Here is a 72,089-nt window from a genome sequence, read left to right on the forward strand (position 1 = left end):
GTCCAGCATGAGTAAAAACTGTGTGACACGCTATCTTCATCAATGGAAAGTTGGGTATAGTAGTCTGTATCTGTTGTTCCAGCTACACAGAAAATATAAATAGATAATCCATGGTGGCCTGGGAATAAATTAGAGACACTATTTGAAAAACAATGAAACCAAAATAGCTGGTGGTATGGATCAAATGATAAAGTACCTGCCTAGCAAATGTGAGCTCCTGACTTTAGACCTCTGTACACTGTCAAAAAATTACAAAGGAACTCACATTCAGACATGAAATAGTAAAACTATGGAAAATAAAAATCTTAAAAGCAGCCAAAAAAGAAAACAAAAAACTATCATGTTTTGAATAAAAAATAAGTCTGAAGGCAACTTTAAACAGATTAAACAGTATTTCCAATGTACTGAATGAAAACAAAGGCCTAGAATTCTGAACCCAGACCATATGGCCTTTAAACTGAAGTGAAAATGAAAACAATATTTCTAGATAAGTAAATTTGTTACCTGTAAATTAATACCATAACTAAAACCCCAGAATTTTCTTCAGACATAACCTCAGCTAGACACATAAAAAATAAAATTCAGAAGTTAAATAGATAAATCAGAGTCAATATTGCCTATATGCTAGACTGTGGCAAATGAGTGTAGAGCTGCAAATTTATACAAAATTAAAAATAAAGGAAACAGCTTGTACATGTGAAAGCAGTAATGGAAATTATTATTATTTTCTGGTGGTACTGGGATTTGAACTCAGAGCCTTTGCTTATTAGGTAGGCTCTCCAAAGTTGAGACACACCCCACCACTTTTGATTAGTTATTTTAGAGACAATGTTCCTGTACTTTTTTCCAGACTAGCTAGACCACAATCGTCCTATTTCTGAGATGACAAGTTAATATCCATACACTTAGATTTCTTGCCGAGATGGGGGTAGCACCAATGATTTTCTGAGGCAAAGCCTTGAACTGCAATCCTCCTGATCTCTACCTTCAGAGTAATAAGGATTACATGCTTAGGGAAGCACTCAAGTGAAATTATTTTAACCATAAAAAGAATAGTAAAAGAGTATACAAATAAAGAAAAATTAGAAAGTGACATAGAATATAAAATATATTTGGCTAATCCAACAAGCAAAGTGTAAGAGAAATAGAACACAGAAAGTATTATAAATATTAATATATAACAAGTGCCAAATTATAATTTAGGCCCAAATGCCTCAGCAATTATATTACTTTAATGTCAATATTCTAATAAAAGAATAGTTGGGAAAGTCATGTGTTTTATATATGGAAATTGTTGACATTTGTAAGAATGGTTTGCTGCAGCACCAGGTGAGCTCAGAGATAAGCCTAAGATATATGAACCAGAGTATCAACAACACTTGGTACATTAGCAGATGCACTCTTTGCAGTACTTATCCATATACACAGTGAAGTACTTTTATATGTATATGCAGAAAAAAGAAAAACATTGATCATAGTAAAAATGATCATAGTAACAATATTTATGAGACTGAAAAATCTCAAAATATGGAAAGGATCCAAATATCCAGCATTCAACTAGTTAGGTTCTGGATAGTCATACAGTGGAGTATTATACAGCAATGACAATAAACTACAGCTACACTCAATATATGGTTAAATACCTCAAATGTATAAACCTAATATTCAGCTAAAATTCATAAAAAGAACAGCATGATATGTGTTTGAAATTTGTTTAATAGACAAACTACTTGTGGACAAAAGTCATAATTGTTTGGGAGAAGAGTTAGTGACAGGGAAATGATCTCAAGGGGATCTCTAGAATACTGGTAATACAATATTTTAACAAGAATTTTAGGGTGTGTTCATTTTTATTGAATATCTACCTGTAAACTGTACATTAATGACTTGTATAAATTTTGTTCCAATTCTGAGACTCCACAGCGAGCCTGTATGTTTTCTCTGAGATTTTTTGCTCAAGGCTAGTATTCTACCACTTGATCCACATCTCTAAATTCAGGTTTTTGGTGGTTAATTGGAGATAAGTGTCTCTCACAGACTTTTCTGCCTAGGTCGACTTCAAACTGTGATCCTCAGATCTCAGCCTCCTAAATAGCTAGGATTATAGGTATAAACCATATACTTTTTATTGTCAAGGTGATATACAGAGGGGTTACAGTTACATAAGTAAGATAATAAGTACATTTCTTGTCAAACTTGTTACCCGTCCCCTCATTTTTCTCCTACTTTGTCTCCCCCACCCTCCCAAATTGTGCAGATTGCTTGCAACATATTGTCTTCTGTATATCGATGTTGCATTGGTTCCCCCCTTGTCCTTTGTCTCACCATTCTGTTGTTCCTCTTCCCTTCTCTAATTCAAATAAATGTATATATAATACCAGGGTACCAAAATCAAATATAGTGACAATGGGATATACTGAAAGAATGACACCGCCCCATTTATAAGAAATTGGAAAGACAGAAAAAAATCATATTAAATGAAATAAGCCAGACCCAAAGAAATATAGGTCCCATGGTTTTCCTTATTTGCAGTAATTAGTATATGTCTAGGCTAATCTTAGAAGATGAGCAGAATAGCTCAATAGCTATGTACATATGACCATATAAGATGATGCTAAGAGAAATGAACTCCAAGACATGGACACAGGATGTTTTTCTTGAATGTACTATGTGATTTTTTTGTTACTTTTGTATGTTCTTCAGCCAGATACTTTTAAATAGGCATATGTCAATAAAAGTATTTTTAAAATAGGAATCACTCACACAGGAAGGGCAATATTTGGTTGAATACTTCAGTCATCCACTTATCCTTTTAACAACTAATTATTGGGGTGCCTGGCTACACATCTGTTGATATTACAGCATTTAGAAACAATCATAAAGCTGGGAAGCATGGGTCAGAAACAGAGTGATTATGTAGCATGCATCTTCAGTGCCCCCCCCACACACACAAAAAAAACACATACACAAATATAAATACAAGTTCAGCAGGTATTTATTTTTGTCACCTAGTAAATTCTTTGACCTTTACTGCTACAAAGGCAAGCAAAGTATGCCTAATGAGAGCCAAGTTCCCCTTCAGCTTTCAAATGCTATAGGTGAGGACTATCACCAGTTTCATTAAACAGTTTTATTTTATATTAAACAGTTTTATTCCAACAATACCAATAAGTTAAAAGAGTTTCTGTCCACTGCTACAAAAACTCTATTTTCTAACTTGTTTCATTAAAATAGGGGGAAAGTCACTTTCACTATAGTTTAATTTCTACAAAAGGAACCCACAATCTGTTCAATTTTTTCCTGAGCATCATTAGCTTAGACTAATCTTCATTGTTTGCAAGCTACAGGCTGATCATGGGTCTTCAAAAATTTACCCACTGGGAGAAAGTCACCCAAAATATATTAGTCTTTTCTCTTTTGTAAAACTCACAAACAAGTAAATGGATTTAATTATATATTTCAGTGATATTTAGCCTCTGGGCCAAGACCAAGTAGTATCATTTTTAGGCCAAAAGAAAAGTTTGTAACTTGGCTGATAATGAAAAGATGTGAGAAAAATGAAACTGCTACTACAAATAACTGCTCTAACACTGGTGCTTTGGATCCATGTATCTTATGATGTGCATCTACAGCCAGATCAGTGACAGCAGCATGAGTGGTTTTTTCTACATTCAAAGTGATGGTTCAGTTAAAGGAATTCTACAGGTCTATAGTAAGAAAACTACACATAATGGCATATCTATCTACTCATGCAAAATAATTGGATAGACTTATGATCTGTGGTGCAGTAAAACCCTTCATTTCTAACCCCAAAAGACAAAAGATTGAAAAATAATTTATTAACTAATCTAGAGAACAGACCTGAGGTCAAATCATACTGGAAAAAGCAGACCAATTACAGAAACACAATAAAGATTCCAGAACTGGCGCATATAAAATTACACGTTAAGATAACTGATAAAGAAAATGTCTTGAAACAAATGATTCACAGTAGTAATATTCCTATTCTAGAACACATTCCAGAGGGAAAGATAGGTCTATCATTTTAAGGCTCAAAGTGAGATATACTTAACAACATAAAGAAGCTTAAAAGGAAAATCAGAGTAAATGATACTGATTAGAAAGCTACTCCCGGGACCGAAGGAAGATGGCGGAGATGTAGCTGGGCTATTTGTAAGCTCTCTGCAAGAAGCCAGCTTTCGCAGTTCAAGGAATAATTCACTACGTGAAAATCACACCAAGTGAGTGGGAATAGTAGTACAGAGATTCTGTCTAGCGAGAAAAATTCGGGCAGTTTGCACCAGAAAACAGCTAGCAGTGGCTGCCATGGGACCAGCGGGAAAACTCTGAATCAAACAGACAGAGAAGGAGGGCCGCATCTCTTTACCTACCTCCAGCATAGACTGAAAGATCAGGAGCAGAACTCCACATCCTGCTGACCACCGGCACAAATCGGGCTGAAAAGCCAAGGGAAACCCTGAGTATCCCCACTCCTTCCCACAGAACAGATCAGGGAAGGCAGCCCTCCCCTCTCTGTCACTGGGAATGATGCCACATTGGATTCTGGTATAGACTCTGCAATAACAGCTAACTAGGAACACAAAAGCAGCAGGGAACACCATCTTTCTTCAGGGCAAGGAATTAGTCCTGGGAGAATCACCTCCGCCCAGGGGAAGGCTGTCACGCCAAGAAGAGTGTATTAACCTTCACTACCTCACAAGCACAGAGATGCAACCATGTCCCCCTGCAGGCAGCAAAGAAATCCCACATCATATCTCAGCCAAACTGGCAGCTCTTCTGAAAGCACGAATGTCACTAAAATTCATTAAAAATAATAAACAAAAACTGCACAGGCTACAAAGACCACCAACTCCAGACAGGCCAAAACTCCAGCCACGCCCAAGCTCAACAAACGACCATCTCCAGACACCTCCTCTGGGCAGCAAAAAGAAAAACTAAAATAAAATAAAAAGCAGATCGTGCTTTTTAGTCTGGGAAGTTTGCAAAATCCCCAAGACCGTAAAGCAGAACTTTTTTTCTGCACACCCAAACAAGCTGATCTTTGGAACCGCAACCAGGAAAACCAATCATTATAAGCAAATAAAAAACTCCATCAAGGGACTAGAATGTGGACTTAGGGGAGGCATAAGAACCCCCAAATAAATAGAAGATTTTTTTTCTCTTTTTCCTTTTACTCCAAATATATTTTACTTTACTTTTTGCTTTTTCATTTTTCATTTACATTTTTTTAACTTTTCTTTTTTTTTTTTTTTTTTTTTTTTTAAATTTTATTTTATTTTATTTGAGAACATACTGTACAGAGGGGTTACAATTTCATGGGCAGGATAATGCATACATTTCTTACCAAGCATTGCAGCCTCCTCCTTTGTTTACCCTTCACCTCCCTTCCCAGCCTCCCCCTTCCCTCCCACCCAATCATACCCCCCCACCCCCCCCCCACCGACATTGTAAAGCTGGTTTTGACATGACATTAAAAATTTTTGCTCCTCTTTTTATTTTTTTTGCAACTAGTTTAACTTTCTGGTTACCTTTCTTTTTCTTTTTCTGTCAATTTTGTGTGTGTGTGGTTTTGTTTTTAGTTTTGTTTTCTTGCTATTTTCTTTTTGCAACAATCCTTTTGGGTTTTGTTTTGTTTTGGCTTGTTTCTCTTTCCTCATTGCTGATTGGTTCACAACTGGATAACACAGCGTATGGTGACCACTTGACTTCTTCCATAACTGTATATAGACTTAATTCAGAGTATAAATTGATCATACAGTTGCCTACTACACAATATTAGTATTTTTAATCTTAGTATTACTATTTCATGTGCACAAATTGTTCTAATTTTTATTTTTATGTATAAATATTCCTTTCCTTTTTATTTTGGTTTTGGTTTTTATGTTTTGTTATTTTTTGTCTTTTTTCTGATTTTGTTTTGTTTTACTTTTTCTTCTCTTTATTATTTAAAACTTGACTCCCCCCCCCATTCCTTTACAGCCATGCTTCTCCACCATGCATGGGGGGGGGGGGAGGCAGCAGTTCAGTAAATAAACTTCTTTTCCTGCCTGAAAAAAAAAAAAGTTAGGTCATAACTTTCCTCCCTCTATTCCTTTCCTTTGCTATATCCCTCTAATCTGATTTTTCCCCTCCTATATTTCATCATATATGTAAATATTTCCCCTAAATTCACCTCACCCATTTACAATTATCTCTACTCCTTCATTCCCTATTCCCTCTTTGCTTTCTTTACTTTGTTGATCTCCAGGTATGAAGCATTGAGCTAGAATATATCTGTGGTCAGTGAAACTGTGCCAAAGTGACTTCAGCCCAAACTACTCTAAACCTCAGAAAAAAGCTACTTATTGATTACAACTGTTCATAACCCCCACTTCTGAAGCACAATACCCTACACTTGACAAAGATAAGCAGAGGTAAATAAGGGATTACCCATCTACAATTGGGAACCTCTAAAATCAGTGCAAAGACACTGCCTGGGTGTGGATTTTGTCTTAAATCTGTGCTTGGTAGTGATACTGGGCCTACTAACATATCCAATCTGGGAGAGGTAGAATGAAATATCTATTTGGATTGTGTACCCCCAAAGTCTGCACAACCTCAGGGCTCTGGGTTAGAGTTTATCTTAAAATTGTGTGCTGGTGAGCAATTAGATATCCTTTCATCTCCAAAAAAGGAGAGATATAGGAAAAGCAACTGTCTTTGAGTGAGAACCTCCGAAGTCTGTGCAATTGAAGGGCTTTGGGTCAGACAACCATAAAATTATGTTCTGGTTGTGAAGTGGAGATATTTACAATTCCAAAAAGGAGAAATAGAGTGAACATGCCCCCTTTGAGTGTGAACCTCCAATTCCTGTGTAACTACAGGGCTCTGTGTAGGGGCTTGTCTTAGAATTGAAATTTAGTGTGTAATTGATATAATTTCACTTCCCAAAGGGGTGAGATACTGTGAAATCTCCCATTGTTGATTTTAAAGTCTGTGCTACTACAGTGTTCTGAGTAAGTGCTAGTCTTAGATGTGTGTTCTGGTGTGTAATAGGATATAATCACACTCCTAAAAGGGTGAGATATGGTGAAAATACCCATCACTGATTATAAATTATAAAAGTGTGTGAAATGGCATGGTTCTGGGTAAGTGCTTATCTTAGAATTGTGCTCTGATTTGTATTTGGATATACACTCACTTCCAAAAAAAGATGATATACAGTGAAAATACCCATCATTCATTCTAAACCTCCAAAATCTGTGCTCTGGGTTGGAATTTTTGTTCTAGTGAGGAATTGAATTTGCTCTCATTCCAAAATGGGCAGAACAAGCCACAGAAACACAAGAAGAATGGCAAGTCAAGAAATTTCAACTCCCACACAGGATAAACAGGCAACAGAGAAGTTAATAAAAAAAATCCAGAAGATACGTCCCAGAATGCCTTACACACTCTACTGGTAAACATGCTGAATGAAAAAATAAATAAAAAGCCTACATAAGGCTATGTGTGAGTGTGATGAAGCAAACAAAAGATTAATAGACGAATTCATGGAATCCACAACGAGAAAGCTGAACGAATTCCAACAAAAGGAAAGGGAGTTGAGTGAAAGTATAGCCACTCAACTACATGATCTAAGCATCAACAAAGAAATTGAAGCCATCAAAACTGAGAAATTAGAAGGAAAGGAAATAAAAAACAGTAGAAATAAAAATTAAAAAGTAGAAAGTCTGGATGGTAGGCTAGACTATGAAGAAGACTGCATCTCTGGGATAGAAAACAGCCTAGACATTATAGAGAAAGAACAAACATGTATTCAAAATAAATTCAAAAATGTGATGGATCGATTCAACATATAGAAGACACTATCAGAAGGCCTAATTTAAGGATAATGTGTGTAGAAGAGGGCCAAAGGTCTAAGAAACTTATTTAACAGAATCCTCGCAGAGAACTTCCCAAACATCCAAAAAGATAGGCCCATTCAGATACATGAAATCTTTAGAACCCCAAATAAACCAGACCAGAACAGGACATCCCATGGCCACATTTTCCGCACAAGATGAATAGAAACCAAGGAAAGGATCCTTAAAGCTGTCAAGAAGAAAGATCAATGACCTATAAAGGAAAACCAATCAGGATAACTACAGATTTCTCAGCAAAAACCATGAAAGCAAGAAGAGCATGGAATGAAGTATGCTAAAGACAAACAATTAACAACCTAGAATAGTATACCCAGCTAAACTCTCCTTTATAACTGAGGGGGGAAAAAACCTTCCACAGCAAAAGAAAAACTGAAATAAAATGTCTCCACGAAAGCAGCCTTACAAAAGATATTTAAATATATCCCACACATAGAGAACCAATTAGAACATGATGAAGGCAGAGAAACATCCCCCATACAAAAAAATCAGATAAATATTGGCAGAACCTAGGTGACACAGCCCCTAAAAAGGTAGGTAACATGACAGGAACTTCCACACACCTCTCAATCTTAACTCTCAATCTCCATGGTTTTAACTCTCCAATCAAATGACATAGAATCTCTAGATGGATCAAAAAATAGGATCCATCTATCTGCTGTCTTCTAGACACACATCTTCCCCACAAAAACAAACATACTCTGAAAGTGAAAGGCTGGAATAAAATCTACCAAGCAAATGGCCCCTAAACACAGGCTGGAGTAGCAATCCTTATTTCAGATAAAATAGACTTCAAATAAGAATTAGTGAGTAGAGATAAAGGTGGACACTACATTCTAATAAAAGGATGTCTCCTACAGGAGGATATAACAATTCTAAATATCTATTCACCAAACACTGGAGCACCCCAATTTATCTAAGAAACACTACTTTCTCTAAAATCACAGATAGATCAAAAGACATTAATTGTTGGGGAAATTAACACACCACTCTCCCTGCTGGATAGATCAACTTGGAAAAAACTCAAAAGAAACAGCAGATCTAAACAACTGCATAGACCAGCTAGACTTAACAGACCTCTAGAATATTCCACCCATCTACAACAGATTACACATTCTTCTCAGCAGTATATGGAACATTCTCCAAAATGGACCACATTTTAGGTCACAAAGCAAATCTGTCCAAATTTTCTCAGGCCACAAAGAAATAAAATTAGAATTCAACAACAAAAGCCACCAAAGAAAATCCTATAACACATGGAGGGTGAACAACACACTGTTGAACCATGAAAGTGTCATGGAAGAAATTAGAAAAGGAAATTCAAATGTTCATGATATATAACAAAAATGAACATACAAATTACCAGCTCCTCTGGGACATGGCAAAGGCAGAAACATTGAAAGAACAAAACAAAGAGTTGGTTCTTCGAAAAAAAATAATAAAATCGACAGACCCTTAGCAAACCTTACCACAAAAAGAATCGAACACACCCAAATAAACAAATTCAGAGATGAGAATGGAAACAACACCCCAGAAAAAAACAAGATACAGAATATTATAAGAGAATATTTCTCAAAACTTTATGCTAATAAGTTTGAGAATCTGGATGAAATGGAAGAATTTCTAGCAAATATTGACATGCCCAAATTAAATCAAGATGAGTCAAACCTACTTGACAGACCCATCTCACCTATCGAAATAGAAACAATAAGAGACCTCCCATCCAAGAAAAGCCTAGGACCAGATGGGTTCACTGCTGAATTCTACAAGGCCTTCAAGGCAGAATTCACACTAATACTCCTCTAATTCTTCAATGAAATTGAAAATAAAATTTCACTACTAAACTCCTTCTATGAAGCTGTCATAACCCTGATCCCAAAACCAGACAGGGACTCATCAAAGAAAGAGAACTAGAGACTCATTCTTTGATGAACATCGATGCAAAACTTCTCAACAAAATTTTGCCCAATCGACTTCAGCAAACTCATTTTAAAAAACTCATACACCATGACCAAAGGAGATTCATTCCAGGGATGCAAAGCTGGTTTAATATATGAAAATCAAATAATGTAATATATCACATCATCAAGAGCAAGGATAAGAACCACATTATTTTCTCAATAGATGCAAAAAAAAAAAAAAAAAGCATTTCACAAGATCCAACACCTCTTCATGATGAAAGCTTTGGAGAAGCTAGGAATCCAGGGGACACTTCTTAGAACAATTAAGGCTGTGTATGACAAACCTAAAGCCAGCATTATACTTAATGGTGAAGAGCTAAAGCCATTTCCTCTAAACTCAGGAACAACACAAGGATGTCCACTCTCTCCACTCCTCTTCAACTTAGTATTAGAATGCCTAACTAGAGCAATTAGACAAGATGCAAACATAAAGGGGATGCAAATAGGGAAAGATGAAGTAAAATTCTCCCTCTTTGCAGATGACATGATCTTGTATTTAAAGAACCCCATAGACTCCACTGCTAAGCTACTCAAGCTGGTTCAAAACGTTGGCAAGGTAGCAAGGCATAAAATTAACCCTCAAAAATCAATGGCTTTCCTGTATGCCAATAATGAGAAGAGCACAGCGGAAATGAAGAAAGCAACTCCTTTTGTAATAGCCCCACAAAAAATAAAATACCTAGGGATAAACAACTAAAAAAGTGAAGGACCTCTATGAAGAAAACTTTAAAAATCTGAAAAGGAAATTAAAGCAGATCTAAGGAAGTGGAGAAACCTCACATGCTCCTGGATAGGGAGGATTAACATCGTGAAAATGGCAATTCTGCCCAAGACTATCTACTAATTCAATGCAATACTAATCAATATCTCAACCTGATTCTTCAATGAAATAGAAGAAGCAATTCAAAAATTCATATGGAATGATAAAAGACTCTGAATAGCAAAAATAAACCTTAGCAGAAAGAATAGAGCTGGAAGAATAATAATACCAGACTTAAAACTCTAATACAAAGCCATAGTAATCAAAACAGCTTGGTACTGACACAAGAATAAATGTCAAGGCCAATGGAAAAAACTGAACCTTTAAATGAACCCACAGATCTATAGCTACCCAAACTTCGATAAGGGGGCCTAAAAATAGAATGGAAGAAAGATAGTCTCTTCAGTAAATGGTGCTGGAAAAACTGATTAATCACCTGTAGAAAACTAAAATTAGATCCAACTAGAATCAACTCCAAATGGATCAAAGACCTCGAAGTAAAATCAAACAACCTGAAAATACTACAGGAAGGAATAGGAGAAACTCTAGGGCTCCTTGGCACAGGCCTAAATTTTCTTAATAGAGACCCAACTCAACAAATCAAAGAAAGGTTGGAAAATTGGATTGCAGAAGCTCCAGAGCTTCTGCATGGCAAAGGACATAACTAACAAGATCAAAAGAAAGCCCACCGACTGGGAGAACATCTTCACTAGCTATACAACAGACAAGGGCCTCACACATCTAAAATATACTTAGAACTCAAAAAATTGTCACCCAAGATTAAATTCTCAAAGAAACAATGGCCTGATTAAGAAGTTGGCTAAAGACTTAAAGAGAGACTTCTCTAAAGAGGAAATAAGAATAGCCAGTAAACACATGAAGAAATGCTCAACTTGACTGGCTGGCCATAAAAGAAATGCAAATCAAAACAATATTGAGATTCCACCACATGCCAATTAGAATGGCTATAATAAAGAAATCTAACAACAACAGATGCTGGAGGAGATGTGCCCAAGAGAACCCTACTGCATTGTTTGTGGGAGTCTAAACTTGTTCAACCACTTTAGAAAGCAGTGTGGAGGTTCCTCAAAAGACTCCACATAGAGCTCCCCTAAGACCCAGCAATCCCACTTCTGGACATTTACCTAAAGGATCACAAACAAGGCCATACTAAAGCTTCCAGCACAACTATGTTTATTGCAGCATTATATACCATAGCTAAGATATGGAAACAACCGAGATGCCCCTCAATAGATGAGTGGATCAAGAAACTGGTACATATATACAAAGGAATTCTATGCTTCCATCAGAAAGAACAACACTTCGCAATTTGTTAGGAAATGGAAAGACTTGTAAAAAAATCATCAAGCGAAGTTACATAGTCCCAAAGAAATTTACATATCATGGTTTCCTTTACTTGCAATAATTAGCATCCGTATAGGATAATATTATCATATGAGCTGAAAAGCTCAAAAACTATGCACAAATGTCCATATAAGTTGATGCTAAGTGAAATGAACCCCAAGATGTGGGCACAAGAGGTCTCTCTTTATTGTTAGTATTAAACGTACCATGTGATTTTATTATTTTTTTGTTGTTCTTTCCTTTGTATGTTCTTTCCCCTATGGCATATGCCCTGTTGTCACTATACTTGATTTTGATATCCTGCATCTTGTATCTACATATGTCTAATCTGTAGAAAGGAAGGGGAATAACAAAACGCTGAAATAAGGACACATGATGTCCCATTGCAAGGAAGATACCTACTGGACAGTATATTGGAAATGAATTTTACAACTTCAGATGGCGAGGCAGGAAGGGAGGAAAAGAGTGTGGGAGCTGGAGGAGGGAAGGGATAGTGGGACAGCAATAAGGAAGGGAAGGGATAACAATGGTCGACAAGTAATGTACTCATTGCCTTACTCATGTAACTGTAACCGCTCCGTACAACCTCTTAACAATAAAATAAAATTTTTAAAAAAGTTACTCCCTTTAGGAATTTTTCATATTAAGTCACTCTTTTTGTAGAGCTGAGAGCATCAGACAGACATGTTACTGTCTCCTGTGTGACACATTTCTCCATAGGTATCTTGAGTTTCTGCACATCTAGTGAACAGAAGGTCTGAATGTCTTTTTTCCATACTATCTTTACATGGAGATTTTTGTAGCAGCCTTAAAAGACACAGATAATATATCCATCTTGCATAAAGATATGCTGCTAATTATAAAAGAGTCAGATTCCCTAAAATCAGGATCCCCTGTCTTGTAACCAATCTACTATGGTACATGTGCAGATAGCCATTTGGCACCTTTCATATTGCCAGTTGGGAATTGGGGCTCAGAAAAAGCATGAAATGATATTCTGATACTCTGCATAATGCTCTTGCTTTCAGTAAGAAAATCCTTTGTCTATGACCTAGGAATCCATGTCTTTTTTAGGGTACCCATGGAAGTGTAGTATCTTGAAGGGGGAAAATCTAAAACACATTATAGTTGAAAATTCCTAAGGGAAAGCTTGACAGGTGTTGTTGGGATACATTTCAGCCGTTTTGGCAAAAATAATAACATGAACAATATTAAAATAAAAGATATTAAGGCAGTTTTAGCACTTTATTTTATGACTGTGTATTGCTTGTGTTTGGCTCAGTGATGATAATTACATGGTAAGCTGATTTATCTGATGGAGTCCACAAATGAATAGAGTCTTACAACCAATGGAACACAAGTTTAAATGAACTGCTTTGGGCAATTGGGACAAAAATGCTAATTGCCAATAAGTGAATATATTTTAACTGCCAGGACCTGAATATATCATATAATCTGTAGCATGCCATTTATCTTCACAGAATCCTCATGAGATAGGAACTATCATAATTTTCATTTCAGATTTGATGGAACTGCAATTTAGAGAGTAAATGGCTAGCCCAAGGTCACATGGTTGGTAAATGGCATAGCTTTGACAAATGTCAACTTTAAAACAGCTATGGACACCTGTAATCTCAGTTACTCAGTAAGATGGGAAAGGAGGATGCTGAGTTTAGACAAATCCTTCTATAGAACCCTACTGCATTGTTGGTGGGAGTGTAAACTTGTTCAAACACTTTGGAAACTAGTATGGAGGTTCCTCAAAAGACTCCACATAGAGCTCCCCTATGACCCAGCAATCGGACTTTTGGGCATTTACCCAAATGATCACAAACAAGACCATACTAAAGCTACCAGCACAACCATGTTTATTGCAGCATTATTTACTATAGCTAAGATATGGAAACAACACAGATGCCCCTCAGTAGATGAATGGATAAAGAAAATGTGGTATATATACACAATGGAATTCTATGCCTCCATCAGAAAGAATGGCATTGCCCCATTTGTTAGGAAATGGAAAGACTTGGAAAAATTATATTAAAATGAAGTAAGCCAGGACCAAAGAAACATAGGTCCCATGGTTTCGCTTATTTGCAATAAGTAGTATATGTCTGAGACAAGCAGAAACGGTCAGATAAGTTGATGTTAGGTGAAATGAACCCCTAGATAAGTATTCAAGTATTTTTTTCTTCCTTGTGATTGTTTCTAACATATTTATAAGATGATTTCTTTGTTGCTTTGTATGTCCTTCCCCCACGGTATAACCCCTGTTCTCACTGTATTTGATGTTGGTATAGTCTGTGGTGGGGAAGGGAAAAAAAATTGTTTAAATAGGGATACAGGTGGACCCATTGCAACAATGAGTTGTACAAGACGTTATGTCGAAAAATGAACTTTACAACTTTGGCCATTGGGGAGGGGTGAGTGGGGGGAAGGAGATGGGAAGGGATGGGAAGAGGAAACAAGGGAGGAGGCAACAATGCTCCATAAGAAATGTACTCATTACCTTGCCAAGTAATTGTAACCACTCTGTATGGTATTTTCACAATAAAAAGAAAGAAAGAAAGAAAGAAAGAAAGAAAGAAAGAAAGAAAGAAAGAAAGAAAGAAAGAAAGAAAGAAAGAAAGAAAGAAAGAAAGAAAGAAAGAAAGAAAGAAAGAAAGAAAGGAAGAAAGAAAGGAAGAAAGAAAGAAAGGAAGGAAGGAAGAAAGAAAGAAAGAAAGAAAGAAAGAAAGAAAGAAAGAAAGAAAGAAAGAAAGAAAGAAAGAAAGAAAGAAAGAAAGAAAGAAAGAAAGAAAGAAAGAAAGAAGAAAAATCCCTCTATAAAAAATATGTCAATTTTCACAAGGCTTCAGTGGCTTACACCTGCAATCCTAGCTACTCAGGAGACTGAGATAAAAGGATCCCAGTTTGAAGCCAGCACAGGCAGGAAACTCCATGAGATTCTTATCTGCAGTTAAGCACCAAAAAGCCATAAATTGAGCTCAAGAAGTAGAGCACTAGCCTTGAGGCAGAAAAGAAGCTCAGGAACAGTAGCCAAGACCTAAGTACCAGCACCAGGACCAGCACAAATTAAACAAAAAAAGTATCAAAAGTGAGACAACGGTAAGTGGCACTGTGGCTCAAGTGGTAGAGTGCTAGCCCTGAGCTGAAGAGCTGAGGGACAGCACCCAGCCCAGAGTTCAAGCCCCATGAAGACAAAAAAAAGTGACACAACTTAGATATTGGTCAGTACACTGATATTAAAATAATAAGTTTCTCTCATTGTTATTAATATTTGTGTATTTTTGTACTCAAATTTTGCATCCAAAAAGTAAATTCCACGCTTACCTTATCCAAGTCCAAACTTTGTACATAAAAACTATTCAATGAATTATCTACTTAGTGAATAGATGAATATAAAAAAGACTTGACACATTGGTTGTGTTGGTTGACCCAATGAATAATTGTTCTAAATTAATAAAATAGCATTTATTAAAGGCATTGAGAGAGCGAGAAGTTGCGTGTCCTCAATTTGAAAATTTTCAATGTTAAATGCTTCAAAATGGGAAAATTAGAGTATCACTTCAGTTTTTAAATTTGTTCAGATTTTGAAGAAGTTAGGATTCAGATTTTAAGAATAGAAATGCTCAACCAGTAAAGTTTATAAAAATGGTCCAAATCTCAAAATCTGTGAAATCTGAAACACATTTGGTCTCAAGTATTGCAGATAAAGAGAAACTCAACCTATAATCTCAATTTTGTCTGATCTGTTAGGCACTTACTCATGCAGCCCACTTTATAAGAACTTTTTGTTTTACATAAAGGGATCCAGCCAGGATTGATATCATGAATGATTACTTTAAGCTGATATTATATATACAATATCACATATTATATATAATATATGTATTTATACACATATATATTCATATGTTATTTGTGAAAAGGGGCATATCACTTCTGTATTGCTCTTTCCCAAGGTTAATATATAAGCCCATTCTAATTAAAAGAAATCATCTATGATATTTGCTCAGTATTCTTTTAAACTGTTAAAGTCATGAAAAAGTAGGCAATATTAAAACAGACTAAAGTAAACTTAGGAGACATGATCACTAATTAAAACGTAGGACTTTGGGCTGCATCCTACAAAAAGAACACATATGTAAAAACTGGTAACATCTGAATAGTCTATAGTTCAGTCAATAGTAATACACAATGCTAGTTTCTTAGTTTTGATAAATTCGCCATGGAAACACAAGGTGTAAATAAAAAGGGAAGCCATGTGAAGTATATGTGAGATTTTTGTCTATTTTTTGCCACTTTTCTATAATATTAAACTATTTTTGATATAAAATGCTAAAATATAGAAGAGGAAGTCAGAAATTAAAACTAAATAAGTGACCTTTTCAGCAAGTTCCGGGAAGATGGTGGAGGAGAAGCTGGAGTCTAAACAAGCTCTCGCATAGAAAGCAGTTTTAGAGTTCCAGTGAACAGTCCTAAGCCAGAGAATCACACCAAGTGTGCCATCACAGAACAGAGAATCTGGCCAGAGAGGGAAAATCCAGGCAAGGAGACACATCTGAGCTCTTGCCAGCAGCTGGCCGCGGCAGCAGCAGTGACAACAGCGAACGCAGGCGCCATACCTGAGCCACAGAGAGTCCGGGACAAAGGAGCCAGACTTAGTGGGCGAGTGGATTCTACTCAACACCAGCAAGAACCGACAAGGAGCAGACATCTTCATCCTGCATTTCACAGACCAGAGACGACCCAGGAACCAAGACTTGGCGTGAGTAGAAGCCTGACGTCCTCACTCCTTCTCAGGGAGCAGAGGAGGGAAGGCCACCCCGCCCCCCCCCCCCAGTACCGGAGATCTCCATCTTGGATACCGACAAAGCTCGGGGGAGCTGCTAGCTCCATCTCAAGCCTTGGAATAAAACGAGTCATTTAGCAGGTCACAAGAACTTAATGGCGGCATGACCTGCCAGACTCAGCTCCACCCAGGGAAAAGTCACCCAGCTCGGCGCCAGCCCTAGGAGTGACTTTCTTCACTGGGTAATCAGAGCCAGAGGCTGCCCCTCCCTCTAGCAGCCTCGAAAATCAATAGAAAATCAGTAAACAGAAACCCTGAGAATGGGTCCAGGCTGGGCTCTGTGAGTTTTTCACAAACTAGCCCCCGGGAAAAGCTACTGTTTGTTGAAAGGCCTCAACTCTACCCAGAACCTAGCATCATCACTGCATCCCCCTCTTTGGTGATACTCAAAGCAGATCTGCCTACCATTGAACTAGCCTGGGAGAAGGATCCCAAAATCCTGGGTAAAGCAGAGCATTTTTCTGCCTGTTCGAACAAACTGACTTAAGAAACCAATCAAGCCACAGGACACCTAGCAGACCAGAGAGTCCAACAAGAGGCTGGTTACGGACACAAGGGAGATACAGGATTTTTCCCACCCCTCCCAAAAAAATCAAAGAACTTTTTTTCTTCCTCTTCCTCTTCCTCTTCTTATTCATCTTCTTCTCCTTCTCCTTCTAGTTCTTCTTCTTCTTCTTCTTCTTCTTCTTCTAGTTCTTCTTCTTCTTCTTCTTCTTCTTCTTCTTCTTCTTCTTCTTCTTCTTCTTCTTCTTCTTCTTCTTCTTCTTCTTCTTCTTCTTCTTATAAAAAAAATGTTTTTCTTTTCTAAAACTTTTTTTAATCTTTAATTTTTGCCTTTTTTGAAAAAAAAATTGCTTTCCACTGACTTTTTTTTCCTCTTATAATTTTTATTTTAGGGATATGTGAGTGTGTGTTTTTCTTACTTTTTATGTTTTCTTTCTCTTTGTTTTTTCTTTTTTAATTATCTTTTTGGTTTTTGTTTAGCTCTACTGAACTTCAGAACTTTTTTTCTTCCTTTCTTATCCTTTTCACCTTTTCCTCTCTTTCGTTCTTCTTTATGTGACTTAATTCTTGTCCTGCACATCCTCAGATAAACCCGTAGTTGAGTATTAGACCCTATCCCCCATTGTGTACACACTTAATCCACAAATTTATTACTCAATTCAAAACCTCTGAGACTTAAATTCCTTAATAGCAGTACCACCTCTTTATACCTATATAATATTTTAAGTATTTTTATTTTTGTTTTTCACATCTCCTTTATATCCCTCCCCTTCTCTCAATATATTCATATTCTTCTCTAAATAGATTGTTTTCAGTTCTGCATACTATTATTAATTTTTACTTTTCTATTTTTTCTGGTCTCTCTTCTTTTCCCTTTACCTTTCTTCTTTTTTTCTCTCCCTCTACTTTCATCCTACCCAACCTATTTCCTGTTTTGAGATTAGGACTTAGTTAACTCTCCCTGTGCCTCCTCACATCAATCTATTCCTATTTTTTACCAACATCTCTCCCGAACCCTAATAATTTCTGGTTTTCCAAATTCTTCTTTGCGGTTTGTAGCCCATGAACATATAGTTGTTTGATGTTGAAAAGATGTATCTGTTGAACTAGATTGTATCTGTAGACTGTTGACTGTGCAAATTCAGATATTGGTTGATGCTCACTTTAAGAGAGTGTTCTAGCACAAAACTGGTGCTATTTTCATCTGAAATGGGCAGAGTAAGCCGGAAAAACACAAGAAAAATGGCAAATCCAGGTATCTCAATTCCCAATCTTGATAATCAGGGGACAGAGCAGATAAAGAATAATCCAGAGGAGAGTTCCCAAATAGCTCTACAAACACTGCTGGCAAACATGATAAATGAAAAGACTGAAAACATACAAAGGACTCTGTATGAGCATGATAGGGAGAGAGAGGAGGGAATCCAAAAGTTTATACAGGAAAATCATAAGCATGAGGAAGCTACTCAAAAACTGATACAGGATTTGCGTGAGCAGCTTGAGAACACTTAAAGAGAAAGGCAGGAATCCCACGAACAGGAGGAAGCTAATCAAAGAGTAATACAGGAATTGAGAGAGCAGGAAGAGAGTACAGAAAGATCACTAAAGGCATTCATGGAATCCATTAACAAAGAGCTGAAGGAAGCCAGGGAGACCACAAAGGGAATGCTGAATGGAACCCAACAGAAGGAATGGGAGTCCAAGGAAATCATAACCAATCAAATAAGTGATTTGAGAATAAACACTGAACACCAAATTAAGGAAGTAAAGAAGTTCATACAAGATCTAAAACAAAGCTTCAACAAAGAATTTCAAGCCATCAAAGCTGACCAATTAGAAGGAAAAGACATAAAAAAAAAAACAAAATAGAAAGCCTTGACAACAGGTTACACCATGCAGAGGATCGAATCTCAGGGATTGAAGACAGCCTAGATATTATAGAGAAAGAACACACAACCATTCAAGACAAGTCCAAGAAATATGATAGATCTATCCAACACTTGGAAGACACCATCACAAGGCCTAATCTAAGGATAATGGGTGTAGAGGAGCACCTATAAACAGAAGTTAACGGTCTAGGAAATTTGTTTAACAGGATGCTAGCAGAGAACTTCCCAAACATGCAAAAAGATAGGCCTATTCAGATACAAGAAGCCTTTAGAACCCCAAATAGACCAGACCAGAATAGGACATCCCACCGTCACATATAATCCACACAGGATCAACTCAGAACAAGGAAAAGATCCTTAAAGCTGTCAAGGAGAAAGGATTAATCACCTATAAAGGGAAACCAATTAGAATCACCTCGCATTTCTCAGCAGAGACAATCAAAGCAAGAAGAGCCTGGAATGATGTATGCCATGCCCTAAAAACAAACAACTATCAACTAAGAATACTGTACCCAGCTAAATTCTACTTCATAACTGAAGGCCAAATGAAAACCTTCCATAGAAAAGAAAAATTGAAACAATACATCTCCACCAAACCAGCCTTACAAAAGCTTCTTAAAGATGTCTTACACATAGAAAACCAAAAAGACCACAATAAAGGCCAAGAAACTGCACCCAAACTGAGAATCCAAGAACCATAGGAAGAACACAGTTTTCGCAGCCCCCAAGAAGGTGGATAACATGGCAGGAACTCCCAAATACCTCTGAGTCCTATCTCTTAACGTTAACGGACTTAACTCTCCAATTAAGCAACATAGACTGTCTAGTTGGATTAAAAAACAAGACCCTTCTATCTGCTGCCTTCAGGAGTCATATCTTGCTCGTAAAAACAAACACATTTTCAATGTTAAAGGCTGGAACAAAATCTACAAAGCAAACGGCCCCCATAAACAGGCGGGAGTTGCAATCTTAATATCAGATAAAATAGACTTCAAATTAAAATTAGTGAGAAGAGATAAAGAAGGTCGCTACATACTAATTAAGGGATCTCTCCTTCAGGAGGATATTGCAATTCTAAATATCTATTTGTCAAACAATGGAGCACCCAAATTTATCCAAGAAACACTACTTTCCCTGAAATCCCATATAGATCCAAAGACATTAATTGTTGGGGATTTTAACACACCACTCTCTCCACTAGATAGATCAACTCGGCAAAAACTCAACAGAGAAACCGCAGATCTAAACATCTGCATAGATCAACTAGATTTAGCAGACATCTACCAAACATTTCACCCAGCAGCATCAGAATACACGTTTTTCTCAGCAGCACATGGAACATTTTCTAAAATAGACCACATTTTAGGCCACAAAGCGAATTTGTCTAAATTCAGAAACATTGAAGTTATACCTTGCATTCTCTCTGACCACAAGGGAATAAAATTAGAACTCAACAACAAAAGACACCAAAGAAAGTCCGGTATCACATGGAGGATGAACAACACACTGCTGAATCACGAGTGGGTCATGGAAGAGATTAGAAAGGAAATTCAAATGTTCATGCTATTCAACAACAATGACCACACAAATTACCAGCATCTCTGGGACACAGCAAAGGCAGTACTCAGAGGCAAGTCTATAGCTCTAAGCTTCTACATCAACAAATTGGAGAGATCTGAAACCAACAATTTAATGGCACATCTAAACCTCCTTGAAAAAGAGCAGCAAGATAAACCCCAATCCAGTAGATGGAAAGAAATAATTAAAATTAAATCAGAATTAAATGAATTAGAATCCAAAAAACTATAGAAAGAATCAACAAAACAAAGAGTTGGTTCTTCGAAAAAATTAACAAAATTGACAGACCCTTAGCAAATCTTATCAGAAAAAGAGGAGAACACACCCAAATAAATAAACTCAGAGTTGAGAATGTAAACATCACCATGAAAACAATCAAGATTCAGAACAGTATAAGGGAATACTTCTTAAAAGTTTATGCTAATAACTTTGAGAACTTGACAGAAATGGACCTTTTCCTAGCAAATATTGACATGCCAAAACTAAACCAAGATGAGTTAAACCATCTTAAAAGGCCCATATCAAGCATTGAAATAGAAACAGCAATAAGAGACCTCCCAGCTAAGAAAAGTCCAGGACCAGATGGTTTTACAGCGGAATTCTACAAGGCCTTCAAAGCAGAGCTCACACCAATACTCCTCCAACTCTTCAATGAAATCCAAAGAGAAAGTTCACTACCGAACACATTCTATGAAGCCATCATAACCCTCATCCCAAAACCAGGCAGGGACTCATCAAAGAAAGAAAACTATAGACCCATTTCTTTGATGAACATTGATGCAAAACTTCTCAACAAAATTTTGGCCAATCGACACCAACAATTCATCCAAAAAATCATACACCACAATCAAACAGGATTCATTTCAGGGATGCAAAGCTGGTTCAATATACGCAAATCAATAAACATAATTCGTCACATCAACAGGAGCAAGGATAAGAACCACATGGTTATCTCAATAGATGCAGAAAAAGCATTTGACAAGATCCAACACCCCTTTATGATGAAGGTTCTGGAAAAATTAGGAATCCATGGAACATTCCTCAATACAATAAAGGCTGTATATGACAAACCTACAGCCAGCATTATACTTAATGGTGAAAAACTAAAGCCATTTCCTCTTAACTCAGGAACAAGACAAGGATGTCCACTCTCTCTACTTCTCTTCAATCTAGTATTAGAATGCCTAGCTAGAGCAATAAGACAAGATGCAAACATAAAGGGGATCCAAATAGGGAAAGAAGAAATAAAACTCTCCCTCTTTGCAGATAACATGATCTTGTATTTAAAGAATCCCATAGACTCCACTCCCAAATTACTCAAGCTGATTCAAAACTTTGGCAAAGTAGCTGGCTATAAAATTAACCCCCAAAAATCAATGGCTTTTCTGTATGCCAACAATGAGAAAAGTGTGGCTGAAATTAGGAAAGCAACTCCATTTGTAATAGCCCCACAAAAAATAAAATACCTAGGAATTAACTTAACCAAAGAAGTGAAGGACCTCTATGATGAAAACTTTAAAATCTTGAAAAAGGAAATCAAAACAGAACTTAGAAAATGGCAAAACCTCCCATGATCCTTGATTGGAAAGATTAACATCGTGAAAATGGCAATACTTTCCAAGGCTATCTACAAATTCAACGCGATACCTATCAAAATTCCAGCCTCATTCTTCAAGGAAATAGAAGAGGCAATCCAAAAATTCATATGGAACAATAAAATCCCCGAATAGGGAAAACGTTCCTCAACGGAATGAACACTGCTGGAGGAATATCAATACCAAATTTCAAACTCTACTATAAAGCCATAGTAATCAAAACAGCTTGGTATTGGCATAAGAACAGAAATCAGGACCAATGGAATAGAATTGAAAGCCCAGAAATGACCCTACAGACCTATAGCCATCTAAACTTTGATAAGGGAGCTAAAACAATAGAATGAAAGAAAGACAGCCCCTTCAGTAAATTGTGCTGGCAAAATTGGTTAACTACTTGTAGAAAACTAAAGCTAGATCCTTATATATCACCCTGCACCAGAATCAACTCCAAATGGATCAAAGACCTCGAAGTCAAAGCAGACACTCTGAAAACATTACAGGATGGAATAGGAGAAACCCTAGGTCTCCTTGGCTCAGGCCCAAATTTTCTGAATAGAGACCCGGAAACACAACAAATCAAAGAAAGGTTGGACAAATGGGATTGCATGAAGTTGCAGAGCTTCTGCATGGCAAAGGACATAGCTAGCAAGATCAATAGAAAGCCCACAGATTGGGAGAAGATCTTCACTAGCCATACAACAGACAAGGGTCTTATATCTAAAATATACTTGGAACTCAAAAAATTAAATCCCCCAACAACAAATCCTCAAAGAAACAACTGCCCAATAAATAAGTGGGCAAAAGACTTAAAGAGAAACTTCTCTGAAGAAGAAAGAAGGATGGCCAATAGACACCTGAAGAAATGCTCAACATCCCTAGCCATAAAAGAAATGCAAATCAAAACAACATTGAGATACCACCTCAATCCAGTTAGAATGGCAAAAATCAAGAACTCTAACAACAACAGATGCTGGAGGGGATGTGGACAGAAGGGAACCTTACTTCATTGTTGGTGGGAATGTAAACTTGTTCAACCACTTTGGAAAACAGTATGGAGTTTCCGCAAAAGGCTTCACATATTGCTCCCCTACGACCCAGCAATCCCACTTTTGGGCATTTACCCAAATGTTTACAAACAAGACCACACTAAAGCTACCAGCACAACTATGTTTATTGCAGCATTATTTACCATAGCTAAGATATGGTACCAACCCAGATGCCCCTCAGTAGATGAATGGATCAAGAAAATGTGGTATATATACACAATGGAATTCTATGCCTCCATCAGAAAGAATGACACTGCCCCATTTGTTAGGAAATGGAAAAACTTGGAAAAAATTATATTAAAATGAAGTAAGCCAGGCCCAAAGAAACATAGGTCCCATGGTTTCCCTTATTTGCAATAACTAGTTCATGTCTTTAGAGGACAAGCAAAAAAGGTCAAAAGCTGTGTACATATGATCATATAAGATGATGTTTAGTGAAATGAGCCCCTTGACAGAGACACGAGTGGTTTTTACTCTCTTGCAAACAAAGGAGGAGGCAGCAATGCTTGGTAGTGAATGAACTCATTACACTACTCATGTAACTGTAACTCCTCTGTACAATATTTATATAATAAAAAAAATATATATGGAAAAAAAGATTACTGTCCTACAGCCTTTCACACCTGTAAGACCAGCTAGAGTCTCTTAGCCTAGCTATGTAACTGTCTTCAGCATACTTCATTCTGCAGTACTATATTCAAAGACAGTATCAAATGAAACAGCAGTCAACAAAGTTCAGTTTCAATAACCCCCATTAGCAAACACTCCTGACAATTATCAAGCTGTTCCATATTCTCCAATCCTTCTATGTTCTTATTGGCTTTCTGAAGTCTAAGAAACACGAAATTTTCCTGATAATCCTAATGGCAGTTGTAAGAGAGGGAAAAAGAGGCATGTTATAGACTTTCCTCCAACAAAGTGTGTTTTGCTACATTTATGACACTTTATAAATTAAGGTTGTTGTTAGAGGTAATATTCTGAAGAAAACCAAAAGGTTGTTCTGTAGCTGCTATTCCACAGTAGCTGTGTGGCCATCTGGTTTGGTTTTGAATCATCCTTATTGATTCTCAGGAAAATGAAATACTGAAATCACCATGTAGCTTTAAATTCCAAATCCATGTCAGCTTTGCCAAGTGCTGCCCCGTCAGGAGAAAGGAACAGCATGAAGGCAGCTTGGCTCCAACCTGACTCAAGCTGTAGCATATTTTCCTGGGCCTGTTATTGACAGTCTCCCTCACCAAGTTTGTTTTGCTAACTCAGCTTGCCACTTTCCATCAGTGTTGCCTTTGTGTTTCATTGCACAAGTTTTTTAACATAAAATTCATACACAAATCATAGACAACACCAGTAATTCTCATTTTTAGAAATTATTAACTAGTGATCAAAACTTCTAAAAACCATTCCCTATACTACAACTTGGCTGCAATTTTATGGATGACTAGATTGCTTTTCTACTGGCTTTCTATTTTCTGGTCTCCATGGCATAAATATCAAACATTAACTTGCACTTTCCAAAATGGCAGGGCTACAGTCTTCTCTGTTTTTGAAAAGGCAGCGAGTAGCCTAACTTTGAGAGATTTTGCAATTATCAAGTAAGGCACTGATATGTCTACTTAAAGAACAAGCCATTTGAATAGTCCCATGAAACAAATCTTTAAATTTGGTTTGTGCAAGAAGTAAGAAGGTTTACAGCTTTTAATGAAGGCTCTTTCCTTTTTCTGCAGTAATTTTAACAAACTAACAACAAAATCCTCTTACTACTTTTATCCACTTCTAGGGACATTGTTTTCCTATTTTTCACTCTTAAATTGTGTGTGTGTGTGTGTGTGTGTGTGTGTGTGTGTGTGTGTGTGTGTCTGTGTGTGTTCCAGTACTGGGGCGTGAACTCAGGGCCTCAGAGCTTAGCATTTTTGCTCAGAGCTAGTGCTCTACCATTGAAACCATACCTTTAGTTATGGCTTTTTACTGATTACTTGGAGATAGGAGTCTCTCAGGTTGGTCTAACCAAGTTGGCTTTGAACCAAGACCCTCAGACATCAGCCTCCTGATTAGCTAAGATGACAGTTATGAAACACTTGTGTCTAGCTCAGTTATTTTTTAAATTACCATGGCAACCTTCCCATCTCAACTATGTGCCATAATAGGAGTGTTATGCTAGAGCTCAATTGGCCAGCAAACAGGCTATAAATCACTCAGGCATATAAACATTCAGCTTAGTGCTGAAGATACCAAAACTATCAAATAACAAGGATTAAGAAAGTGAAAGGATGTGTACTTTGACTTCGAGGTCTTTGATCTATTTGGAGTTGATTCTGGTACAGGGTGATATATAAGGATCCAGCTTTAGTTTTCTACTAGTGTTTAACCAATTTTGCCAGTGCCATTTACTGAAGAGGCTGTCTTTCTTTCATTCTATTTTTTAGCTCTCTTATCAAAGATTAGATGGCTATATGTCTGTGGGTTTATTTCTGGGTCTTCTGTTCTATTCCATTGGTCCTGAGGTCTGTTCTTGTGCCAGTACCAAGCTGTTTTGATTACTATGGCTTTCTAGTAGAGTTTGAAATTTGATATTGATAGTCCTCCAGCATTATTCTTTCTTCTAAGGATTGTTTTTGTTATTAAACACCCTGGAAACATTACAGGAAGGAATAGGAGAAACTCTAGGGCTCCTTAGCACAGGCTTAAATTTTCTTAATAAAGATCCAGAAACACAACAACTCAAAGAAAGGTTGGGCAAATGCGATTACATAAAACTGCAGTTTCTGCATGGCAAAGGACATAACTAGCAAGATCAATAGAAAACCCACGGATTGGGAGAAGATCTTCACTAACCATATAACCCACAAGGGTCTCATATCTAAAATATACTTAGAACTCAAAAAACTAAATCCTCCAACAGCAAATTCTCAAAGAAACAACTGCCCGATAAATAATTGGGCTAAAGACTTAAAGAGAAACTTCTCTGAAGAAGAAAGAAGGATGGCCAATAGACACATGAAGAAATGCTCAAATTCTCTAGCCATAAAAGAAATGCAAATCAAAACAACATTGCGATACCACCTCACCCCATTTAGAATGGCTATAATCAAGAAATCAAAAACACAACAAATGCTGGAGGGGATGTGGCCAAAAGGGAGCCCTATGGCATTGTTGGTAGGAGTGTAAACTTGTTCAACCACTTTGTAAAGCATTATGGAGGTTCCTCAAAAGGCTCCACATAGAGCTCCCCCACGACCCAGCAATCCCTCTTTTGGGAATTTACCCAAACAATCACAAACAAGGCTATACTAAAGCTTCCAGCACAACTATGTTTGTTGCAGCATATGATAGATAGATAGATAGATAGATAGATAGATAGACAGACAGACAGACAGACAGACAGACAGACAGACAGACAGACAGACAGACAGACAGACAGACAGACAGATAGATAGATAGATAGATAGATAGATAGATAGATAGATAGATAGATAGATAGATAGATAGATAGATAGATAGATAGATAGATAGACATTTGTTAGGAAATGGAAAGGCTTGGAAAAAAATGTACTAAGTGAAATAAGCCAGGCCCAAAGGAACATAGTTCCCATGGTTTCCCTTATTTGCAATAACTAGTATAAGTCCAGGACAAGCAGAAAAGTTCAAAAGCTATGTACAAATTACCATATAAGATGATGTTAAGTGAAATGAACCCCAAGATAGGAGCACAACATTTTTTTTCTTTCTTTTTATTGTTTTTAATGTATTTAACATGTACTATTTGATTTTTTTGTTTGTTTTGTATGTTCTTCCCCCAAGGTATAACCCTTGTTTTCACTGTATTTGGTGTCAGTGCTCTGCATCTTTTATGTAAATTTTTCTAATTTGGGGAGGGGAAGGCAAATAACAAAATGCTGAAATTAGGATACTGGATGACCCGTTGTAATAATGAGATAGACAAAACACTATATTGAAAATGAACTTTACAACTTGGGGGTGGGGAGGGAGGAGTTGGGAGATGGGGAGGGAAGGGATGGTAGGGGATAAACAAAGGAGGAGGTAGCAGTGCTCCATAGGAAATGTACTCATTACTTTGGTCATGTTACTGTAACCCCTCTGTACACTATTTTTACAATAAAAAAGCATTAAAAATAGAAAGTGAAAGGAGTTCCCACTGGACCTAAAGTCTTTATGGATTTCAACAAAGGATCATTTTACAGATTAAGGTCTCCCCTTTTCAGTCCAGCAATGCACAGGTTAAAAGCCATTAAAGAAGCTAGTGCTGCATAGAAACACTTCAAGCACAGAATTTACGTGCTACAGAGTTAAAGCAAAAATATTTCACAAGTGCCTGAGGAGGTAGTAGCAAAGAAATTGAGCTTTGCAGTCAGATCTGAGTTTGGACACTGTTTTTGATACTTGCCAACTGTGTGGTGCTAGAAAAGTCACTTAACCTTTCTGAGCTTTTTTTCTCAATAAGAGTAATCACTATTTTTAGATCACAGTGTTTTTTTCTGTTAGGAACAAATGGAAGAATCTATATAAAGTACTTGTTATAATCTCTGGCATGCATCTGGTAGAGCTCATTGAATGATTTTCTTATTATTAACAGTTCCAAAAGTCATCATTTTCATTTTTTAAGTAGCCTCCACAATAGACTGTAGCTACTATGGAACAAATTAGCTAAATTAGAAGATATCCAAATACATTGTACTTTTAAGTTGAGGCCACACCAATGAGAGAAAAGAGAAGAAATATCATAGACCACTGTAGCAGTATACTTCATAATTAATAGATTTCAATTCAAAACCAGGGCTGTGTATGTGCCCTTAAAGGAAATTATTTAATCTCATTGACTTTCAGTTTTTTTGCCTTTAAATGAGAACAATAATATATCTTGAAAATTACTGTAAAATAATCATCTCTATGCACATTGACATAAATTAATGAGTAGAATAGGTATAATTCTCCCCTACACAATATTCCTAGCCTAGTCAAGTTCTTTCAACTCTCTTTTTCCTTCATTAATTTCAGGTATCATGGAGACATCAACAATTTCACAGTCTCTAGTTTCAATTTACATATTCTATTGAGAAGTCTATATAGATAAGACATTGTGTGTGTGTGTGTGTGTGTGTGTGTACTTCATTTGGAAAGTTCACATTAGTAAATTACTTTTTAGGAAGATCATACAAATCCAGTCCAATCATCAAGAGTACAAGAGGTGAAAAGATAAGGTTTCTAAATTTGGATATATAATTTTCTCATTAAAACTCAGGTTGTGTTCTTACCTGGCCCAATTAACTGAAGAGGATTACTATTAGTCAGTGCTTGGCTTCAAGATTCACAATAAATAATCAAGATTTATAGAACTGGAAAGCAGCAACTTTCCCTTTGAGGCAGAGCTAATCCAATATTCAAGCAAGGTTTGTGGGTGTTACTAAATCCTAAAGTTCATGTACAAGAAATAGAACCAACATGAGTTAACGAAGATTATGTATACAACACTGGGAGGTAGCAAAATAATGAATACTAATTCCAGTATTCTAGGAGGAGGTGGTTATTTTTTTACTTCTCTGTCTTTTTATCCTTTCTTAGTTCCTTGAATCTGATTTCAGTAAGAACTCAAACCCAAGCCATTCTCATCTTCTGAGCCAGTTCAGAATGAATCAAGTATCAGCAGATTTGTTCTTACCATTTAGTTTAGTTTGGAGTTAGATTGGCCTTCTGAGATCTAATGGCTCACTAAATCTTATTTTCTCCTAAATATCATTCTTACCAGCCAAGAATGAACATCAGTAATAGATAGTAATTACTGCATGGGTACTAGAGCTGTGCTACCTGGATCAGACCCCATCCCTATCAATTACTTGCTTGTGACTTCTTTATTCGTTGGTTTCACCATCTATAAAATGGGCCTGATGATAGTTTCTAACTCATAAATTTCTTGAGAGGATTAAAGGTGAGAAGGCTTGTAAAGTAGTTAGTATCTGACCCATAATGAGTACTTCATGTTCATAAGTGTAAAATGTTTGAGATCCATTTCCTTGGGGAAACATTTCCCTTCTCTATTTCTACTTTATATTGCTTCTATCTTCTGCTTCAACATTCATCTACATGGTCACAAGGATCAGGACATTTCTGCCTGTCACTATTTTAAATCTCTACTAGATTTTATAGCAATCCTCTGCCAGATCTAGGCTGACTAAAGAGCTAGGAAAACATGAGCTTAGCACTGACCTATCATTTGACCTTCAACAGCTATGCTCTACCAGTCCATCCAAATGACTCAATAACCTACAAATTAGTCTACCTCTGGAACACCATGTCCAATCCACTCAGCTGAAACTCTGTAACCAACTGCCATTACCTTCCCTAATTGTACCAGAATGCCAAGTACAAACCAGATGCCTGGTCTGAGGACACAATGCCATATCTAAATAAGAAATCCCGTTGTCTTTAGACCAGCAAACAGGAAAAAAAATCTGTTTTCTTTAGGGCGGCAAACAGGTAAAAATCTGTCTCTCCAAGGGTAATATAATGCTATTTGGGAAGATATTCTGGATGACTGAACACCAGAAAGTAAATGGTAACCTTCTTCCAGACAAAACACAAAAGTAGAGAGCATTAGTCAAAGACTTGAAAATATATCACACATAGGAAAAACTACACAAAATGTTCTTATCTGATTAAGGAAAATTAATTTTAAAAATGAAGGCATTTCCTTGCCGAGTCTTAAGTCTGAAAAAAACCCTATTGTGATAAACGAATATATGACTCATGTAAATTGTTCACTTTTATTTGCAAAGTATTTTATCCCAGGATCTCAAAGCATTTTGCAAGCATTAATTACCCATCAGTATCTACTTGTGGTATACTATTATCATTGCCTTCTAGGTGATGAAACAAGAACAGAAAAAGGTTAAGAAACTTGCCCAGAGCCACATAGGGCAAACTCTGAACAAGAACCATTTGTTGTTTCTGTGTTTGCAATAATGAGCAAATTAAAAGTGCAATAATTTTCTTTGTAATTCAGAAAAAAATAACTGTTAACAGTCATCCCTAACCATAAAAAGAAGTCTTTTTAACTTCCCTTAATGTGGGTGCTTTTTTTCAGATACCTAATTATAGTAAATTGCTTCATTCCTTAATTGTTACTGCAAGGCAACTAAATACTGTTATGTTGACTATTCAAGAGTGGTTTGTTAATGGGCTTAATCATCAGATAATCTGGTAATATAATCAATGTAACTGGTAGACCCCTTGTGGGAACAACAAGCAAATCAAGTATGAAACATAGTTTATAAAGGAATGTTTAGTTCTATTGTTTTATATTTAGTCTATTAAGCAAAACAAAACTCATTTCACAAAGTAGCAAAAGATAGTAATGCTATTTTATGTCCCTAATCCCCAGAATCCCATATGCCTTCTTGTGTCATGCTGGACTCCTACCAAACACATTTAGAAATCCTCTCTATAGAGTAAGAAACCCCATTTTCCCAGAGTATGTATTTCAACAGAGGAAATCTTGTCTTCATTTGCTTTGAACCAGGACAACTTTATATATGTTTTTTTTTTCTTTTTTCCAGTCGTGGGGCCTGAACTCCGGGCCTGAGCGCTGTCCCTCAGCTCTTCAGCTCAAGGCTAGCACTCTACCACTTGAGCCACAGCACCACTTCCGGCTTTTTTCTTATGTGGTGCTGAGGAATCGAACCCAGGGTCTCATGCATGCAAGGCAAGCACTCTACCACTGAGCCACCTTCCCAGCCCCAAGGACAACTTTAGAAAGGTCGAGCTTTCCACATCTCACCAACTCTTGAGCTGAGAGGATGACAACAAAGTTCCACTTAGTTGTTTGTGCCATTCCTGGAATTTCTATGAACAATGAAAGGATCCATTCATGGTAATGAGAGATAAGAGGATGGGTGATGTAGGAGTTAGGTAAAAGAATAAAGAGTTATGTTCAACAAAACACTTCTTTGTTTGAAAAAAAATTGGACACAAATATAAGGCTCTCAGTAGTTCTTCCTGAGAATTCTAAAATTGATAGCATAGTAAAACACATATCAACTCCATTAAAGTGTGGGCTAAAGGAAGTGGCGCTGTAGCTCAAGTGGTATAGTGCTTGCCTTGATCTGAAGAGCTCGGGACATCACCCAGGCCTAGGTTCAAGCCCCATGACCAACAAAAAAAATAATGAGCTAAAGACCTTAAGAGAGACCTATCTGAAGAGTAAATATGAATGGCCAAGAGACAGATGAAGAATTGCTGAACATCTCTGGCTATAAAAGAAATGAAAATCAAAATAACATTGAGATTCCACCTTACACCAGTTAGAATGGCCATAACCAAGAATTCTAACAACATATGCTGGCAGGGGTGTGGCCAAAGGGGAACACTACTACACTGTTTGTGGGAGTGCAAACTTGTTCAACCACTCTGGAAAGCAATATGGAGGCTACTCAAAAAGACTAAACATAGAGTTCCCCTATGATCCAGCAATCCCACTTCTGGGAGCTTACCCAAATAACCACAAACAAGGCCACATTAAGCTACCAGCACAACGATGTTCATTGCAGCATTATTTACCATAGCTAAGATATGGAACCATATCAGATGTTCCTCAGTAGATTAATGGATCCAGAAAATGTGGTACATATACACAATGGAATTCTATACTTCTTTCAGAAAGAATGACATTGCCCCATTTGTTAGGAAATGGAACGACTTGGAAAAAATTATATTAAGTAAAGTAAGCCAGACACAAAGAAAAGTAGGTTGCATGATCTCCCTAGAACTAGAATATGTATTTGATATTCTTAACAGAGGCTATCAATAACCTAACTGCTTAGTGCATAGGACATATATAATAAGCATATCAACATGAACTCCAATATATGGAAACAAGAGGGTCTTATTAGACCCTGTATGTAGTTTGTTCTTTTTTTCTATTGCTTTATTTTTTCTTCATTTCTCTTAGTTTTTTATACTTTGTGTTTTGCATATAGGATTATGCAATATGTGGAAAGGAAAGGGAATCACAGAAACGGCAAGACAATCACTTGACAGTATGGTGGATATGAACATTACAAATGGGGGGAGGTCACTTTTGGGCATTTACCCAAATGTTTACAAACAAGACCACACTAACGCTACCAGCACAACTATGTTTATTGCAGCATTATTTACCATAGCTAAGATTTGGAACCAACCCAGATGCCCTTCAGTAGATGAATGGATCAAGAAAATGTGGTATATATACACAATGGAATTCTATGCCTCCATCAGAAAGAATGACATTGCCCCATTTGTTAGGAAATGGAAAAACTTGGAAAAAATTATATTAAGTGAAGTAAGCCAGGCCCAAAGAAACACAGGTCCCATGGTTTCCCTTATTTGCAATATCTAGTATATGTATGAGTCAAGCGGAAATGGTCAGATAATGTGATGTTAGGAAAATGAACCCTTAGATATGTATTTTAATGTTTTTTTTTCTTTCATGCATGTGTTTCTAACGCATTTATAAGATTATCTCTTTGTTGTTTTGTATGTCCCTCCCCCACATTATAACCCCTGCTTTCACTATATTTGATGTCAGTATAACTTGTGGAGGAGATGGGGAAAAACAAGGCGCTTAAGGATTCAGGTGGACCTATTGCAACAATGAGAAGTACAATTTGTCATGTCAAAAACGAGCTTTACAACGTCAGTGCGGGGGGAGGGAGGGGGAGAGGGAGGAAGGATTGAGGGGGGGGAGGCTGGGAAGGGATGTGAAGGGTAAACAAAGGAGGAGGCTGCAATGCTTGGTAAGAAATGTATGCATTATCCTGCCCATGTAATTGTAACCCCTCTGTACAGTATGTTCACAAATAAAATAAAATAAAAACATTAAAAAAAAAACAAATGGGGGGGAGGGGAATACATAGGGGTAAGTGGGAGATAAAGAGGGATTGGGTAACAATGATTAAAAACAAATACACTCATTGCCTTACTTATGTAACTGTAACTCCCTGCTCATCATCTTTTTAATAAAAAATAAAACACATATTTAAACAAAGGAAGAAACCACATTCATTCATGTAAAACATTCACAACAAAGTAGTATTTCTTTGTTATGTGCCTTAACAAAGAACATAGACTTTATTTTCCTTCTGGGAACATATTGTTCATTGAGACATCCAATTGTACCAATGCACAGTATTTTTCTTCTGTTACTTCTACTATCTGCCAATTAGGCAAGTACCAGGCACATCTTTTACATTTTGTAAATATATAATCTTGTTTCAGAATCAAATATTGCTTCTGTTAGGTCAATCATACTACATTTGGGCTATACTTAGGGTATCTATTTTACTTATGTTAGATCAATAAAATAAAATAAATATAACTGGAAAAAATATTTTGCTATCAGCTGTATTTAAATAATACAACATTTAATTTGCCATGTTCCATGACATTTAATAGGAGTAAAGTGTTGATTCTAAAATCCTCAATACCTATTAATCTTTTTAAATGTTTTGAACATATTAAAGTAACTGTCAAGAATCTTTTCTATTGTCAAAAAATTAAAGCCCACTGGACTTGATTTGCTTTTTAATTAACAGTGCTGGAAGCAACATACTCCTCTTCTTGTTTTGTTTCCCAGAAAGAAACACCTTGGACACATCCAAGTTATAAAAGAATCCCTCTTTGCAGAACAAATTATTTCGAGGGTTTTATTTTGATGCATGTGGGGGGAGGATTAGAATAAGAATTATAAAAATTTGGTCTTAGGAAAGAAATATTTCAAAAGTAGGTCTTAGCTTAATAAACAAAGAAACAAGACGGATATTTTAAAGCTGAGTCCTTTAGTAGGGAGAATAGAAGATACTGTATATTTGCAGCACACATAAGGCCAAAAAATGATCTTTTGCCAGAGAGCTGAAAGATAAATTGTACAGATCAAGAGACAACTGTTGGGCTAGGAATGTAGCTTAGTGGGAGAGGGCGTGCCTAGCATACATGAAGCCCTGGGTTCATTTTCTCAGTACTACGTAAACAGAAAAAAGCCAGAAGTGGTGCTGTGGCTCAAGTGGTAGAATACTAGTCTTGAGCAAAAGAAAGCACAAGGACAGTGCCCAGGCCCTGAGTTCAGGTCCCAGGACTGGCAAAAAGGAGACTGTTTTGGTAGCTTATTGAGTAACCAAGATCTCCAGAAAGTATAGAAGGGCTGTGTAGAGAGAAAAAAAAAACTAACTCCAGACAGCAAAAAAACAGTAAGTTCACTATTGAATCAACTCTGTAGTATGTGAAGCTATTAATAATCAATTTAAACCCCCCCAAAATAAGAAGTCAAATAATAGCTTGTATGAGTTTGTTAAAAACAAGTCATATGAAACTGTAATTCAATCCTTCCTACAACAGACTAAGTTGAGTGTATTAAAAAAAATAAACACACTCAAGTTGAGACTTGGGCTATCAAAAATAACTTAAAGGAGTAAATAAGATGGATGTGCCATTAGTGAATGATGTATTAATACCAAAACTAGTAAAAAAAAAAAAAAAAAAAAAAACAAATTGGGTACAAAGAGTTGTTACTAACAGTTCAATACAAGAGTGGGTGGAGGTATCAGATAGGTCCTTAGAGGTACACTCTGAGTTCAATACAATTCAATATTTTCATTTACTACATAAAGAATAGAAGAGAGACGATTCTAATAAAATTTGCAGGTGTTCCTGCACACTGCAGAATGGGCATAAAATAGAGTGTGAGCAGGATAAATATTTTAAATGGACAAAAATCAATAAAGTAAGATTCAATAAAGCATTTATGAATGTAATGTGATTCAAAAAGGAAAGAATAATCAAATGCACCAATGTAAAATGGAATCACAAGAGTGTCTAAGGGTTATAGCAGAAAGTAAAATAAATATGTATCAGCAACATGACTGTCAAAGCCAAAAGGCAACTGCTGATCAAGTTATAAAAATGATTTTTTTCTTAATAGTAGAAAACAAGGTTGTCTTAGCCTATAACACTTCTGATGTCAACAGTGTCAGCCTAAAGGATTGATGGATAAGTGGGGTACAGAGAGGTGACTGAAAATTCAAAAGAACTCACAAAGGAAAACCAGGCACAAAACAAAGATGAATTAATAAGTACGTGAAGGAAGAAGAGCTAGTTGGGAAGAAGAGAAGCCAAGAGAACTGGATCAGCAGGAAGAGGAAAACTAGAAAAAAAGCAGTGGATAAGAGAGGAAGGGGAAAAGAGGAAAGGAAGTAGGAATTTTAAAAGGGTAAAAAAAGGACAATAGGAGAAACATTTCAGATGTCTTGTCTAGGGAATTCACAAATAAATTAGTTATGGAGAGAACTGATGGTAGATGCCCTAATTAATATTTTAATTGGAATCTTTCCAAGAAATATGCTTGTAATAATTCATATCCTTACTTGACTATTATCTTCATATTGGTAAGAAAATTGGATTTTAGAGGACATATCAGGAAAAGGGACTAGGGGTTTCACAAGAAGCTGAGAAACACAAAAACTCATCTAAAAGAGTAGAAGGCACTTTCAATTTAAAAATTATAATGAAGCTGCATAAATTCTAAAGCAATGAAAACTATACAAAATGAAGTCAACGAAAGGAAAGCAAATAGAGTTCTACAAGTCCCTTAAAAATAATATTTTAAAATCTGATTTTAGGACTAAAATATGACTAACAAAATTTATAAACCATTGAAATATTTTTATAATGAAAGCTATGCTCTCACTATGGTCAATATTTTGATGTATTTACTTGGTTGTTGTGAACAATGTAGCTTTTTTAAAAATTTAATGTCATTTTCCGTACTCAGTCATATTCATTTCTTACTGCAACTTTTATGCTTTTTAGTGTATAGAAAATATACTATTTAACCAGGTATAGGCATCTTATGACTGCAATCCAAGCTCCTCGGGAGGGGTAACTCAGGCAGAAAAGTTTACTAGACTCTATCTTCAAATTACCAGCAAAAACCAGGGCTAGAGGTGTTGCTCAAGTGGTAGAGAACCAACCTAGCCAGTTTGAGGCCCTGAGTTGAAACATCAGTAATTCCCTCTCACCAAGAAAAAGTATATTTGTGTACCTAAATATGCTGGACTTTTTCTTCATTTTTTGTTGTTGGTGTTTTTGCTTTTATGCTTTAACTCACCCCCAAACTATTAGTTAACCACTTACAGTGTGTCTAATGTTCATAGTTTTACCTTTTATTTAGGTTATGAATCTATCTGGAGTTTAGTATATAATATGGGGTGAGACTGTTTTCTTTTTTTATTTTGAAAATACTGTACAGAGGGGTTACAATTACATGGGCAAGATAATGAGTACATTTCTTATCAAGCATTGTAGCCTCCATTTGTTTCCCCTTCCCATCCCATCCTCCCCCCCACTCCTCCACCCAACCCTCTTCCCCCACCCCCACAAAAGTTGTAAAGTTTGTTTTCGACATAATGAGTTGTAAGTCTCATTGTTGCAATGGGTCCATCTGTATCACTATTTAAACGATTTGTTTTTCCCTTCCCCTCCACAAATTTGTTTTCTAAACATTTAACCAATTTTCTCAACATTGTAAAATAGCCTAATTCTTTTACATTCATTTATTATGATTCCATAATTTATAGAATGTGTTAATTGTGTATGTTTCAAGAGTTTAGAATGAATGATAAATTGACACTGAACAGCCAGTGAATGAAGGATAAGGAAAAGCATCTCTGCACAAACTGGAGAAAGAAACAAAAACAGAGGAATAGAGGAATCAATGGACACCAATATAATAACCAAAAAAAGAGCAAGCAGGACATCAGAGGAAAAGAGATGGGTTTCTATTGGTTATAAGAGAATGGATAAAGCTACACAGAGGAAAAAAAGGAAGACACACAGAAGAAAGATCCATGTGGGGAGTGTCAGGTGGGCACAATTCAAAACTAATGTGAACAGAATAATAAGCTACACTGCACATGGAAACTGACTACCTTCCAAAAACAAGAGGGGGAAGTGTTGTTAGAAGGAGAGAAGTAATGCAGCATTTGGAGCAAGTCAAAGGAACAGAAAAGGAAGCATAAAAAGACAAAAAGTTGTAATAAAGAAAATAACAGCTGGAAGCTAAAGGTCAAGATACCAAAAAAAAAAGACAAAGCAGAAGCAAGAAAGTTTTACACACATCATCATCCAAGAGGGAGAATGCTCAAAAAATAAAAAGTGATGCTCTCTTTAAGATGATAAAAATATTTAAGAAGCAGCAAGAAATAAAACAGGGCAAGGCTAAGCAGGCATGTTCAAACTATGATAACTGTGTCCAGGAATCAGCTATATGTTCTTGACAAAGAAGACATGTACAAACTAGCACATACAAATGTGAAGGGTTGCTTACAGTTCTGTTAAATAGAAAAATGGTAAAATAATCATATTATTCAAGATTAACACATTCTCAGTGGAGAATAGAAATTCCAATGCTTACAAATTAATTAGGAGATCTGGAAAAAAATGTGGCAGAAAAGACAAAGCATATTACTCACTCATTTGCCATCCATTCAACAGGGCTATCACATTGACTGTGGGGGTGACACGGTAGTCTCTGCCCTCAAAGAGTTCCAACTGGTGTAGAAAGCAATATAGTAAATAGTAGAGCACAATGATATAGATAGATGGTATAATTATTTGTGAACAAATCTGAAATAGAAATAAGGGGAAATGCTTTGATTTATGTGGGTTAGTGATGAGAAAAGACTTTTTTTCAGAGCAGGTAACTTTGGGCCACTACTGGGGCTTGAACTCAGGGCCTGAGCACTGTCCCTGAGCTTATTTGCTCAAGGCTAGTACTCTCCCACTTGAGCCACAGCTTCACTTGCAGCTTTTTGGTGATTAATTGGAGGTAGAAATCAAATGGGAACTTTTCTGCCTGGGATGGCTTTGAATGGTGATCCTCAGCTCTCATACTCATGAGTATCTAGTATTACAGGTGCAAGCCATTGGTATCCAGCAGGGCAGGTAATTTTTGGGCTAAATCTTTAAAGATAATTAGAAATTAGCCAGCTAAGCCAAGAAGGAATGTAGACATGGTATTGTGAGTGTGTAAGGTATACTTAGTAAAGAAAGTTATTGTGACTGGATCATAGGAGAAATGAAAACAGAATGAGACAGAAATCATGCTAAAGACAATAGAGAGACTTTAAAGATTTTTTAAGCAATTAGATAATCAAATTTGTCTTCTGGAAAGAAAACATGTTAGTTTCAGTTGGAAGTATGAGATGGGGATTGTAATAAGAAGCCTTTGCGAAACTGATATAAGAGCTTATGAATGTATAGACTAGGAATATGGCAGCAGAAGTGAATAGAAAATAACTATATTTGACATATATTAAAAAGTACTCTTAAGGCTTTGTAACTAGATCAGTAAAACTCAGAGATACTGTTATAGTTTCTGGCTAGATAAATGAGATAGGAAATACTGGAAGATTTCCAGATTTGTAGAGGGTAGGATAAATTTTAAAGCCTTGAAACTTTCAGTTAAAAAAAATACCAAAAGTGGCAGGTATATATGCTTAGAGCTCTGTAGAGAAGCCTGAGCTAAAGAGACAAATTTAGGACTACAAGTATAAAAGGAAAAGATGGTAGATTCATGTGTTTTCAGAGATCGAGGTGACAAAAAAAAATCTGTGAACTATGGGGAAAAGGTTGGTAAGACAAATTCCTCAGGAAAACAATACAATTTACTCTATAGAAATTATAGAACACAAATAGCCCACACTGCTAGAAAGTCTAGCAGCTATGTAGGATGTGAAAGGACGTGTGAATATCCTTTTTAAGTCCTTAACAACACTTTGACAACAAGATGAAACAAAACAAGTCAGTGTTTTTCCTATGTTAAGTATTAAGTGCTAATATTTTTCTAATGAACTGCTCCTAAATCCACCTATCCCCTTGTCCTGATACAATGATGCTCACCATCTGCCAGAAGCAGTTCCTCACCTTCTAAATCTTTCTTAATTTATTTTTTATGCTCAAAATCTACAGAACAAGTAAAAGGGGTAGTATATAGCTGCTAAGAGCTGAGAGAATGAGTAAAAGGGCCCAAAATGGAAACAAGTTTTGACAAACTCCCTCAGCAGCTAACTACTCCTAAGGGGGAAGAGACCAATCCAGCAGGTTTCAGTTTGAACTTTCCCTTTTCTTCTTTTCTGGAAACTTTCCAAGTTCTGAAACAAATATGAAAGCATTGGAAATGTAATTTTAAAAATTGCAAAGACAGGGTCTCTTTCAGAATTTACCCAATGGAGAAATAGACATGAGAATTGTCTCGCATGATTCCCTTTACACAATAAGTCAGATTCAAGGTCACAGGTTTAGAGCATTGAAGACTGGCTGTAGGGCAATTGTAGTTTTTCACATGCTGTCAAAAATGCCGTGGTTTCAACACTCCTGCTTTGCCATTCCCCTTTACTGTTCACCAAATCAAGCAATGCCCAACGAACTTAATATTAGCATGATGCTAAAATGTAAAAATTTAAAGATTTTAAACTTATGAAAAGTTATGTTTATTTCATTCCATGATATTCTGTTTTGTATTGAATCTAGCAGCTTACATACTAACACACAAAACTACAATTAGGAGTCAGCCTGAACAAAGATTAAAAGTGAAATCATGTGCATTTCATGCTTTTTCCTCTAAACAAAACAACTCAGGTAGAAGAATAAAAGCTGATATATATGACTGGGACATTTCTCACATCACATAAATTGTGCAAAATTTTAATTAGAAAAATACAATTCCTAGTAAATGTTCAACAAGAAAATAATGAAGAGGTAATTCTCACAAGAGAAAATATAACAGATAAGACACTATGCTTGCAATTGTGGAAGTAATCAGAGAAGCTTAACTGAAAACTGTACTAGAGTAACATTTTAAACATTCTAATTTAGATTGTCTTTCCAGTTTTGGGGCAGGATTGTGGTGATATTGCCAATTATTCCAATGTTATTGGAAATCAGTTTGCCAATATTTTTCAAAAAACTAGATTCTTATCTTTTTCCCTAGAAATTAAAGTACCAAGAACTTAAGCTGAGGAAATAATTCAAGAGGTTGAAAAGTGATATGCAATCAAATCTTCATCACAATATTGTCTGCATTAGCAAAAAATATAATGTAATAAATTTATAATCAATTGCCTCATAGAATATTGTGAAGCCACTAGAAATTATTATTAATATTAAATGAGAAACAATTTATAATCATCAGGTATTATGAAGAATGAAATACATGAAAATACCTCTAATATGTTTAAAACTTGTTAAAATTAAGTATGCATGTAAAAACCATATACAAATAATTGATTATTTACATATGTTCTTGTTGTTTTCCTAACTGTGCAATGATAAAAATCAAGGAAAACAAGCAAAGACTGTCCCTTCTGAACGTTCTTCCAATTTCCTTCCTTTCCTCAAATCACCAGATTTTGGATTACCTCTGGATTACTACATTGATATCAGACATTTCACTAGCCATCACCTCTGAATATTCTAGCTATTTAAAAAGACCAGGACCAGCTTAGACTCTCGGCCTCTCTCATTTCCTTCCCCAATTTTCCTGCTAGTGGTCCAACATCTCTGTGGTTTGCCTTTCAAATAGCTATAGTCATTTGGGAAAACACACTTGAAACGGATTTGCATTCTGGGGTTGAAAATTTAATATGTTTGATGTGATAAATATGTCTCCTTAATTACCACTAGAACAAGAGAAAGATGGAAAGAGCAACAAAAGTGGAAATGAGACGCTGAAGCATCCAGGGTGAGAAATTTTAAGCAAACCACGCTAGATCTTGAACCTTTCAAAGGTCGATTCCTCAGACAATTTATTTCAGAAGATTTGGCTTCCAAGATAATTGGTCTTCTTTATCCATATTGTGGGGCACTGTAATGGCTCTCCTGAGATTGCCAATTTCCCTCACCTGGATTCACAACATGGACAGGTGTTTTGTGTCTGGACCAAATTAATTTAAATGTTACATTTGTGCTCCTCGACCTTTAGTGGATCTAATTCCAATTCTGATAGAAATGGGAATGATTCAGTAAAGAATATGTTTGGCCTTTGCTGAATAACATGTACTGAGATTTGGAACAAAGAAGATCCCAAGGATATGAGAGAGGAGTGAGGGTAGAGGAAGGGAGAAGGGAGAGAGGAAAAGGGAGAGGGAGATCTCTCCTCAAAAGGGGGATTACTCCAGTAAGTTGGATAGATTTATGGTAGTTGTTGACAATTTGTGCTTATTGTTATGATCTTCCTGTTTTAGAAAGTTTTGTTACTAATATGACGATATAAAATGATGCTAAGCAAAATGTACCCCAATATAGGGACACAAGTGGTTTTATCTTTCTTGCTGTTGTTTTTGATGTATTTATAATGTACTATGTGATTTTTTTGTTTCTTTTGTATATTCTTCCCCAATGGTTTTTTTATTTATATATTTTTTTATTGTAGAGATACTGTACAGAGGGGTTACAGTTACATGAGTAAGGTAATGAGTCCATTTCCTATCAAGCATTGTTACCCCCTCCTTTGTTTTTTTTCCCTATTATCCCTTTCCTCCCTACCTCCCCCACTCTTCCCTCTCCCCCAAAGTTGTAAAGTTCGTTTTCAACATAGTGTCTTGTACATCTAGTTGTTATAATGGGTCATCCTATATCCTTATTTCAGCATTTTGTTATTTCCTTTCCCCTCCCCAAATTAGAAAAATGTATATACAAGATGCAGGACACCAGAATCTAATACAGTGAAAACAGGAATTATACCATGGGGGAAGAACATACAAAAGAAGCTAAAAAAATCACATAGTACATTACATTAAAAAGAACAGCAAGAAAGATAAAACTACTTGTGTCCCTATCTTGGGGTTCATTTCGCTTAGCATCATCTTATATGGTCATATGTACCTAGCTTTTGACCTCTTCTGCTTGTCCTAGACATATACTAGTTATTGCCAATAGGAAAAACCATAGGACCTGGCTTGCTTCACTTAATATAATTTTTTCCAAGTCTCCATTTCTTAGCAAATGGGGAGGTGTCATTCTTTCTGATGGAGGCATAGAATTCCAGTGTGTGTGTGTGTGTGTGTGTGTGTGTGTGTGTGTGTGTGTGTGTGTGTGTGTGTGTGTGTGTGTGTGTGTGTGTGTGTATCACATTTTCTTTTTTTTCTGTTTTCACTATTTGATTCCAGTGCCCTGAATCTTGTATATATAATTTCTAATTTGGAGAGGGGAAGGGAAATAACAAAATGTTGAAACAAGGATACAGGTTGGCCCATTGTAACAATAAGATGTACAAGACACTATGTTCAAAATGAAGTTTACAACTTGAGGGGGGGAAGGAGTTGGGGAGGTGAGGAAGGAAGGGATGGTAGGAGAGAAACAAAGGAGGATGTAACAATGCTCAATAGGAAATGTACTCATTACCTTACTCATGTAACTGTAACCCCTAAGTACAGTATCTTTACAATAAAAATATATACAAAAAAGATTTTGTTACCAGAATACAATATCATAGACAAGGTGAATTATTAACAATAAAAGTTTATTTGATTCACACTCACAAGACCAAAGGGCCACATCTGCTGGGGATCTTCTGGCTGCATCATAACATGGAACCACAGAAAGAAGGGATGAAAGGAAAATATGTGCACGAGAGCTTGCTTTTACAACAAAGCCACTTGGAATATAATCCACTCTCTTAACTATTAAGGACAATAATTCATTCATCAAGATAAAGCCCACATTACTAAATTACGCTATTGGGGGGGGGGTTGGTCATTGGGCTTGAACTCTAGGCCTCAAGGTGAGTGCTCTACTACTTGAGCCATAGCACCACTTCTGGTTTTCTGGTGGTTAATTGGAGATAAGAGTCTCAAGGGGATTTTCCTGCCCAGCCTGGCTTCAAACCTCCATCCTCAGATCTCAGGACCCTGAGTAGCTAGGATTACAGGCATGAGCCACAGGTGCCTAGCTGACTAAATCACTCTTAAAGGTCCTACTACCCAATCCTGGTACAATAATAACAGGAGTTTGGGAAGAAATACTCAAGCCATGGCATCTGCTCTTATGGCTTTTCATTCTGCATATATGTAAAGGTTCAAAACATGAAAATGGCCTTAGTCTTTGTTGATCCTTCTTCCTAGTGTTCTTTCACCATCTGACTCTCTGAGGGCCACATAAATGTTTATTTCATTCAACCTGACATTGTCCACAATTAAATGAGGAATAAGGGAAGTGATTTTTCCCATAATTCCCATGTCGACTTAAGTATTGACTTGTGCCCAGTAGCCTCTAAGATATAAATACATGAACTCTGTTCTTTTATCATTCAATCATCTCCAGTTTTCTTTACCTTAGTGCCTCAGCACGACTTGTAGCATGGTGTTCACTGGGGTTCATAATGTTAATCTCATGGCTCTAGCCATTGAACATTTGAAAATGCCTTTTGAATCTTTGCAGAAGGGAATTTGCTTCATTCTAATCTTGATGTGGGGTGTATTTATCATATTCTAATTTATTGAAAAATGAAGCATGGAATTTTATAAACTCAGGGCTAACCTTTTATATGCTCAGCAATGCTGAATAATAAGAACATACTAAAGGGGCTGGGAAGGTGGCTCAGTGGTAGAGCGCTTGCCGTGCATGCCTGAGGCCCTGGGTTTGATTCCTCAGCACCATATAAGCAAAAAGAAAAAAAGCCGGAAGTGGCGCTGTGGCTCAAGTGGTAGAGTGCTAGCCTTGAGCTGAAGAGCTGAGGGACAGTGCCCAGGCCCAGAGTTCAGGCCCCACGACGGGACCCAAAAAAAAAAAAATCATACTAAAGTGTCTCAATACACATGAATATGTGGCAGCCTGGCAAATCATCCAATGGCTAGAGACTTTGCTGCCTAGCCTTTCCTTAAAGCTGTAGGACTATGTCAGAAATAGATGAGCCTTATACTGTCAGAAGTAGGCAGGCAGGCCTCAATAGGAACAACTTACATTTGAGGGACCTGTATTGTGTCTCCAGCTGCAGCATCCCTTAGGGTGCATTTTTCTTTCCAGTGACAGTGCAATCCCTTCATTTAGAAAGCATCAGATAAAAGATGCCATTTAAGAGAGAATTAGGATTACTATTAGAGCTATCAGCATGTCTAAGGAGAAAGATGTTTTACTCACCAAAACAAGAAATATGATAATTGTATGCAGCCTCTTTGAAGTTGCCAAGATGGTGATATTAGACACAAAAAAAAAAGACTACTTCCTACTAAAAGAATGTTAGTGGAGCAGCGGTCCTCGACCTTTAACAATATGTGGATGTTTCTCTCTCACAAACAGAGAGAAAAAGAGAGACTAGAGTCATATCTTAGGATATGTTGATTGAAAAAATACACAAGAATAGACAAAAGCCAAAATAATTCAGCAGCACTTAAAATGAATTTATATTTTATTCAACATTGCAATATCTACATACTTTTGTAAAGTACATGGATATAAAAGTGGATTATTTATTCACCCCAGAAGTAGTCTGTGGTGGGCATAGGGATTCTTGCATTGCTTTCTATAATTCCATGCCACTTATATGAGATCATGGATCCCTAGCCAAAAGTGTACAGATTTGAAGTATATTGTATAAACATGGAGCAAGCACTTAGAAGACACACACCCATGTCTAGTAGACTGTATTCTGGGACTTAGAAGCAATTATCTCTTTTTCTTTCACTCATTATAGAGGCATCGTTTAAGGACAAAGCAAAAAAAAGTACAGTTATTCACAGCACAAGTCAAACAACAAGAGACTCCTTTATTTTACTTTTACTTGAGAAAAAGCTTCAGCAGTACTTCTGTGCCTTTCATTACAATACGATGTGTACTTTTTTTTTTTTTTTACAAATTCTGTTTCCATATCATATCAATACCACAGATCTGGTGACAGCCTTATAAGAAATAATCTAGTTGGGGCTGGGAAGGTGGTTCAGTGGTAGAGCACTTGCCTTGCATGCTCGAGGCCCTGGGTTCGATTCTTCAGCACCACATAAGACAAAAGCCGGAAGTGGCACTGTGGCTCAAGTGGTAGAGCGCTAGCCTTGAGCTGAAGAGCTGAGGGACAGCACCCAGGCCCAGATTTCAGGCCCCACCACCGGACCCAAAAAAAAAAAAAAGAAAAAAGAAGTAATCTAGTGTTCCCAAGATGATCTTGTTGAATTTATATACTACCACTGCACACTACCTTTATACTCCTGAGAGGCTCATACTTGGCAAAGCAATTAGGGGTTTAACTTCTCTAAAGCACATAGAGGACCTTAAGCAGCTCATCGTTTTGTTGTTTACCTAGAAGCATTTTCACTGTGATTCCTCCTAGTGAATGTAGAGAACTGTATGTAGTATTCAGGACATGGGGTACAGAACTGTAAGGGAGGCTCACAGATAGACAAGGAAAAGAATGGTTATAACAACCGCAGCATAGCCTGGTGGTTTTTAAAGTTGCTTTTCAAAGATTATAGTGTTGTCTATGCCAACTTCTCTTTATTGATTATTTATCAATCAACATATGTGTTCATTTTCCAAACACATTTAAGAGCTTTCAAACAAATGCAAAACACAGGGAAATGACACAAACACATGAAATAGGGCCATCTTTATCATTGAATTCTATGTTAGAAGCCATTACTTAAATAGAATATAAAGGAGCATGTAAGATTCAGTCCTATGAAAATGTAGTATATTTACCTTTCACCCATTACTACAGGAAAGTCCACCAAGAAACTACACCCTTAGTTGGCATGTATTGAACAAATTTTTCTTATACTTTAATCATTACACTCCTGTAATTTGTTATTTTCACCATGTATCTGGTGGCAGCCAAGATATTGGACAAGAGTGTATAAGACAAACATAAAAGATAGGTAAGAGGGGAATAATCTTTTGCCCGTCCTTCCTAACAAGTATCTATTTGTTCATATCTACCATGATTCAAGTTCTGACTTTGAATTTTATAATCACCTGAACACCATCAAAGTACAATACTTTTAAGTATTATTATCCATAAGTCAAAAGCAATGACACTTCTAGTAAATATATCCTACATAATCCCTAATGTTCAATCCCTCGTATAATCTCTTATCCTCTGGTGGAGGTAAAATCTGTAAATTGCTTCTAAGCAATAAAATATAATAAAGATGATTGGATATCGCTCCCATTATTTTCTTATATGTAGAAGGTGAATGGATTTTTCAGATGTATGTAATTGATTTTTAATAATTAAAAGGTAGATTATTTTTTTAGTGGCATTTGGCCTGGTAAGGTGAATCCTTTAAAAGAAGAGCTAGAACTGCCCTGAAATGAGAGACTCCTTCCTCAATGTGCAGAGATTTTCTTTCCATTGCAGTCATTGAAGAAGCAAGTTTTCAGGAATTATATAGCCACAGGATACTAGATCCCACCAACAATGTGAATAAGCTCAAAAAACAGATCCCTTCTTTAGTTGAGCCTGAAAATGAGAATATAACCAGACACTTTGACTGCAGCCCTAGGAGACCTTGAGCAATGATCCCACTAAACTCTGCTCAGGCTCCTGAATCACAGGAACTGTAAGGTTAATAAATATATACTGTAATCCACCAAGTGGGGACATTTTTTGGTGCAGCAAAAGAAAATGAATATAGGTAAGCATATTTATTTTCCTCAGTTGTCTAAGGAAGGCTTAAAAAGAAAAGTGGACCCAGTGACAGATGTGGTCAAGTGAAAAGAATGCTAGATGAGGCATAAAGGCCTGCTTCAAGTCTCTACTCTGAATGACCTGTAGCAAGCTACTCAGCCCCTTTAAGCCAGAAGCCCCATTTGTCAACTTGGGTTAATCTGCCTAGCTCTTTTCACAAAGTCCTACCTGGGTGGACATTAAGAAAAACTGCAAAATACTAGGTTCATACCATAACAGCACCAGGTTCCAAGTATTATTTCTGTATGATGAATTCATTTGGCTTTCAGTTATGTAGTTTTATGATAATTATCCCAAATTTATAGATGAAAGAAATGAGAATCAAGGAGGGAAAAATCATGTACGAGAGGCATGAAATTGTTATCAGGGATAAACAGGCAATCTAGCTCCAGCTTTTTAAACTGTCTACTGTCTGGCTTCTTTTAGCTTTAATAATCCCAGGAAATCTACTCCCTCTGGAGCAAGATGAGTCTTGATACCAACATATTCAGAAAATGATTTTAGATGCTCAGATAAGAGTGATCCCCATCAGCCTCTGCTTTGATGCATTCACCCACATTTGTTATTTGTTTTTCTAATATAAAGACATATTTTTCAAAAGAATTTCACCAGGAGGCAACAACCCTGTTGTTCTTTTACAAAGTGCATTAGCACCATCTACACTACTCCGTCCCAATACTTCATACGCAACATCACTTCCTTCCTTTTCCCATTTCCTACTATTTCTTAGCTGAGAGCATATGAATATCTGCTTATAACAAAGACACTTAATTTCTCCTCAAACACATAAAAAACAAATAGAATACGAATAGAAGCATTTTTATTGAATTGCTTTTAGGTACACTGCACAATTTCCATAATGTCTGCTGTATGATTTTACAAATCTCTGGGCATGCAGTATGAGCTCTCAACTTATCAGAAAAACACCAGAGCTACAAGATGTTTTGCATAAAGGATCATGTGGTAAAATTTCTTGCCTTTAGAAAGATTATATTTTACCTTTAAATTTTCCAGATATAAAAAAAAACTAACCTCTCTTAGTAAGCCATTAAAGCTCTTAAGCTAATACTTAAAACTTGTCCCTGAAGTTTAACTGAAATCTCCTCTGCTTCAATTTAGGCAGGTATGAATCAATTCAAACATCAAAAATAATCTAAAATCCACTTTCTGTGACATTCTTAGAAGAAATTAGCTCCTTAACCCTTCAGCATTCCAGACACACATATCTTTCTTACTCTATTTATATAATATTGCACATTTGCCATCACCCTAACAGAGAACTATTCAGAATAGGAACAACTTTATACTATTATTTATGTCTTCTGAATTTGTCAGAGTAACTAGTACATGTTAGAAAGCTGAAAAAATAATGGAAGAATGAAAGAAGCATATTTTATATTATTCTATTTGTTAGCAGACAAAAGAACCAAACAGCTTGCTTCTCATTAATCTTTCTTACAAAAACCAAGATTAGTTTTTTTTTAGGGTTCCACTAATATTCTTTTTTTTCTTTTTTTTTTTGTTAAAATGCTGTACAGAGGGGTTACAATTACACGGGCAAGATAATGAGTATATTTCTTATCAAGCATTGTAGTCTCCTCCTTTGTTTCCCCTTCCCATCCCTTCCAATCCTTCCCTGCCCTCCCACCCACTCCTCCCCACTCCTCCCGCACCAAAGTTGTAAAGTTCGTTTTCGACATAACGACTTGTACATCACATTGTTGCAATGGGTCCACCTGTATCCCTATTTAAACGATTTGTTTTTCCCCTTCCCCTCCACAAATTATACCGACATTAAATACAGTGAAAGCAGGGGTTATACTGTGGAGGAGGAACATACAAAGCAACAAAGAAATAATCTTATAAATGTGTTAGAAACAATTGCAAGAAAGAAAAAAAACATTTGAATACATATCTTAGGGTTCATTTCCCTAACATCACCTTATCTGACCTTTACTGCTTTACTCAGACATATACTAGATATTGCAAATAAGGGAAACTATGGGACCTATGTTTTTTTGGGCCTGGCTTACTTCACTTAATATAATTTTTTCCAAGTCTTCCCATTTCCTAACAAATGGGGCAAAGTCATTCTTTCTGATAAAGGTGATATACAGTATTCTTAAAGCCAGATTTCTCCATATAAAATAATAATAAATTCATGTTTTCACCATGGCATTGAATTTTTAGTTCATCATTACTTTGAGATCAGCTGTGACTCTCAGATCATTGTCTGTAATGGTAGAACCAGCCAGTCTTTCAACTCTGTATTTGTTTGTTTGAGGGTTTATTTCTCTGTGATTATCCATCTTTTTTCTTTTCTTTAAAAATGCATTTTCATCTTCATATTGCATTGTTTTTCCATGGCAGAGAATGTTTTCCTTCATATTTTTTATTAACATCAATTACTTATAAGAGGGGTTTCCTTGTGAAATATCCATACATGTATACTATGTACCTTGATCATATTTTCTCCATCACTCTCCCTCATTCTCCCTACTTCGCCTTCCAAAACCAATCTCAACAAGCTTCACTGTTCTAGTTTCATAAATGTACATGAAGTATTTTAAACATATCCACCCTTCTTTACCCTCTCCATTCACTCTTCCCTCCCAAACACACATATTAGCATCCATGTTCTTGACAGGACCTGCTTTATAGTTCTGTAAATATTTTTATCTACATACTAATTGTCAAAGGGGTTTTACTGTGGTATTTCATACATGCATATTTAATAAGATACACTTTAACTTATTGTGGTCATTTTGAGATTTTTCACGCTGACATCTTTCAAAACACTTCATGACAGGCACCTTAGAAATGCATAAATTAGCCAACAATGTGCAATGCCCACTATACAGGAAGTATTTGGCTGTGGAGGTTTTTTTTCAATGACACCAAAGTAACAGGAATTAACTATACCTGGAACACTATCTGTGAAGCTTTATTTATGGCAAGCATAAAAGTTATATATCTCTCTATGCTAGTGAACATAGCAAAACTTTCCAGACATGTACAGAAAGATGAAAGCAGAACTCAGACATTTTTATATGAACTTTATTTGTAAATGAGGGTTTACCTTACTTTCACAGAAATACTGAAAGGGTCTACAAATGGAGGTGTTGACATAGTAAAGGAAGAACATAACAAGTTCTAGAACAGTTAAGGCTAGAAAAGGATGACCTGAAACATTGTAAAGAGGCTGTTGAAAGATGTAGACATTGATGTGCAGGCTCTTTCTCAAGAAAGAACACAAACTTGGAGATGTCCATAGAGGGTGAACTAAGGCTAGGGTCAGCAGACTCAAAATGTATGAGCATGGAAAACATCCTTTGACATTGACAAAAGGGGATTTTTAAATTATCTTTAAGTAGTTATACAAATGATTTCAATTCAACATGTCAGTTTGTAATCAATTATCACTTCTTTCATCATTCTACCCTATCTCTTCCAACTTCAAAAAGAGGATTTTAAGCAAATGAAAGAAGCTACACAGTACAAAAGTGTAATTTTGAAAAGGAAATCTAGGTAAAAGAACTCAAAAGCATGTCGCTGATTTGGGTGATAAAGGATAAGGTACATGAATGCATGTGTGTGTAAATAGCAATTTGTTCAATGGAGATAAGATAGAGAAGAAAATAGCATATCAGATTAAATTTTAAAATACAGTATCTATTATTATTTATACATTATAGGGAGAAATATGCACAAAAAATAATTTCCACAGCTTACCTGAAGCCTATGGGTATTTTTACACTACACTGCTTCAAATTTCCCCAGGATACTTTAAAAGTTGTTTTCTGTTTGAGCCTATGGAATTTGGCCCATTGAGGGACCTCAACTTTAGATATAAGAAACTCAACCTCAGAAGGTAAGCTATGTTTAAATGATAAATTCAAGCTGGGGGCTGGTGGGTCACGCCTATAATCCTAGCTACTCAGGAGGTTGAAATCTGAGGATCGAAGTTCAAAGCCAGCCCGGGCAGGAAAGTCCGTGAAACTCTTATCTCCAATAAACCACCAGAAAACCGAAAATGGCACTGTAGCTCAAGTGGTAGAGCACTAACCTTGAGCTGAAGAGCTGAGGGACAGCACTCAGGCCCGGAGTTCAAGCCCCATAATTGACAAAAAAAAAAAAAAGATAAATTCACATTTTCTTTTCATTGGAAAACAGGCTGTCAGAAGATAAACTCAAATGTCATTTTTATAGAAATAATCTGTCCCTTGGCCTTTCTGGATAAGTCTGCTCATAACCAGCCGAAAAGAATATCAAGGCTGCTCTCCATGGCCTTTGCTTCCTGGACTCAGAACTTGTTTTTCAATAATTTCTTTTTTTTACTTTTTTGACCTGCTTTTAACAAGGTGCAACTTTCCCCCCATTTTCACATGCAAGAGCTTTATTTTCATGATAGACTGAGTCTCTTCACAGTTATGCATGACATAGTCCTAAGAAAATTCTAATGTGACATGACAGACAAATAGCACATTCAGGAAAAGCCAAAAATAAAACATCGAAGTGACCTTTCTTAAAACAAACAACTATTTCTTTAAACCTAAAGCACCTGAAAAGACTAACCAAGCTAACAAATTTTGCAGAGTAAAACTAGCTAGTTAATTTTTTTCTTAAAAAAAAAGAACCCTGATGAGTCCACACACTTCCTAATGATACATACAAACAAAATCCACTTTATTTAGACACTAAAAGTAGTTGATTGCAGGCAATAAAATGTATAATTGGACCAAAAGGATATAAAGTATATTTAGCAACCACGTGGCTATATTCCTTCTGTTAAGAATAAACAGAACTAGGGGAGAGCCAGTTCACGAAGCCAATACTAGGGTACTATAAATTATGATGTGAAAAACTCCAAACCCCATTTCAGCATGATGGCTTCTGGTCTTAGTTTTTCCTGTGATAAATTAAGATAGTTATTGAGTTTGGATAGGTCTTATGAAGTGACTGGCTTGTGTCAATTTCCAAGAGTGTGGCTTTTGAGTATTATTAAATAGAGACAGAAAAATAGAAAGAAACAATTCATGCATGAATGCACTTGAAGTTCATTATTTGTGGATTCCAAATTTGCAAATTAGCTTACTTGCTAAAAATTATTTTTAACTCCAAGGCTAATAATCACAGTTTTTACAGTTATTCAGACATGTGTATGCACAAAATAAGTCTGCATTACACATTGCATGTTCACTACTGAGTTGGAACACAGTAATATGCTTCTTCCTTGTTTCAGCTCTCATATTTTATGCAAACATACATCCATTTCACAAAATACCTAATATCACGATTTCTACTTTTTTTCTGGTTTATGTTGATGATTCACTGTTTTAAATGGCCTCCAAATGTAGGACTGGTAGCCCTAATCTCAGAAAGGCTCTGTTGTGACTTCTGAGAGAAAATAAATGTTCTAGATCAAGTTTCTTCACATACAAATTAAACTGTCATTGCCTGTGAATTCAACATTGATAAATAAAAAATGTATCACATAATTATCCTTAAACCAAACATATATGTACCAAGGTTTCATGTTAATCTGTTGACAAAAACATGGTGGCCAGAGGCTTGAAGGAACTTAGTCTTGTGCTTCCCTCTAGAAATAATAATTCCAAATTCATTTATTCAGTGTATACAGTAACCATAAATAATGAGAACTGACTGCATTTTCCCATGTATTGTTCTTATTTAAGAAGCAGCATTGGAAAAAGAGTGACAATCAGGAGTTAAAAATCACTAACTTCTATTGATCTAGAAAATGATCATGCTAATTAAAATAACATTATGAAAATACTAATGATAAGATAATATTTAATAGATGACTGGCAAACATGAAAACTGTTTAGCTAGACATTGGTGAGGTGGCTTACCCCTAAAAACCTACATACTCAGGAAACTGAGATCTGAGGATAATGGATCAGAGTTAACCCAAGCATACAAATCCACAAGGCTGTTTTCTCTAATTAAGCAAAAAAGAAAACAGAACTAGAGGCATGGCTGAAGCAGTAGTGCCAACTGTGACTAGAACAAAGACTAGTGGGAGCTAAAAGTCCTGCATTCAAACCCAGTATCAGTACTAAATAAAGGCCACTGTTTAGATTAGTGTCTGGTACCTGATACTTGATTATGGCTACATGAACCTGTTTCCTAATTTACTACGAATATATACTGAAAATAAATAGATTCGGAAATTTTTGACATTCATCCTGGGCTGATAATAGTTCACATCCCCACCAGTAATGATAGAGAGACTTTCTACTATATAGATCATAGGCTAAATTTCTCAGAAAGCTAATGCCTTAATATTGTAACTAGTTAGCTTCATACTTACACAAGTAAAAATCAAAAGCAAGAATCCAAGTGATCAAAATGATTCTGTATAATGTATATTTGTAACAAAATTTAGAAACTCCTTAAAGAAAAACAACAAAGTTCACTCTTTAACAACAGAAAAGTCATAAGCTCTAACATATGGCAGAAATTATCAAGCTTACAGAGAAACATGGAAATATCACCTATTAGCAGAGAAATAATCTTTCAATAAATGCACACAGAGAGCTGATCAGAGTTATGGCATTAACAGGTAAAGATATTTAAAATGTTGCTATAGTTTTCATATTTTCAAGATGGTAGAGGTTAACAGAAGTATGGTAATCAGATAAATATTTTTAAGCCACTCAAATCTTTTTATAAATTAAAAATGTGATAGACTGACAGAGTTAGAAAATGTGATACAGAAAAGAGGTCAATAATAATAGGATAAAATAAAGCAACAAAGAAAAATTATAAATGTCTATATATGATTAGATACATTATCAATGGTTTAGTGAGAACATCAAGCAATTTTACATGAAATGAAGAGATAAGAAAATACTTGAAGAAGTAATGGCTGAAATCTTTTCAAGTTTTATGACAAACATAAATGCAAAAAATTAAAAAGATTAAAAACCCCAAATAGAAGAAACATAAATATATCTATGTCAGGAAATATTGTATTCATTTTTTGAAGGCAGTGACAAGTTAAAATTTTCAAGAAGCCATAGAAAGCAGACCCATTACAGACATTTCAACAGACATAAGAATGCAATCTCACCAATGGAATAGAAATGGAGACCCAGAAATGAACCCACAGACATATAGCAACCTAATCGTCAATAAGAGAACTAAAAAATAGAATGGAAGAAAGACAGCCTCTTCAGTAAATGGTGCTGGCAAAATTGGTTAATCACCTGTAGAAAAGTAAAGCTAGGTCCTTACATATCACCCTGCACCAGAATCAACTCCAAATGGATCAAAGACCTTGAAGTAAAAGGAGACACCCTGAAAACATTACAGGAAGGAATAGGAGAAACTCTAGGGCTCCCTGTCACAGGCTGAACTTTTCTTAGTAAAGACCCAGAAACACAACAAATCAAAGAATGATTGGACAAATATGAATGCATGAAACCTCTGAGCTTCTGCATTACAAAGGTCAGAGCTAGCAAGATCAATAGAAAGCACACCGATTGGGAGATCTTCACTAGCTATGCAACAGACAAGGGCCTCATATCTAAAATGTATTTAGAACTCAAAAAATTAAATCCCCAACAACAAATCCTCAAAGAAACAACTGCCCCATTACTAAGTGGGCTAAAATCTTAAAGAGAGACTTCTCTGAAGAGGAAATAAGAATGCCCAATAGACATATGAAGAAATGCTCAGCTTCTCTAGCCATAAAAGAAATGCAAATCAAAACCACATTGAGATTCCACCTCACCCCAGTTAGAATGGCTATAATCAAGAAATCTAATAACAACAGATGTTGGAAGGGATGTGGTCAAAAGGGAACCCTATGGCATTGTTGGTGGGAGTGTAAACTTGTTCAACCACTTTGGAAAGAAGTATGGAGGTTCCTCAAAACAATCCACATAGAGCTAGCCTATCAATCTCACTTTTGGGCATTTACCCAAAAGATCACAAACAATGCCATACTAAAGCTACCAGCATAACTATATTTATCACCACATTATTCACCATAGCTAAGATATGGAATCAACCAATATGTCCCTCAGTAGATGAATGGATCAAGATATATATATATTATATATATGTATTATATATATAATATATTATATATCTATATTATATATAGATATAGATATATATAATGGAATTCTATGGCGCCACCAGAAAGAATGACACTGCCTCGTTTGTTAGGAAACAGAAAGACTTGGAAAAAATTATATTAAGTGAAGTAAGCCAGGCCCCAAAATCAAGGTCCCATGGTTTCCTTTATTTACAATAACTAGTTTACATATAGGATAATCCTACCAGACAAGCAAAGATCAAAAGCTATGTACATATGACCTTATAAGATGATAGTAAGCAAAATATACCTCAAATAGGGATACATGGTTTTTTTTTCTTTGTCACTGCTATTTTTTAATGTACTATGTAATTTTTTTTGTTTCTTTTGTATGTTCTTCGCCCATGGTATAACCCCTGTTGTCACTATATTTGATTCCTGTGCTCTGCATCTTGTATATACATTTTTCTAATATGGAGAGGGGAAAGGAAATAACAAAATGCTGAATTAAGGATACAGGTTGACACATTGTAACAATGAAGTGTAAAAGACACTAGGTTGAAATCGAACTTTACAACTGGGGGAGAGGGAGGAGTTGGAGATGTGGGGAGAGAAGGATAGTAGGAGAAAAACAAAGGAGGGGTTAACAATGCTCGATAAGAAATGTACTCATTACCTTACTAATGTAACTGTAACCCCTCTTTATAGTGTCTTTACAAGAAATAATATAGAAAAAAGAAAACCATCTCACTAGATGTTATTTCTTTTTTCTTTCATTTCCCCCTTTGGTCTATCTCATGTAACTGCACTGTTTTTGATTTTAGTACTCTGTCTTGCATATAGATGTATCTAATTTGGGGAAGGAAAGGGAATAACAAAATGGTGAGAAAAAGAACAAAGGGTAAACCAATACAATAGTAATACTTAGAAGATACTATGCTGGAAATGAACTTTACAATTTGGGGGAAGGAAGTTGAGGGGTTAGGGAAAGTGGGAGAAAAACGAGAGAAAAGGTAACAGTGTTTAACAAGAAATGTACTCATTACCTTACTTATGTAACTGTAATGCTTTTGTACAATACCTTTACAATAATTTTTTTAAAAAAGAATACCATCACACTAGTAATCAGAAACTAACAAACATAGAAAATAATGGAGTGTCATTTCTGAGCCACTGAAAGAAAATAAGGAAATAAACAGCAAAAGATCAACATATAATTCTATCCCCCTAGGAAGTAGGTTACCAAAATATTTTTAAAAGACCATAGGATGACTTTTTCAGACAGGAAATATTGAAAGAAGCTATCACTGTTGAACTTAAAGGAAATTTTTTGATACAGGAAAATTAGAATAAAAATGTATTAAATGATTATATAAATAAACCTAAAATATATTTTATTATTTTAGTCTTTATAGATAACTTTATAAAACAAAAAGTATAATGACATGAATGTACAATATATGAAACAATAGAATAAAGCATAAAACAAAATGGAAACAGGTTTTTTATTGTACTATTTGCAGTTATTTCTTTTTATTTTCATTTTTTTCTTTTGGTTTATTCCTTTTTGTCACTGCTTTTGATTTCTGTACCCTTTTTCTTGTATATAAGTTCACCTGATTTGAGGAGGAGAAAGGGAATCATAGAAGCAGTGAGACAAAGGGTGAACAAATTCAGCAGTGATACTAGACACTATGATGAAAATGAGCTTTACAACTTGGGGGGAGTAAGGTAAGGAGGTGTAAAGGTGCAAGAAATGAGGGGGAAGTAATACTGTTTAGAAAGAAATGTAGTCATTACCTTACTTATGTAACTTTAAGCAATAAAATTTAAATTAAATAAATTTAAATAAAACTAAATAAACTAATTAATACTAAATAAATAAATAAAATTAATTAAATAATTAATTTAAAATTTTTAATAAAATGTAAATTAAAAAATAAGAAATGATAAAAGAGAAATGGAATTATGTATTTACAATTTAGTAGTACCTAAAGGTCACTATTAATAACAAAATGTATATTTTAAATAAAACAGAAATTACTACAATATATATCAAGGCTATATTACAGTTAAAATGTACATAAAATGAAATCTTAAAATGCACATTACAGACAGATATCAGTAGCTCATACCTGTAATCTTTACTACTCAGGACAGTGAGATCTGAGGTCAAAGCTATCTTATTTCCAATTGACCAGCAAAAATCCAGAAGTGGAGATGTGGCTCAAGTGATAGACCTCTAGCCTTGAGAACAAAGGTGAAAGACAGCACCAAGGCCCTGAGTTCAAGGCTGTCACAATTTTTTTTTGTCGGTCGTGGGGCCTGAACTCTGGGCCTGAACAGTGTCCTTCAGCTCTTCAGCTCAAGGCCAGCACTTGACCACTTGAGCCACTGCATGACTTCTGGCTTTTTCTGCTTATGTGGTGCTGAGGAATTGAACCCATGCCTCATGCATGCAGGGTAAGCACTCTACCAATGAGCCACCTTCTCAGCCCCCCAAAAAATTATTTTGAAATTTGTATTATTAAAGACTTGCTAAAAGTCCAAAAATATTATCTATATTGAAGACAATTTCATAGACTGCTAAGAAGAATTTTTTTTGTCTCTTTCAAGCCTATCCCCAGAGATAATTGTGGCTGTAGTAGTGCAATCTGTCATCCTTTCTCCCACAAAGATTGTTTAAATATAAATTTCAAAAGGCTTAAATCACAAAAGAAAAATAATAAATTAAATCACACTTCCCTGTGTGTATGTGTTCTTTAATAATTATTATTAAGGAAATGAAAAGTCATCCTACATATTAATTTGTAACACATATATAGACTTGTAAGTTGAGTCTATGAATAACTCTTCAATAAAAATGGAACAATACAATAATAAAAAAAGAACAAACGGTTGGGCACATGTGGTTCACACCTGTAATCCTAGCTACTCAGGAGGCTGAGATCTGAGGATCACGGTTCAAAGACAGCCTGGGCAGGAAAGTCCGTGAGACTCTTATCTCCAATTAATCACCAGAAAACTGGGCATGGTGCTGTGGCTCAAGTGGTAGAGTGCTAGCCATGAGCTGAAGAGCTCAGGAACAGCACCGAGGCCCAGATCAAGCTCCATGACCCACAAAAAAAAAAAAAAAAAGAAAGAAAATGAACAAAGGATGTGAATAAATGTGTCTCTAAGAATGTTAAAATGTTAAAAGCAGCTCACAAAATATTGCTCAATATTATTAATCTTTGGGAAATATAAATTAAAAATTTCTGTGACATACCCATCCATTACATAAGGAGAAAAAGAAAAAAAAAGTTTAAATACTGACAGTTTCTTAAGGTGTGGAGCAACTGAGATTCTCATATTTCTGTTCATGTAAAATCATACAACTTTGTGAATTAAATTGGAAATTTCTCAATTGCCTACCAATGGGTAAATACATAAACAAATTACCAAAGACCATTCAGCAATAAATGAATAAACAACTGGCACATGGAATAACACAGATGACAGAAATCATATATAAAAGACAATATACTGAAACCTTGGGACCACGATACACTCCTATAACCCCAGAATTTAGGAATCTAAGGTAGGAGGATAACAAATTTGAGCCTAATTTGGGGTGCATAATAAAACTTTGTCCCAAAAGGAACCAAACAATACAAAAGAAAATAAACTGCTCTGTTAAATGGTAAAAAAAAATAAATAAATTCATATTCTAAGAAATTAAGAAAATATACACTGAAAAAATTACAGGAAGTAATAGGAGAAAATCTAGGGCTACTTGGCACATGTGGAAACTTTCTTATTAAGTCCCAGAAACACAGCAAATCAAAGAAAGGTTGGACAAATATGAATGCATTAAATTGCAGAGCTTCTGCATTACAAAGGACATAGCAAGCAAGATCAATAGAAAGCAAACAGCCCAAGCAAATGAAGCTCTGCCCCAGGAGGAGTGGCTTTCTTCACTGGGTACACAGAGCCAGAGGTTATTCCTCCCTACAGCAACTTAGGCAATCAATTGAAATTCAGTAAACATAAACCCTGTGAATGGCTCCAGGCTGGGCTCTGGGAGTGTCTCAGGAGCTAGCCCCTCAGGGAAAAGCTGTTTGCTGAAAGGACTCAACTCTACCCAGAACTTAGCCTCATCACAGCATCTACAAACTAGAGGAAACAGCCATCTCCCTCTTTCATGATACTCAAAGCAGATCTTGCTCCCACTGAACTAGCCTGGGGAAAGGATCACAAAATCCTGGGTAAACTGACTTAAGAAACCAATCAAGCCATAGGAAAACCAAACACCACAAGCAGACCAGAGACTCCACCAAGAGACTGGTTACAGATACAAGGGAGATACAGGATCTTCCTATCCACACCCCCCCCCCCCAAAAAAAAATCAAAGAACTCTTTTTTAGTACCTTTTTAAAAAATTTTTAGACTAAAAAAATTGTTTTCTATTAATCTTTTTTTCTCTTATAATTTTTATTCTATTCAACATCCCTAGCCATAAAAGAAATGCAAATCAAAACAACATTGAGATATCACCTCACTCCAGTTAGAACAGCAAAAATCAAGAACTCTAACAACAACAGATGCTGGAGGGGATGTGGACAGAAAGGAACCTTACTTCATTGTTGGTGGGAATGTAAACTTGTTCAACCACTTTGGAAAGCAGTGTGGAGGTTCCTCAAAAGACTCCATATAGAGCTCCCCAATGACCCAGCAATCCCACTTTTGGGCATGTACCCAAATGACCACAAACAAGGCCACACTAAAGCTACCAGCACAACTATGTTTATTGCAGCATTATTTACCATAGCTAAGCTATGGAACCAACCCAGATGCCCCTCAGTAGATGAATGGATCAAGAAGATGTGGTATATATACACAATGGAATTCTATGCCTCCATCAGAAAGAATGACATTGCCCCATTTGTTAGGAAATGGAAAGGCTTGGAAAAAATTATATTAAGTGAAGTAAGCCAGGCCCAAAGAAACATAGGTCCCATGGTTTCCCTTATTTGCAATATCTAGTATAGGTATGAGTCAAGCGGAAAAAGTCAGAGAATGTGATGTTAGGAAAACGAACCCTCAAATATGTATTTTAATGTTTTTGTTTCATTCATGCATGTGTTTCTAACGCATTTATAAGATTATTTCTTTGTTGCTTTGTATGTCCCTCCCCCACAGTGTAACCCCCGCTTTCACTATATTTGATGTCAGTATAACATGTGGAGGAGATGGGGACAAACAAGTCGTTTAAGGATTCAGGTGGACCTGTTGCAACAATGAGAAGTACAAAATGTCATGTCAAAACCAGCTTTACAATGTCGGTGGGGGGGAGGGAGGGGGGGGTATGATTGGGTGGGGGGGAGGGGGGAGGCTGGGAAGGGAGGTGAAGGGTAAACAAAGGAGGAGGCTGCAATGCTTGGTAAGAAATGTATGCATTTTCCTGCCCATGTAATTGTAACCCCTCTGTACAGTATGTTTTCAAATAAAATAAAATAAAAAATAAATAAATAAAAATAAATAAAAATAATAATAATAATAATAATTTTTATTCTAGGTGTATATGTGTGTGTGTGTGTGTGCTTTTTTATCTCTACTGACCTTTTGGTCCTTTTTTTTTTTTTGCTTTCTCATTCTTTTCATTTTTTCTTCACTTTAGTTCTTTTTTGCGTGACTTAATTGTTCATCTGCTCATCCTCAGATATACCCATGGTTGATTATTAGACCTTATCCCCCATTGTGTACACACATAATCCAGAAATTTATTACTCACTTCAAAACCTCTTAGGCTTAAATTCCTTAATAGCAGTGTTATCTCTTTATACCTATATAATTTTTAGGAATTTTTTATTTTTTACTTTTTCATGTCACCTTTCTATCCTTCCCTACCTCGTATCCTATCCTCGTTCTTCTCTGAATTTCACCAATAAAATTCGATAATTTTTAGGTTTCACTTTTTCAATTTAAATTTTTGTTTTTCCTTTTATTCTTGTCTCTTATTTTTCTTTTCTCTCTCTCTCCTATCATTCTGTTCAATCCATTACCCTCTTTGGGATTAGGATTTGGTTAATTTCACTCTCCTTTTACCTTTCCACATCCCTCTAATCCTATTTTTCCCACATTTCTCCCTAAGGCTAATAATTTCTGTTTTGCCAAATTCTTCTTTGCTGTTCTTAGCCCAATAATACATAGTTATTTGATATTCAATAGATTGTATCTGCTGAACTAGATTGTATCTGAGGACTTTTGACTGTGCAACTACAGGACTTTGGTTGATAATTACCTTAAAATAGTGTTCTAGCAGAAAATTGGTGTCAATTTCATACGAAGTTGGCAGAACAAGCTGGAAAAACACAAGAAAAATGGCAAGTCCGGGTATCTCAACTCACACTCATGATAATCAGGGGATAGAACAGATAATGAATAATCCAGAGGAGAGTTCACAAGAAGCACTACAAACACTACTGGAAAACATGGTGAATGAAAAGATTGAAAACCTGCAAAGGACTCAGTGTGAATGTGATAGGGACAGAGAGAAGCCAAACCAAAGATCAACACAAGAATCTCATGAGTGTGAGGAAGCTACTCAAAGATTGATACAGGAATTGCATAAGCAGATTGAGAACACTCAAAGAGAAATAAAGGAATTGCGTGAGCAGGCTGAGAACAGTCAAAGAGATAGACAGGAATTGCATGGGCAGGCTGAGAACAAACAAAGAGAAAGTCAGGAATGGCTTGAGCATGCAAAGAACAGTCAAGGAGAACTACAGGATTTGCGTGAATGTGAGGAAGCTAATCAAAGAGTAATACAGGAATTGAGAGAATAGAATGAGAATAGACAAAGATCAGTAGAGGCATTCATGGAATCCATAAACAGCCAGCTGAAAGAAGTCAGGAATACAACAAAGGGAATGCTGAATGGAGCCCGACAGAAGGAATGGGAGTCCAAGGAAACCATAACCAATCAACTAAGTGATTTGAGTATAAACACTGAACACGAAATTAAGGAAGTAAAGAAGTTCATATAAGATCTAAAACAAAGCTCCAACAAAGAATTTGAAGCCATCAAAGCTGACCATTTAGAAAGAAAAGAAATAAAAAACAAAGTAGAAACACTTGACAGTAGGTTAGACCATGCAAAAGACTGAATCTCCGAGATTGAAGACAGCCTAGATATTATAGAGAAAGAACAGACAACTAACTATTCAAGACAAATCCAAGAAATATGATAGATCTAGTCAACATTTGAAAGACACCATCAGAAGGCTTAATCTAAAGATAATGAGTATAGAGGAGCACCTAGAGACAGAACTTAATGGTCTAGCAAATTTGTTTAACAGGATCCTAGCAGAGAACTTCCAAAACATGCAAAAAGATAGGCCTATTCAGTTACAAGAAGCTGTTAGAACTCCAAATAGACCAGACCAAACAGGACATCCCACCATCACATTATAATCCATATAGGATCAATTCAGACCAAGGAAAAGATCCTTAAAGCTGTCGAGGAGAAAAGATCAATCATCTATAAAGGGAAACCAATTAGAATCACCTCGGATTTCTCAGCAGAGACGATCAAAGCAAGAAGAGCCTGCAATGATGTATGCCATGCCCTAAAAACAAACAACTATCAACCAAGAATACTGTACCCAGCTAAACTCTCCTTCATAATCGAAGGTCAAATAAAAACCTTCCATAGTAAAGCAAACAGAAACAATATATCTCTACCAAGCCAGCCCTACAAAAGATACTTAAAGATGTCCTACACATAGAAAACGAACAAGACCACAATAAAGGCCAAGAAAGCACACCCAAACTGAGAATCCAAGAACCATAGGAAGAACCCAGTTGCCACAACCCCCAAGAAGGTGGATAACAAGGCAGGAACTCCCAAATACCTCTCAGTCCTATCTCTAAACATTAACGGCCTTAATTCTCCAATTAAGCGACATAGACTGTCTAGTTGGATTAAAAAGGAAGATCCTTCTATCTGCTGCCTTCAGGAGTCACATCTTGCCCATAAAAAAAAAAAAAAACACATTTTCAATGTGAAAGGCTGGAACAAAAATCTACCAAGCAAATGGCCCACATAAACAGGCAGGAGTTGCAATCTTAAAATCAGATAAAATAGACTTCAAACTAAAATTAGTAAGAAGAGATAGAGAAGGTCACTACATACTAATTAAGGAATCTCTCATTCAGGAGGATATTACAATTCTAAATATCTTTTCGCCAAACAACAGAGCACCCAAATTTATCCAAGAAACACTATTTTCCCTCAAATCTCACATAGATCCAAAGACATTCATTGTTGGGGATTTTAACACACCACTATTCACACTAGATAGATTCACTCAGCAAAAACTCAACAGAGAAACTGCAGATCTAAGCAACAGTATAGATCAGAAAGACTTAACAGACATCTATAGAATATTTCACCCAGCAGCATCAGAATACATGTTTTTCTCCACAGCACACTGAACATTTTCCAAATAGACCACACTTAAGGTCACAAAGCAAACTTGTCCAAATTCAGAAACATTGAAGTGATACCTTGCATTCTCTACGACAACAAGGGAATGAAATTAGAACTCAACACCAAAAGCCACCAAAGAAAGTCCTGTAACACATGGAGGCTGAACAACACACTATTGAACTACCAGTGGGTCATGGAAGAGATTAGAAAGGAAATTCAAATGTTCATGATATTCGACAAAAATGAACACACAAATTACCAGCTCCTCAGGCACAGAGCAAAGGCAGTACTCAGAGGCAAGTTTCTAGCTCTGAGTTCCTACATCAACAAATTAGACAGACCTGAAACCAACAATTTAATGAGATATCTGAATCTCCTTGAAAAAGAGCAGCAAGATAAACCCCAATCTAGTAGATGGAAATAATTAAAATTAAATCAGAATTAAATGAATTAGCATCCAAAAAAAAACCAGAAAGAATCAACAAAACAGAGTTGGTTCTTCAAAAAAATTAACAAACTTGAAAGATCCTTAGCAAATCTTATCAGAAAAAGAAGAGAACACACCCAAATAAATAAACTCACAGATGAGAATGGAAACATCACCACAGAAACAACCAAGATTCAGAACATTATAAGGGAATACTTCTCAAACCTTTATGCTAATAAGTTTGAGAACTTGGCAAAAATGGAACTTTTCCTAGCAAAATCAACATGCCAAAACTAAAGCAAGAAGAGTTAAACCGGGGCTGGGAAGTTGGCTCAGTGGTAGAGCGCTTGCCTTGCATGGATGAGGCCCTGGGTTCGATTCCTCAGCACCACATAAGCGAAAAGAAAAAAGCCACAAGAGGCACTGTGGCTCAAGTGGTAGAGCGCTAGCCTTGAGCTGAAGACCTGAGGGACAGCGCCCAGGCCCAGAGTTCAGGCCCCATGACCAGACCCAAAAAAAAAAAACCAAAAACAAAAAAAAAAAACAAATGTGATCAACTTTGGGGCTGGGAAGGTGGCTCAGTGGTAGAGCACTTGCCTTGCATGCTTGAGGCCCTGGGTTCGATTCCTCATCACCACATAAGAAAAAAGCCAGAAGTGGTTCTGTGTGGCTCAAGTGGTAGAGCGCTAGCCTTGAGCTGAAGAGCTGAGGGACAGCGCCCAGGCCCAGAGCTCAGGCCCCACGACCGGACCCAAAAAAAAAAAAAAAAAAAAAAAAAAAGATGAGTTAAACCATCTTAACAGGACCATACCAAGCATTGAAATAGAAACAGCAATAAGAGACCTCCCATCTCAGAAAAGCCCAGGAACAGATGGATTTACAGTGGGATTTTACAAGGCCTTCAAAGCAGAGTTCACACCAATACTCCTCCAACTCTTCAATGAAATTGAAACAGAAAGTTCACTAAGGAACTCATTCTATGAAGCCATCATAACCCTCATCCCAAAACCAGGCAAGGACACATCAAAGAAAGAGAACTAGAGACCCAATTCTTTGATGAACATTGATGCAAAACTTCTCAACAAAATTTTGGCCAAACGACTTCAACAATTCATCCACAAAATCATACACCACGATCAAACAGGATTCATCTCAGGGATGCAAAGCTGGTTCAATATATGCAAATCAATTAATATAATTCATCACATCAACAAGAGCAATGATAAGAACCACATTGTTATCTTAATAGATGGAGAAAAAACAAGACCCAACACCTATTTATGATGAAGTTTCTGGAAAAATTAGGAATCCAAGAAACATTCTTCAATATAAAAAAGGCTGTATATGACAAACGTACAGCCAGCATTATATTTAATGTTGAAAAACTAAACGCATTTCCTCTTAACTCAGGAAGGAGACAAGGATGTCCACTCTCTCCACTTCTCTTCAATTTTGTATTAGAATGCCTAGCTACAGCAATAAGATAACATGCAAACATAAAAGGGATCCAAATAGGGAAAGATGAAGTAAAACTCCCCCTCTGTGCAGATGACATTTTCTTGTATTTAAAGAATCCCACGGACTCCATTCCCAAATTGCTCAAGCTGATTCAAAATTTTGGCAAAGTAGCAGGGTATAAAATTAACCCTCAAAATTCAAGGGCTTTTCTGAATACCAACAATGAGAAAGGTGTGACTGAAATCAGGAAACCAACTCCATTCATAATAGCCCCACAAAAATAAAATATTTAGGAATTAACTTAACCAAAGAAGTGAAGGACCTCTATGATGAAAACTTGAAAAACCTGGAAAAGGAAATCAAAACAGAACTTAGAAAGTAGAAAAATCTCCCATGCTCCTGGATTGGAAGGACCAACACCCTGAAAATTGCAGTACTGCCCAAGGCTATCTACAAATTTAATGGGATAATCTATCAATATTACAACCTCATTCTTCAAGGAAATAGAAAAGGCAATCCAAAAATTCATATGGAACAATAAAATACCCCGAGTAGCAAAAACAATTCTTAATAGAAAGGACAGTGCTGGAGGAATATCAATACCAAATTTCAAACTCTACTACAAAGCCACAGTAATCAAAACAGCTTAGTACTGGCACAAGAACAGACTTCAATACCAATGGAATAGAATTGAAAACCCAGATACAAACCTACAGATCTATAGACATCTAATCTTCGATAAGGAAGCTAAAAAAATACAATGGAAGAAAGACAGACTCTTCAGTAAATGGTGCTGGCAAAATTGGTTAATCACTTGCAGAAAACTAAAGCTAGAACCTCATATATAACCCTGCACCAGAATCAACTCCAAAGGGATCAAAGACCTCGGAGTCAAAGCAGACACCCTGAAAATATTACAGGAAGAAATAGGAGAAACCTTAGGTCTCCTTGGCACAAGGTGAAATTTTCTTTTTTTTTTTTTTAAATTTAATTTAATTTTATTTGTGAACATACTGTACAGAGGAGTTACAGTTACATGGGCAGAAGGTGAAATTTTCTTAATAGAGACCCAGAAACACAACAAATCAAAGAAAGGTTGGCCAAATGGGATTGCATGAAATTGTAGAGCTTCTGCATGGCAAATGATATAGATAGCAAGATCAATAGAAAGCCCACAGATTGGGAGAAGATCTTCACTAGCCAGGTATATCTAAAATATACCTGGAACTCAAAAAATTAAATCATCCAACAACAAATCCTCAAAGAAACAACTGTCCAATAAGTAAGTAGGATAAAGACTTACAGAGAAACTTCTCTGAAGAGGAAAGAAGGATGGACAATAGACATATGAAGAAATGCTCAACCTCCCTACCCATAAAATAAATGCAAATCAAAACAACATTGAGATATTACCTCACCCAAGTTAGAATGGTTGAGATCAAGAACTCTAATATCAACAGATGCTGGAGGGGATGTGGATAGAAGGGAACCTTACTGCATTGTTGATGAGAGTGTAAACTTAATCAGCCACTTTGGATAGTAGTATGTATGTGCCTCAAAAGGCTCCACATAGAGCTCCCCTATGACCCAGCAATCCCACTTATGGGCAGTTACCCAAAGGATCACAAACAAGACCGACCATACTAAAGCTACCAGCACAACCATGTTTTTTGCAGCATTATTTACCATAGCTAAGATATGGAACCAACTCAGATGTCCCTCAGTAGATGAATGGATCAAGAAAATGTGGTATATATACACAATGGAATTCTATGCCTCCATCAGAAAGAATGGCATTGCCCCATTCGTTAAGAAATAGAAAGACTTGGAAAAAATTATATTAAGTGAAGTAAGCCAGGCCCACAGAAACATAGGTCCCATGGTTTCCCTTATTTGCAATATTTAGTATACGTCTGAGAAAGCAGAAAAGTTCAGATAAGTTGATCTTACGTGAAATGAACCCCAAGATAAGTATTCAAATGTTTTTTTCTTTCATGCGATTGTTTCTAACATATTTATAAGATGATTTCTTTGTTGCTTTTTGTGTCCCTTCCCCATGGTACAACCCTTGCTTTCATTCTATTTGATGTTGGTATAAATTGTGGAGGCGAAGGAAAAAAAATCGTTTAAATAGGGATGCAGGTGGACCCATTGCAACAATGAGATGTACAAATCGTTATGTGGTAAAACGAACTTTACAACTTTGGGGGAGGGATAGTTGGGGATGTATGCGAAGGGGACACAAAGGAGGAGGCAACAATGCTTGATAAGAATTGTACTCATTTTGAGGAACCTCCATACTACTTTCCAAAGTGGTTGAACGAGTTAACACTCCCACCAACAATGAAGTAAGGTTCCCTTCTGTCCACATCCCCTCCTACATCTGTTGTTATGAGAATTCTTGATTTTTGCCATTCTAACTGGGGTGAGGTGGTATCTTAATGTTGTTTTGATTTGCATTTCTTTTATGGCTAGACTCCACATAGAGCTCCCCTATGACCCAGCAATCCCACTTTTGGGCATTTACCCAAATGATTACAAACAAGACCACACTAAAGCTACCAGCACAACTATGTTTATGGCAGCATTATTTACTATAGCTAAGATATGGAACCAATCCAGATGCCCCTCAGTAGATGAATGGATCATGAAAGTGTGGTATATATACATAATGGAATTCTGTGCCTCCATCAGAAAGAATGACATTGCCCCATTTGTTAGGAAATGGAAAGACTTGGAAAAAATTATATTAAGTGAAGTAAGCCAAGCCCAAAGAAACATAGGTCCCCTGGTTTCTCTTATTTGCAATATCTAGTATATATAAGAGTCAAGCAGAAAAGGTCAGATAAGGTGATTTTAGGAAAATGAACCCTAAGATATGTATTCAAATGTCTTTTTTCTTTCATGCATTGTTTCTAAGGCATTTATAAGATTATTTCTTTGTTGCTTTGTATGTCCCTCCCCCACAGTATAACCCCTGCTTTCACTATATTTGATGTCGGTATAATTTGTGGAGGGGAAGAGGAAAAACAAATCATTTAAATAAGGATACAGGTGGACCTGTTGCAACAATGAGAAGTACAAGTTGTCATGTCGAAAACGAACTTTACAACTGTGGTGGGCAGGGGGAGGATTGGGTAGGGGGGCAGGGGGAGGCTGGGAAGGGATGGGAAGGGGAAACAAAGGAGGAGTCTACAATGCTTGATAAGAAATGTACTCATTATCTTGCCCATGTAATTGTAACCTCTCTGTACAATATTTTCACAATAAAAAATAAAAATTTTTAAAAAAAGATTCAAAAAAAGTGTACTCATTATCTTGCCCATGTAATTATAACCCATCTATATGGTATTTTCACAAAAAATTTTTAAACATAAAAAAATAAGTCTTAACAAAACAACTGCCCCAGTAGTAAGTCGGCTAAAGATTTAAAGAGAGGCTTCTCTGAAGAGGAAATAAGGGTACAGGTGGACCCGTTGCAACAATGAGAAGTACAAGTTGTCATGTCGAAAACGAACTTTACAACTTTGGTGGGGGGGGAGGATTGGGTGAGGGGTGGGGGACAGCTGGGAAGGGATGGGAAGGGGAAACAAAGGAGGAGGCTACAACGCTTGATAAGAAATGTACTCATTATCTTGCCCATGTAATTGTAACCCCTCTGTACAGTATTTCCATAATAAAATATTAAAAAAAGAATGCCCAATAGACATATGAAGAATTGCTCAACTACTCTAGCCATAAAAGAAATGTAAATCAAAACTACATTGAGATTCCACCTCATCTCAGTTAGAATGGCTATAATAAGAAATCTACTAACAACAGATACTGGAGGGGATATGGCCAAAGGGGAACACTACTACACTGTTGGTGGGAGTGTAAACTTTTTCAGCCACTTTGGAAAACAGTATGGATTGTTCCTCAAAACACTCCACATTGAGCTCCCCTATGATCCAGCAATCCCACTTTTTTGCACTTACCCAAATGATCGCAAACAAGGCCTTGCTAAAGCTACCAGCACAATTATGTTTATCTGATTTTTGCAGCATTATTTACTATAACTAAAATATGGAACCAATCCAGATATCCCTCAGTAGATGAATGTATTAAGGTAAGAAAATGTGAGACATACAGATATAGATGAGATATGTAGATATAGATAGATTCAATGGATTTCTGTGCTTCCATCAGAAAGAATAACACTCCCCCATTTGTTAGGAAATGGAAGGGCTTGGAAAAAATCATATTAAGTGAAGTAAGCCAGACCCAAAGAAACATAGGTCCCATAGTTTCCCTCATTTGTAATAATTTGTATATATCTAGGATAATCATAGCAGATGAGCAGAATAGATAAATAGCTATGTACATATGACCATATAAGATGATGCTAAGTGAAATGAACTCCAAGACATGGACACAAGAGGTTTTCCATTGTTGTTTTTAATGTACTATATAGTTTCTTTTTTTCTTTTGTGTTTTCTTCCTATGGTTTATCCCCTGTTGTCACTGTATTTGATTTTGGTAACCTGATATTTTATATACATGTATTTGAATTAGAGAAGAGAAGGGGAACAACAGAATGGTGAGACAAAGAACAAAGGGGGAACCAATGCAACAGTGATATTCACAAGACAACACGTTGAAAATCATCTGTACAACTTGGGGAGGAGGTTAGGGAGAAAGTGGGAGAAAATGAGTGAGGAGGTAATGAGTTCAACAAGAAATGTACGCACTATCTTACTTATATAACTGTAATCCCTCTGTACATCACCATGACAATACTATTTTAAAAATATATTACAACAAAAAAGAATATATACTATATGATTCTATGTATATGTAACTCTAGAAAAGAATTGTCATACACTTGTAGCAACAGAATATAGCAACCCATTATCAAAGTAAAACAAATTATTAGAATGTAGCATATTGAATCTTGTGAGTTGTGAAAAATATCCTATATTTTGATCATTATGGTTGTTATATGACTACAAGATTTGTTAAACTCATCATGTGGTACAGTTAATATTGATATATTTTGCTGCTATCAATTACTTCTCAAGCAAGCTAATTAATAAAAGTTGACAGAATTCAACTTAACTAATTATTTGTATATTAATGCCATGTAAAAGTGTTATTTTATGAAACAATGACACTTAAATAACATACCTAAGAAAAAAATAAGCTTTTTATTTCAGCTTCCTGGAGAATCTATCAGTAGTTCAGGGTATGGTATAAATGATATTATGGAATCTAATAAGTTATTGTTTTCAGTCTTACTATGTAGACCATCTGGCTTTGAACTCAACATCCTCCTGCCTCTACCTCCCAAGAGCTATGTATAAAGGCATGTGCCACAATTCCTAGCTAAGTAATTTTCCTTAATTGCATGCTTCAGCAACAACATCGTCTCTAAATGCAGAGGTTAATTCGGTGAAATGGCTCCTACTCCCTAGTTCCTAGTTTGAGACTTAGACTCCATGCCTTCTTCCTATTTGAAGATTCATTTAAAAACAAAATACAGTGACTTCACATTTGCAATAACAATGTTACCTTTGTTTTAAAAATTTCCTGATGATTTCCACAATAAGATTGATCATGCTAATAATTTCATAGAGCAATTTGTGGCATTATGATTTTAACTGTCAGGGGCTGGGAAGGTGGCTCAGTGGTAGAGTGCTTGCCTTGCATGCATGAGGCCCTGGGTTCGATTCCTCAGCACCACATAAGCAAAAAGAAAAAAGCCCGAAGTGGCGCTGTGGCTCAAGTGGTAGAGCACTAGCCTTGAGCTGAAGAGCTGAGGGACAGCGCCCAGGCCCAGAGTTCAGGCCCCATGATTGGACCCCCCCCCCAAAAAAAAGATTTTAACGGTCTTTTATGATTAGTCTGAAGGACTAGTATTGCTTCACTCATCATATAGATATGTGTGGGCCCACATCTTATATTGTGGGCAATTTTAGGAGACTCTCCTTAAATTAGGATTCTAAGAGATCTTGTCCCTACATTATTGCCTTGTAGTTATGCTCATTTTATAGCTATACAGGAGTTACTGAGAAATATGGCATCCAAGTGTGATCCTAAGCTTTGATTGTAAAAGATGAGATACTCTTTAAAATTATCTGCCTCTCCGGGAGTACAGAAGTCATTGGATAAACACCATAATCATAGAATTGCTTTCAGTTTTCTTGAGGCCAATTCTGCATGGCATACAGAAAGAAGCTATTGGTAATTGAGGGACAAGTGACCTTTTGGATTCTTTCACTCATCTGTATAAAATGTAGTAATGTATAATTTGAAAATCATGAGATTTATATATATATATATATATATATATATATACATATATAACTATATACACATATACATATATAGTTATTTACTTATAGACATATAACACATATTTTCTAAATATTAAATTTATAATGCATATAACATGTCCAAAACATAGTTTCCATTAGTATAATTATGGCTGTCATAT

The sequence above is a fragment of the Dipodomys spectabilis genome, unplaced genomic scaffold, assembly GCF_019054845.1.
Source record: "Dipodomys spectabilis isolate Male_0828 unplaced genomic scaffold, ASM1905484v1 ptg000356l, whole genome shotgun sequence".
NCBI classification, from domain to species: Eukaryota; Metazoa; Chordata; class Mammalia; order Rodentia; family Heteromyidae; genus Dipodomys; species Dipodomys spectabilis.